Source organism: Squalius cephalus (genome assembly GCF_949319135.1).
Source record: "Squalius cephalus genome assembly, chromosome: 15".
In the NCBI taxonomy this organism is placed as follows: domain Eukaryota; kingdom Metazoa; phylum Chordata; class Actinopteri; order Cypriniformes; family Leuciscidae; genus Squalius; species Squalius cephalus.
Genome location: NC_137136.1, coordinates 20,294,024 through 20,354,971, shown reverse-complemented (window position 1 = coordinate 20,354,971; position 60,948 = coordinate 20,294,024). Strand labels below are relative to the sequence as shown.

The following is a 60,948-nucleotide window of genomic DNA, read 5'->3' as shown; positions in this document are numbered from 1 at the left end:
ATCACCCTTCGTGTAAACATGCATTCACGCCTACGCAGACGGCCATTCATTGCTCTCGCGCTGGTTGTCATGTCCACCTACTCACCCTCGTGCGAATTACAGCTCCAGAGACACTTCGATGTACGACCGTTTCACATTCAGCAACCAGAAATATAACAAAAAACTGTTATTATTGGGGAATATGACTGTAGCGAGAGCAACAAAAGTTCGATTTGTTTGGTGGGTTGCGCAGAGGACTTTTCACACAGGTTATGTTACGTTGACAGAACCACAGCCTGATGGCATTTTTTTCACACAACAATAGCAACTATTAAAGTAGAATGCACAGATGTACTAAACTATAGGAAATTATGACAAATCTGAGATTATTTTATCTTTATGAATTATTTTATATACAACGCCTCCTTGTTTGTTTAGTTTAAAAGAACAGAAAAAAGGGCCAAGGCCCTGCCAAACAGTTTCAGAAGTAATAAGTTCAGTAATGAGGTGAACCTTTGGTAAAGATAATGTGCTAGACCTGCAGATGCCATGTTTATAATTTAAATAGCATTTAAATAGCATAATTTCATCACTGCACTGTAAAAAAGTATATGATACATACGTTACGACAACATATGCTTTTACATTGCTTTAACTGGTCAAAATAATTTAAGCAATTTTCAACTTTATTTATAAGTTAAACCAGATTCAACTCATTTTTGAGTCGGTTTAATGTAATTTAAGTTGGAATGACTTAAACATCCAAGTTGATTGTACTTAAAAATTTAAGGCAGCAACTTTTTTTCAAGGCAGCGAATATTTATTATTATTAGTTTTAGTAATATTATTTTTATATTATAACTGGTTTCTTTATTTCAGCTCATATAAATAAAGCTGGTTTTCTTGTTTGAAAATTGGCGCAAGTGAAATTTGCTGTCCATAAGGCACCATGACAGAAGCCTTAGGCTCTCTTATTCTGTCCTGTGATAATTACTCATCTCATTCCTCTAGATCTACAGAACTAAACATGGTCCATGATGCAAACAAAGGGCCTTTTTTTGTCTCTTTCACTTCTCATTGCATTCATTTGACAGCCCTTTAACCAGATCAAGACCAAGGTAATACATGTTATAAATAATATACATTTTTAATATGAGAGAATGTTATAGATGCATAAAGGCTTTAGGACGTGATGGATTGTCCATGAATAGCCCAGAGTGTCACAGGGGTATGAACGAAAAGGGCAAACCATTTGTCTTTTGAGAGAGAAGAGCGGGTTTAGGGGGGTAAAGGAGGTCTATTCATCCTATCTATCTATCATTCTCTTTCTCCTTCTCTCCTTCTATACAAGTCTGAACTACTGCAGTGCTATTCTGAGAGAGAGTGAGCTGCCTCAACCCACGCACTGAATATCACAGAGAGAGAGAGAGAGAGAGAGGGGGGGAAATGGAGGGAGATAAAGAGAAGTCGAGAGAACATTCAAAACAGACATGTTTTGCAACAGGAACACAATGAAATAGATGGAAAATAGCACGATTTCCTAAAATCAGATGAATCGCCCATGATTCCTGTGTGAACAAGCGTTTCTGACTGTTCTAGAAACTGTTTGTGAATGCGCCACATCTTCAGTGTCACATCTCTTAGAAGTCGCCCACAGTGCCTTGCTGATTGGGTGCCGTGTTCAGGAAAAGCTAATCCAGTTTGTAGAGGCGCATACTGTTTCACATAGACAAGAAGGTGTCGAAATGGCCTACGCTTTATTATAGACATGCAAATGAGAGGTTACTGTTTTTAATGTCATATAGGCTGTTCTTAGGTTTGCTCCTGTGAGGCCCACATGAATCACTCAGCGTCACACCTGTTAAAATCGCCGTTCCGTGTCTAAAAAAATGTCTTCTCTATGAACTGTTGACACTTGTGCACAAAATACGATGGTGAAAAATGGACAAAACATTCTTCCCACGTATAGGTCGCTTGTTGCACTGTATGTGCAAAATTCGTAATTGCACATCTGTCAATGCAAAGTCCTTTCTCCATATTAATTATGCGCAAAATGGGGGCAAAACCACAAGCAGGTTATGTTCTGCTAATTAGAAATATTTTGTTATCAGCAGCAGCCATTAAGAGAATTAGTAAAAGCCTTTTTGCAACATTCATCAAGTTCCCAAGCATTACATAAATAAGAGAATATTCTGACCATATTTTTTTTAATTGATCAAAATGTTGTATCATATTTCAGTCATCACAGTAACTAAACCTGTTTTTACATTAAAACATTTTTCCACATATTTAAATGCAATGAATAATATAATATAATATAATTAATTAACTTTAATCTTAGCAGTTCTTGTACCCAGATTTACGGTCTTAATATTATGTTTGTTACTTTCCAAAATAGCTTATGTTGTTTTATTTAATAACTGAGTTTCTCTTTTTCAAATTTTTCTGGATTTGAGCCGGTGTACCAGTGTGTATTCCTGTGCCTATGTGTTTCGAAATTATTCTTGCATTTAGTTTTTTCAATAGTTTAATAATTTAGCAGAACCAGCTTGATGCCACACTGCCACTGTAGACGTAATGCATAACCACTATTGCTAAGATGAGAGCGCAGCCTGCAGCAGCCAGGCACATGTATAATTTCATGGCTAATGCTGTATTTCTTGCAGATTTTTATGCGGCTTCTATCTGTGCAGTTTTCCTCGGTGATATCTGTGCCTCATTACATCAAAAACGTGTTGTTGGCATTAACTTATTTGATCTGCGACAACAGATTTTGTGCATTCACTCTCTTCAAGGGCTGTACTATATTTATTTTATATACCTGTAAAATGCATGGTTGAGAGCGTGTTAATGTTCCTGTGTGAGCCAGCATACTGTCTATGTAGCACTGTATGTTCTCGGTGTTGTGTATTGTGTGTACTGTGTGCCTATGTGTGTTAGTAAGTGCTGTCACTGAATGCTCTCCATTCTCTTCCACCCACACACTGCCCTCCCACATACACACACACAAACACACAAAAGCACCTCTCCTCTGTCATACCTCTGGCTCTGTGCACTTCTGTTATGCTGTGCTCATATTTAAATCTCTACCCTGCATTTATCTCTCTTTTCTTTCGTACTTTTCCCAACCTTCTTTTATCTGCTCGATGGTTTTCAACGGGCTCCTACAATTGTGAAAAATAAAGCATATAGGTATTGATTACAGAATAACTTTTGCATAACACTGTCTCTTTTACTTCCTCTCAAACAATCTGACACATAGACATACAGTGTCAGTAAAGCATCTCTCTCTCTCTCTCTCTCTCTCTCTCTCTCTCTCTCTCTCTCTCTCTCTCTCTCTCTCTCTCTCTCTCTCTCTCTCTCTCTCTCTCTTCTGTCGCTCTACCCCCTCCCTTGTGTCATGCATCATGCATCATGCTATGCTCTCTGAAAAGGACTGATCACTATTTGTTCCGATTATTGCTACTATTCACTTCTCTCAATGCTTCTGATTCATAGTGACTTGTTGTAACACGTTAGACAAATGGTCATCACACCATCTCTTCTTTTCTTTCTCAGTGTCATGAGCTGAAATCTGCAGCTGTACTGCATTTAGTACAAATGTTAGATTTAAGTTTAAGATTTAAGGGGTGTAAATTAAATGCAATCTATCTTGCTTGAATTTAAATGTAGATATTAAATCTATATCTAAATGTTAAAGTCACTATGAAATCAATATTTACAGTTCTTGGTTTTTTCGAAACGTCTTCTCTGATGACGTGTTTTTCGGCGCGAGGATGGGAAAACCTTTCACAATTCAATGATCCAATCAAATCCCGAAAAATAAACACCTGCCATACATTTTTTCTTGTTCGAGAAGCCGTTTCACTCGGATATACGTCACAATAGGGAAGAAAAGACTATTGCAACTTCTGTTTCATGCTGACTTTAAATGTATCTGTATTCAAAGTATATTACTTTTACTGTAGTGAAGTATGTTTTTTTAAGAACTTTTACTTCTGTGCTTAATATCTTCGATCAGAAAATCATAGCATTCCTCATTATTTTGACGTAAAGAAATCAAGTGCGCTTATAAATGTGGTGATGAGGTTTTTTTTTTTTTATGAGCCATTTTAAAAAATATATTTTTGGACCTTTCAAACTGTTGCTGAATTCATAACTGTATACTAACATAGTACATTTACTATTTCTGCCATAGAAAGATATTGTAAAAAGCTAAGCATAGTATGCAGTTCCGAATTCAGCTTGGTTCACAAATCGCAAGGAACGATTTATTCATGAATCTGGAATGATCCATTTGTCGCAGTTCTCTGCAGAATCTCACTGATTCAGATTTCCGGTGGAAACAACGACGTTTGGCCAAATTTGATTCAAAATGATCAAAGAACCAGAACTAATTTGATGCTCAGAGCGTATGTAGAGATGATTTTACCGATAAGGCTAAAACGCAAGTTAGCTTGCTAGTTAGCCTTTTCTGTTAAAATTGGAAAATGTGGGGTCCCTCAAGGTTCCATTCTGGGACCAGTGCTATTTTCATTGTATATGCTTCCTCTTGGTTCTATTTTTAAGAAATATAGCATTTCGTATAATTTTATGCCGATGACACCCAGATGTATCTGCCCATAAAGTCTGGAGATGATAAATCCATTAATTCACTTTTTGAGTGTCTAAAAGATGTAAAATGCTGGATGAATAATAACTTTCTCCAGTTAAATAAGGAAAAAACAGAAATGATTATATTTGGCCCTAATAGCTGTGCAAATAGCTGAGAACCTAGGTCCTCTGTCATCCAATCTGAATACACATGTTAAGAATCTGGGTTTTATCTTTGACAGAATTAAAGTTTGATAGACAGATCAATTCAGCGGTGAAGAATAGTTTCTTTCAATTGCGAAATATCGCTAAACTTAAATCTATCCTATCTTTCAGTGATCTGAAGAAAGTAATTCATGCTTTTATTTCTTCACGTCTCGATTACTGCAATGTTCTGAATCTGGGTGCAAGTCAGTCTTCTCTGTCACGTCTTCAGAGAGTACAAAATGCGGCAGCAAGATTGCTGACAAACACAAAAAAGAGGGATCATATATACCATATTCTGGCCTCGTTACTCTGGCTACCAGTTCATTTTAGAATAAAGTACAAGGTACTCTGCATGGACTGGCACTAAAATATGTTTCTGAGCTTATACATTTTAGTTGGTCACAGAGAACCAAAATCAGCTGCTCCTTGAAATTCCTCGGTCACGCTTAAACAGTAAAGGAGATCGTGGTTTCTCAGTTGCTGCTCCTAAGTTGTGGAATGGGTTACCAATGTTTATCAGATCCTCTACCTCTGTAAACATATTTAAAGCTTGACTTAAGAGGCCTTTGCTACTTTGTAAGGACCGTTAGGCTTTGATTTGATGTTTATATTAGTATTATTATTATTTTATTTTATTTTTTCATTTTTATATTGTATTTCTTTCCTTGTATTTTACTGTGTTTTATCTAATCCGTTTGAAATTGTACAGCACTTTGGTACACACTGTGTTTTTTAAGGTGCTTTATAAATAAACTTTGATTTGATTTGATTTGATTTGATACTGTTATGATGAGATTTTCTAATGTGTATTGAAAATGCAAATCATATTTAGGCTATAAACAACTCTAAGATGTTTATGTGCTAAAATTATGTAAGTTGTTTAAAAGCTTGTTGTATTTAATGTTCAAGACTCATTTTATCGACATATTTTGAGGTTGTTTTCACGTTTCACAGACTTAGTAACTTCGATTGATATCGAAAGTTCAATATTTTGATTGTGTACAGCAATTTTGTTCATAAAAACAAATATTAGCTTTTTTGCAGATATGCATATTTAACCTCTTAACTGTCAGTGTCCCGCCAGCTTTTTTTATTGCCTTTTTTTCCCCATCACACCGTTTTGAAATCGGACATTGCGTTTCCAAAACAGGAAACGGTACTTTAAAACCTTTTAGGGCTCCTCGTCTCGGTGTCGGTGTCATGTTTATAATCAAAACATTTTCTAATCTTGACAAAACACATATTTGTTCCATATTTGGCGAGTGTTTTGTGATAGAAGTGATATTGTGACAGAATTAATTAATTTGTTACAGGAGAACGCATTTTTTTTTAAAAAGTCAATGGAATGCCGGTGGCACCCGGTGGCTACTTTTGGTATAGCGCCTAAACAAAATCTCATAGGAACTTCAATTTAAAAATAAAACATGGTTAGACATCTGGCTTTGATTTTATAGCAGTTTTAGAGTAACAATTATTTTGTTTAGTACAGTTCATTTGTTTTACAGTAAACCTAACCCAGATAGCATGTAATCATTGAGACAATGTTGAGTCAGTGTTGATGCGTTAACACTAATTACATTGAATTAACCTTACAAAGTGATGTTGTTTTTGCATCACTCTTGCACCCTCAGTTAATGGTGAGATTTCAACCAAAAATCAATGGTAATAGTATTGATTCAACATTACAAAGTGATATTTTATCAACATCACTTTTGCACCGTCAATTAATGTTGAAACTGTTGAACAAAAAAATCAATTGTAATGCTACTGAATCAACATTACACTATGCTTGATTCTACCTCACCGATGCTGTATCAATACTGAATTTAACAAAAATAATCAATGGTAATATTGAATCAACGTTACACTAAGATGTTGAATCTACATCATTGCTGTTGAATCAACTCTGAAATTAACAAAAATAATCAATGGTAATATTGTTGAATCAATGTTACACTATGATGTTGAATCTACATCACTGCTGTTGAATCAACTCTGAAATTAACAAAAATAATCAATGGTAATAATGTTGAATCAACGTTACACTATGATGTTGAACCTACATCACTGCTGTTGAATTAACACTGAAATTAACAGAAATAATCTTTGGTAATATGGTTTTATCAATGTTATAACATGATGTTGATTCTAAATACATTTTGTTGAAACACTGAAAAAACAACTGAAAAGGATGTCAAACATTGTTGCCATCTGATGTACCAAGTTAATGTTGAAACAACATTAATATTTCAACTACACTTCAATGATGCGTCAACAAATTTGGCAAAAACCTTTTAAAATATAAATGACACCTTTCCAGCAGTTGAGTCAATTTATTTTATATAATCAATCAATGACAAAAATATATTAAAAGATGATTCTTTAAAAAAGAAAAGGGGAGAAATAGGACAAAAGCATTTCAACCTTTAAAAATAAAATTGGCTTCAGAAGTCTGATGTCATAACTACATGTGGTCCAACGGTTCAGGTTTTTAAAAATCTGTCTTACATCAGACTATGCCTCTTTTCCTTTGGGTTCTCTGAAATCTGAAAAAGAAAGCATGATGTTACTCAAGAACAAGTCAATTCAGTTGCCACATTCAAGAATGTTAATCTACTAAACAATATGATTCACTTTTTAAAAAAGTTGCTGAACACAAAATATTCTAACTACGATTAAAGTATTGTTAAATTATGTTTATTTAATTTATTTTTCTAAAATCTATTAATGCTTCAATATCAAAAGCACTATGGCAGGGATGTCCGATTTTATTTCCAGCCCTAATTAAACACACCTGAGGTAGCTATTAGGATCAATGAAAACTTCCAGGCAGGTGTTAGAGTTAAACTCTTCATGAAGAGGAACAAACACCCATGAGCTATAGCCATTAATTATATCTCAGTTCATTTTCTGTGAAACTACATAGCATTCGAGTAACAAGTTTATCTTGTATGTAGAATAAAAGAGCTTATGTTTTTTCAATGAAAATTTCTTTAAAGGGACGGTTCAGCCCGAAATGAAAATTCTGTCATCATTTACTCACCCTCAAGTTGTTCCAAACCTGCATGAGTTTCTTTCTTCTGTTAAACACAAAAGATAAGATAAGATAAGATATTTTAAAGAATGTTGGTAACCAGAAAGTTGAGGGTGGCCTTCATGGAAGTCAATGGCTACCATCAACTGTCTGGATGCCAACATTCTTCACTCTATCTTCTTTTGTGTTCAAAGAAAAAAAGAGACCAACCTTAGGTCTGTATTCCATACTCTTAATGTAGATTTAATGTGTATAAACTGTGAAGGATTTTTTTAATTAAAAATAACTAACATTTCTTTTTCTTGCAGGAATAACATTTTCTATGCTTTTGAATACTATGCTTTTAGACAGCTGTATGTATCGCCTCATGACCCTAACAACAAGCTTGAAGTATCCAATTTTTTTTTAACCTAATAACAGAGAATTATACATGTGAGGAACCAATCGTTTTAGAGAAAAATTATGAAATGAATAATGTCACCTTTGCCATGCTCCTATTTTTTTAAATCTCTTGTATTCTTTATGTCCGTGATTAAAGCATATTGAAAGGGATTGTCTGGAGTCTGTCTGGTTACTGCTCCGCAGCAGGTTAGTGGAACACCAGAGACCTTATTCCCAAGTGATCGTGTTCTTAATGGGGCGACACTTTGTCCGACTCAGCAAGACCTCGATTAGGAGCTGCGCTCGAGTATAAATTTGCAAGCGTCGATTAGGAGACACTAAGCTTGGGTGTCGATTAGGAGACGCCCCAGGTTAACTTAAGTCAAGTGCGTAGGGGAATTTCTACCACAAAACATGCAGTCCAACCCCATTAAAATCTCTTTTGTGTTGAATTCTGTGGATTCTATATTGATTGCATTAGTTGCCGCATACCTTTTTTTCACTTGCCATATGTGTCACAATGAAAATAATAGGCTGCCATGCAGATGACAAGCTAACTATGATCTTTCAAAAAATTTCACTGATCTCTCTATGTGTGTGTGTGCATGTAGGATGTAACATCAGTGTGTTGATTTCTTTTCAGAGGCACATCGCTTGATAACTGAACACTTCATAACTGCCAGTGGATTCCAAGATCAACCCTGCAAAAATCGTGAGGAAACAGCCATGTCCACACCATGGGATTTTAAACCATTTCACCAAGAGCAAACGATTCTCAATGAAAACTGGGCTTATCTTAAAGGCATATCTGCTGCGTGAATCTTAAGAAACTGGAAAGAGACTGGAAGGTTTACATAGTCACTCTCCTTGGAAATATTGTAAAGACAATCAGCCCTGAAAACGTTTTACGTCTTTACTGCCATCATCAGTTTTTGTGTGTTTGTCTGTGTCATCGGTTTATTGAACATTCTCACCTAAAATACGTGAAGAAGGGCATACATTTGATGACTCAATTCATATCTGATTTCTTTCAACTATTTTAAATTTGCACACCGGATTATTCATTTGGTCTTTCTTTACATGCTGAATGAGGATATGCACATTCATTTTAGTTCAGTAATGTAGAGGTTTGCAGGCAGAGATGCTGATCAAACTCAAAATGATTCCTCATCACACTGCCCTCAAACCCTCAGAGGAGTTCACCATTCTGAGTAGTCCTGTTAACACGTAAACAAGAACAAGAAGATTAGTTTCTGAGGTTTTTTTTTTTTTTCACCAAGTGTATGGAAATTGTTTATACTAGTTAATAATAGTAAACATTCAGGGAGCATAACAGGTCAGGGAAATCTGCTTAAAGACTAAGTGCCATTGCTGAATGTAAGGAGTGCCCAAATAAAATAAAAAAAAATTTGTGAAGACAAGCAAAACTTTAGTTTACATTTTAAAGATGTTTACAGTTGCCCCTTTCTCTTAAATGAAACTTTCATCCTGATAAGTGCCAAAACAGAGAATTAAACCTAAATACTTTTAATGTACACAGTTATACTATAACTTAAATGCCTTTATGTGTCATGAAAATATTAGATATTGAAGTAATAGGAGGACAGTAACGAGAAGCCATTTTGTTTGTCTGTGGATATGTGAAATGTATACTTTTGAAGAAAGCCACAAAAGGGAATATTTGCCTTGTTAATGCATTCAATACAGACAATTTGTTAAATATTCTTTCATTTCCGGTTTAGACAGAAACTAGCCAATTGTACGTTGCCTGCTCAGAATATTGTCAGCATTTGGATTGTTTTGCATATTGTTCAGGTTTTCCAGCTATATGCTGGATGGAAACTCTGCATGATGAGAGAATATGTGTTGTATAACTCACCTTGAAGCTGAAAGCACATCAAAATAGTTTTTTTTTTCTCTCAGATTGTGACCCTTCACATCGTACACTTTTATCAGACTTTGAGAACAGATTTGTCTTTCAAGACTGTTTTGATATAGACTCAGATTTCGTTCGTCGGAGGGCTGCTACAAGAATATTTTACATACAGCACCAAGCAGGCTGTTATTACAAAATTCGCCATTGTGCGGTGGGTTGAGTCAGCGAGAGAAAATAGCAGCATTAGTCATGTAAAGATGATGCCCACCTTGGAAGCTCGAGTACGTGTCATTATTCTCTTCCTGCTAATCGCTGTCCCACTTAACGTTTCCTCGGCGAGCGTCCCGGGCCCCTCCAGAAACGGAACAAATGGGCCCATCACCATCACCCCGACGCCCAGCCCCAGATCTCAGGGTAGGGGCTTTCTTTACCCCCTTTCTAAAAGCGGTGGGAGTATGCGAGGGAAGTCCATGAATCGTCGGCCAAAGCAGCCAGCTGGGGTGGCAGAAATGCCCCTCCGGCCGCTGCCTCAGACAATGCTGCCAAAGAATGTAACGACTGATGCACTGAAGGCCCCTTTCGGAGCAGCGAAGGTAGCTCCGCCTCCTCGCAAACTGGTGGAAGTGGACGTGTGTCGAGGTTATTATGATGTCATGGGGCAGTATGACCTCACCTTTAACTGCTCCAAGGATGACTTCATCTACTGCTGTGGGACCTGCCATTATCGATTTTGTTGTCCGGACCGCACTCGAAGGCTGGACCAGAACACCTGCCACAACTATCATTCCCCTGTGTGGGCCAATACAGCGCCCCCAGCGACTAGGCCCCCACTGCCTGCTTATCCGGACCTCAGCCGTATCGAACAGAGCAACAACACCGTCTACGTCATCGGTGGAGTCATCTCGTTTACTGTGGCAGTGGCAGTGGCCATTAAAGTGGCGTTCCACAAGGCATCACGGCAGCCTAGGAACCGAGAACTCAACATGCCCAGGTAAGACTTCATGACTAAAAGGATGTCAGATTGACCTTAAATTGTATTCTCTAGATCAGTGTGGATTTCAATCCTGGTCCTGTGGACCCATCGCTCTGCACATTTTGTATGTCTCTCTTATCTGTCACGCTTCAGTTCATGGAGTTCTCACCTAATGAGCTGATGATCTCAATCATCATGTGTGTGTTCAATAAGGGAAGACATACAAAATGTGTAGAGCGGTGGGTCCCCAGGACCAGGATCGAAAACCACTGCTCAACAGACTAATCATTTCTACATCCTTCCCTGTCAGGGCTCTTGTGGAAATGTTGCGTCACCAGTCGAGTCCAGTTCAAGAGGGAGAGAGAAACAACAGCGTAGCCTTGGGAACTGGAGGAGGAGAGGGGACACTAGGACGACCCCCGAAAAATCTATATCCCACACTACAGAGTAAAGATAACAGACGTGAGTGGAAAACTCCTTAATCTCCATATGCTGGGGAAGACGCTCCCTTTAAGAGCAGTGTGCATTTGTGCGTATAATTAACTATGAAGATATGTAATATATAAGTAGCAAAAAACTATTCATTCAGACTGATGAGTTAGCCTAATTACCCTATATATTATGATGAATAATGATGAGGTTTATACATTATTATTAATAATCCAATAAGTCCATCATAGTTAGAATGTTGTTAGGGGGTAACAGTTTAGGACCCAAGGACCAGATGTTTGAAAGTTTGACCCGGAGTCAGAATTATAATAAATTGAAGAAATGTTTTACTAAAAATAGTTTGCAGTTTCATCAGCAGAAGTCAGCTTCAAGAAGACTCACACAGGAGTTCGTAGGCCGCCCAGCTTACAGTTACAAAGATCACAGCAGTTATACCCTACACCAAGGTCTAAGCTACGTCCTTGCTTCGGGTTGCAGTTTCTGATTGGCTGAGAAATAGATAAACATAGTAATTTTCCACACATATAGAGATAGTCTGAAGCATATCTCCATCGATTAGGCAGCTGACACTCGGACCCTGAAGTTAGTCACGTTGTGACCACCTTCCAGGTTGCAGATTTGGGTTGCTGGGCGCTAACATGTCCCGAACAACAACTCAGGCAATCTCCAATAATGCCAGTGGTTCCTTAACCTGTAACCAAGAAGACTAACACACACCGACACACAGATTTTCCAAGGTTGGATTTGGCTAGGCTCTAACTAACTATAAACAGTAGAGTCGTCTCAAAACATCAAGATAATACGTTATTTCTCTCAAGGAGAGCTACACTTTAGTCTAACTGGAAAGTAAGGCTTTAACAAAGAAATTGTCCCTTAAACTATTGGCTTCAATGACCCCTATATGTTTTAACACGTTTAAGACTTTTCTCAAACACAAAACAAGTCCCTATTTCATTTCTGGAAGCCGGGCTAAATAAGCAAGCACTGTTATTGCATTCAGATATCAAATACAGACATTAAAGAATACATGAAAAGAACATTTCAGTAATCACACTGGTAACTTCTATAACAAAGTAAAATCTTCAGAGAAGTCATTTAACTCATTTGATATTTAGAAGGAAAAATATTGATTAATACCTTGATTATAATCACTCATAACATATACATTGAAGCAGCAGTGGATTCCAATCCACTCCCTTCAATGTTAAGACTCGATTGAATGATTGAATTAAATTATAAAACAACAGCAACAACATGCCACTGTGGGAGTTCTGCCCCATATTTCAGGGGGACATTTTACCCCAAAGGGTTCACTTTAACTTTTCATTTGAAAATGAAAGCAAAACAAAAAAAAACAAAAAAATATTTGTTATCGTACACACCATCATGCTGAATTTGTGTATCCACATATCACCCATTAACAAAAAAGCCATAAAAAACTTTAATATGAAAATTAAATTCACAGGTGACCATAATTTAGTGATAAAAAGTAGGCACTCCAATAACTGTTCAAATGTAAGAAAACTCACAAATAGTGATGTTCAGATGAAATATCAGGAATAATAATCTGCTATAGCATCTGCTAAATGTATAAAATTTTCACTGTAAAAAATGATATGATCAATAAGTTATACAAAAACATTTTTACATTGCTTTAACTGATCAAAATAAGTTAATAATTAGCCATTTTCAACTTTTTTATGTAAGTTATAATAGATTCAACTAATTTTTATGTAAGTTTAATGTAATTTAAGTTGAAATAACTTAAACATCCAAGTTGATTGAACTTATCAACCTTTTTTTTCTTTTTTTTTTAGTGTTGTGACATCTGTGGTTTAAAAGAAAATTAAATGTCTAATGTTTTATCCAGGTTTCCTGTGACTTCAAATCAGCAAATTGCAGTCATTTCAACTCGTTTTGTCTAGTTGAATCTTGTATAACTTAAAAATTAAATTGATATTGGTTAGTAGTAGTACAATACTGAATATCTCCATACAATAATGTTGCCATTATTACAGTATTTGACTTTGCATGAAATCATATTTCTACATGGATAAAAAGCCAATTAGTCGCATGTCACCAGCTATAATATGAAATAAAATGTCTTGGTTCAAAAATTCATTAATATTCAATGATTTTATTAAATTTGCACAAATTTTACCCTCATGGACCTTGTTGCAGTTTGCAGGTATTGTTGCATTATATGTCATAGTGTTCCTTTCATGTTTCCATCTCAGCTTGAGTCTTCTGAACGACAAACTGTATAAATTCAGGACAACAAAGGAACAGGGAAAAAGCAAAAGCCAAATGATGAAAGGGCATTTGTTAATTATTTAGCACGAAGCTGTATATGATGGCATTAGAATGAACAGACGGCGAAAAATTTTCAACACATTGTGGAGCTAGAAAGAGCTTAATAGGGCAACATTTATAGTATTAGATGGATAAATGTGTTTTGTAAATTAATCCTAAATGTAAATTAGTCGCAAAGACATGCACATAAAGGCAGAAATCCATAAAACACTATGCCTTTTTTCTTATTCACAGTGGGGAATATACAGCATAACTTCATCCATACCACAGGCTCCAGTCCCAAACATACAGCCACCATCGGTAGGTAAAATCAGCAATTCTACATAGTTGTATATTCTGAACTGCTGAGTTTGAAATAACCTTAAGGTCCATCATTGCATATGTGTCTTTAAAGAGCGTGGATCACGTATGAACAACATGCAGATGGCCACCGGTGGCACATTGAAGCCCAGTAAGCATACTAACGCCATGAAGCCCCAGCCGTCCTTCCATCACTCCCTACATAACCTGGCACAGCTGCCACCCTCGTATGAAGCCGCCATGAAGCCTGAGATCAACAGATACTCATCTCTCAAGCGTCTGGGTGAGTGCTTTATTACCATTGGAGAGGAAGATTCTTATCTTAAGGAAATTATGTTTTGTAAGAATTACATAAAAGGTTGGCATGATTGCTTTCTTATTATAGCCAACATAATTTTAAAGGCATAAAGCCAATTTAGAAGCAATAAGGAGAAAAAGATGGACGAATATCAAAAACAGTGTGACATTTAGTACTGTTGTGTTTTGAAGGAGAAATTACCTGCTCGATGATGAGGACATAGTCTCATGTGGGGCTCAGAATGTTGCGGAAAATTATCCGTACGCTTGGGTTTTTATTTAAAGCAATGTCAGTGTTTCACTGGATAGCTTGGGAGATATAAATGTTTGTGAAGGTCATTTTAATGAGGGCAAACCATAGCAAAGCACCCGCAATCTTGTACAGACGCATAAAGCCTTAAGGCCTCTCTCTCAGCTAGACATCAAACCTCCTGGGAAGTGTGAGTTACAGTTGGATGACAAGAAAGTTCTGCACAGGCGAAGGTTATACAGGCTGATACAATGACTCAGACTTAATCAGCCGAAAGATTAAATGGCTCAAGGTACAGGATAAAATAGGATTGTATTAATATTGTTAAATTAATGATTCACATTAAACACAGTCCTGGGATGGACGTTGAAGAATTTATATTAAGAGTTAAGTAGGTTGTGATGAACCTTTTAATGACATTCTAGCTTGTAGCTCAAATCCTGTAAACATTTTTAGCTGCTTATCCATTTTTATTTGGGATACACAGTATATTGATACCATATTGGTTATTGGCCAATATTAGAGAGTAATTAGTTATCAGTATTGGTAACGTTATTCTTCCATCTAGATTATGCTTGCCGTCATCTAAGTTAATCTTTAAAAACATTGATAATTTACTTAGTGTAGTGTGTTAATAATAAACACTTTAAAATGTATTCTTAAAGGGGTGGTTGATTATGATTTCACTTTTCTAACTTTAGTTAGTATGTAATGTTGCTGTTTGAGCATAAACAACATCTGCAAAGTTACGACGCTTAAAGTTCAAAGCAAAGGGGGATATTTGCTTTAAAAAAAAGAAGCTTTTTAAGGACTACAACAATCGGCTGGTAGGGACTACAAGACATTCCTCCAGGGTTAGTGACATCACCAACCCTAGAATTTACATAAACCCCGCCCCCTGAACACGATTTATAGATTATCAAGACAGAATATGCTAATCAATGACTAGAAGATAACTACACATAAGCTACATAAATTCATCAAATAACCATTCAGAAATGTCCTGTTGCATTCTACATGTCGTCACTTCTTGAGTCTCTCCGTCATTGTCTGAATCCAGTTTGAACATAAAAGGCTAAAAGTTTTTGAAATTTTCAGTGCATGTCTGTGTGAGGTAATCTTAGCTGCTAAGGACACAAGCTGTTGTAGCTCCGCCCCCTGTGCCAGGAGCAGCAGCTCATATGCATTTAAAGGAACAGACACAAAACGGTGCATTTTTGCTCATCCTCAAAAAGTGACAATTTTAACATGCTATATAAAAATATTGGTGGGGTATTTTGAGCTAAAACTTCACATACACACTCTGGGAACATCAAAGACTTATTTTACATCTTGTGAACAGGACATTATACCACACCTTTAAGCAAATCTCAAAATTAATAAATAAATTCACATTAGAATAATTGTTTTTAGTATTTTCTCATTAATTAGAGTCAATGTGAAAACACTAAAAATGAGAAAACAAACAAATAAAGTCTTGATATTGGACAGATTTTTGATTTTGGTCATTTATTGGTCAGTATCAGCTATTTCAATGACTGAAAATGTATTACATTTTTACTAATTATATATTATAGAGATTATATATAATTCTATATATAATTCTATCTTCTCTTTTCTTGTCTAATTTTCGGATCTTTTTAAACATATTTTCCTCTACCTACAGAGAAAGGAGGATTGGAGGAATATTCAGGTTACTGTACCACCAAACGGAAGCCCAACAACGCCCCTCCCTCCTTTCATTCCTCCCAGCATCACCTTCCCTGGGGTGGCGACTACACGCTGGGGGGAAGAGGCACACTTCCCAACCGTGCCACTCGTCCTCGAATACCTCATCCGCAGTCTGCTCCAAGCCACACCCCGAATCCTTACCCTCTGGAACCCCCGGAATCAAAGCAAAATCAGAATTACGATACGCTTTCCAAACCACCACGTCGCGTCAAGTCAACGGACCAGCTCCTTGCCCTTGCTGACGGCAGCACCTTATCAAGGCTCTCGAAGAACCAGCAGCATCAATACTACAAAGCCATGGCCACTGCATCAAAGAACTCCAATAACCAGAACACCCTGAAGAAGTCCAAGGAGAGGCTGCTGATGTCACCAGACCATCTACAGGAGGAGATAGGCGGGGATGAGTATGGCGGAAGCGGGATGGGTCTGGGAATGGGCGACTACACGGGCGGAGGGGGAGGCGGAATGGTGCCCACCCTGCCCCGCGTCAGCCACCAGAAAGCTCAATCGCAGCAGAATGTTTGTGCCACGCCATCACTCGACCGTCACCACATGATCAAGATGAACTCGCACCCGACGTCGGGGCGAGAGCAGGAGCGGAATTCTGCTGCGATGTCAGGTCACCTGGGAGGAGGCGGGGTTGGAGGAGTGGCATGGGGCGACATGCCAGGAACAGGAGTTGTCATGGGAACAGGGACTCTTGGTGGACACAGTGCCAGGAGGCTTGCATTTGCAGCTAAAAGGCAAAATACCATTGAACAACTTCACTTCATCCCCGGTGGAGGGGGAAGTGGAGGAGGAGTGGCATCCAACCAAGGGGTTAGAACAGGAAGCAAGAATGAGGTTACTGTGTGAGCAAGAGGCTGGAGAGGGTAAGGAGGGAATGGAGAAGATGGGTGAGAGATAGACTGTGTGAAGAGTTGGAGGATGGTAAAGGGACTGTGGGAGAGAGAGAGTGGGCGGAAGAGGGAGAGAAATAACGAGAGAAGAGAGAAAAGGAGTAGGAGGATGGTAAAGGAATAAGAGAAACAGATTTTGAAGTAGGGGGCCACGAAGTGGGAGAAACTACGCAGAGAGCGAAGTGGCACCATATTTTTACATATACATATTGTATATAGTGGCAAATTCACAACATAAGATTAGATAACAATAGTTATAAGTCAGGTTTGATAGAGCTTCAAAGTTTTTGTGCTTTTTACGTTCATGAAATTGCCGCTATAATTATGATCAAAGCTGCCATATACAACTATTTATTTGTGTACATTTTGCCTATAAATCTACCGCATAGAATATCAATAGAGTGTAATATAAATTCCACATGATGTGGACATTTTTTTCAAATCTTTATGTCATGTTTTTATCCTCAAATATCTTACATTATTACACATTACAGATATAGCTGCTATGGAGCCATATATTTCAGAGAATGGCTTTTATCTTATAACTATGATGGAACTACTGGGAGACTAATAATTAACATCTGCATAAGAGGAACCAGTTGAACGTGGAGCGCTCATCCCAACTGATGAATTGCAAAGCTACTTACAGTTGGACAAACGTAATGCTGGATCTTATCTCTTTTTAAACCCTAATCCACTTCTTCATAATGAGGAAGTGCGGCAGGGTTTTTACAAGGTATGTCAAAAGGAATTATGAAATTGAACAATTGGAGGAGCATATCCAAAAACTCTGAAGAATTTGATGAACTCATTTGATGAATTAATTTTGAATACCGTAAGATAAACAAAGTAAGCCTTACGTTACACCTGCATCTTATTCAGTGTGAATTTAATATGGATGTACCAAGTGAGTTTCTTTTCAATTTGTTTAGGTGGAATCCTGAAAATAGTACACAAGAAGTTTCCTCAAGTTTGCCCTTCAGTACATCACTGGAGATTGCTTTGAACTATCGATGAAAGCCATTCTGGGACACAATTGGGCAGAAAAGCCCAGATGAAAACCAAGAGAAATGTCTGACAATCATCTTTTTTCTCCATCTTAAAAAGACTCATTAATGATCAATGGCACTTTGTTTGGATTCTGAGCCACCACTTTCTACAATGTCCAAGTGCTGGGATTTGCAAGGGAGATTCATCATAAGGGACGCTGGACTACAAAAGCACAAGAATACATTCGATTTATGTAATGCTGGGTACATACACATTTATGCTCCTCTTAGGTATACTGTGTAGAAAAATGGTTCACCTTAAGCTATTAAATATGGATCTGTAATGAAGACGACGACTCAAAGAGTAAGGGCACTCATCAATGTATTTGTATGTTATGATATTCTGGCATAAAATTAGTGCATAACATGGCGGTACCATTATCTCGCTCAGGTGTTGGTTGGCATTTGCATAAAGACAAACCTCCTGGACTGCTTTTTGAATCTCCATGTTGAAGCCATGTGTATATGCTGTTAAAACTGAGACTCTGCGAACAGTCTGAAGATACGGGCATGCCAAAACAGCTAACCTGTATTTTTCGAATCTGCTGTTACCGAGATATGACCACGACACGTCATACCTAATATCTTCATAACCAATAACGCTTATCAATATTAAGGGCTATACAACACACTTGCGTTAGTGGTACAGCTGTTACCCACAGCTTAATCATTATTCAATGATAATAATCTCATTATTTACCAAAAAAAGATATTAAAATAGTAAGTAAATATTGTGATGAAAAATGTAAAGTGAGATTGTTCGCAGAAGAGCCAGATAAAATTTACTGTATGGTTCTGGCCTCTGAGAAATAGAGCTCATTTTACCAATGAAAACTAATCAATTTACATTGTAAAACCACCAACTGTTTTTTTTTTGTTTTTTTTGTTTTTTTTTGTCATAGACCTCTTGGTTAATTTTCAGTGTAATGAAATTGAACAGTATAAGTTACGGAATATTTGAATATTTATGCCTCCCAGTAAAAGTGTTAAGGAGTAGTTTATATCACATCAGCATCAGGATTGGTGGTAACACATTCATTTAACTTTTCACTGGAAATAGTGTGTATCTTAATGAATTATGAATACAACTTAAAGACAATCTTCCTAACAGCTCTGTAATACATTGGTGTTTGTTATTGTCATTACTATGACAGTTAATATTATGGTTATTGGTGAAATTTCTTCTTGTTGTTATGGTTATCTTATGATTATGATGGTGATTTTTTTCCTCTGTGGTTTTAGTGTTTACTTGTTTTAGATATCTTTCTCATTAAATTCTTTTGAAATTATGAGTAGAAAATAGAAAGCACAAACATCAAAGCCACTCATTGTTTGCCAATTCTTCATGCATTCCTGATGATGAGGAGTGCCTTCGAAAATTTCTCAGTGTGATGTCACATTGTAATTGTTCTAAGCCTGCAAATGTCATTACTTGTTGCAGAGACATCACAAGGGGTTTATAAATGATGTCATAGGATGTATGTTGTATGTGTGTAACCGAATGTCTTTTTGTTAAGTGAAATTTCAACTTTTTAATGTTTCTTTCAGGGACAATTAGAACAGATGAATCAATTTAGTATTTTCTTTGTCATAAAAAGTCTGTAGCAATGTCTGTTTTGTATTCACAAGCCATAATTATGAAAATGTTTATGAAATTTATTCACAAGGCATATTACTGCAGAAAATAACAAACATTGGATGTGCAAATAAAGCCCTGAAGCATTTTAAAAGGATGGTAGCTTACAATGGAATGAGCATTGGTTGCACAAGCAAAGCGGGACAGTGAAGACTGCAACCCTTTGGGAAAACACCACTGAGTTCATGTCTTGAAATGTTTAAGCACAAACATAGAATTAATGTTTGGGTATATCACTTCAAATCAAACATTATAATTATTATTATGTAACTATTATAACAAATGCCCTGAAATAATAACATATAGGCTACACTGCATTCTCAACTTGATTTCCATACAGGTTAAATTTCACCTTTGTAAAATAAAGTCAATGATGAAACTGTTGCCTCGAATGTCTGATGACACAGGTCAAAAGAGAAACAGAACGTTTAAATTATTCCTAATGTAAGCATTTACTATATAATGTTTACAAACTTATTTTCCATGAAGCATCAGACTGGATATAAGCAATTCCAAGGCAGCCATTTTGATAAGGACCAGCCTTTGAATTTGAGCTGCCAGGATGTAATAAAATGGCCACTGTAAGAGCGTTTAAGATACAAACAAGCTGCTAAAGAAATCATAGAATATATGAATAACGAATTTAGAACATTATATCAGGTATATATTCGCCGAGTTGTAATTTGAATTTAACTCATATTTTACGAGCTGGCTAACATGCCAAATTTGACTGCGCAACAACACCGAAAATGCTTACTTGAAAGCTAACCGCAAATATCATACAGCTAAAAGGCAGACAAATGATATCGTTATTAGTAGCTCCTATTATTAAGGACGCTGATATTATGAGTGCGCTAGTTTCAGACACAGTACTGCCTCCACCACAAATACAAAACATAGCGGACTGAAGACGGGGTAGGCGGAAGTGTTCCCAGGTCCGGAAACGACTAATGTTAAAATCACACACGTCACTCGTTCCTCTCTAAAACACCAACATAGACCGTGCAAAATATTTTAGCCGACAAAAAAAAAAAAAGCAAACGCAAAATAAAAAAGTATTCGGTCGTAATACCGTTTGATGCATTTTTCACAGGATATAAGTACGATAAGTGCATCTGTTTTAAATTATAAGGGACACTCGGTCTCATGCTATCGCACCACGGTTGCAGTGGAAACAGAGTCTGCTAACTAGCTGTAGCTAGAAGGCTAACCACTGGAAAACAGCGCAGAGCTGCTGGGGTACATGAACGAGGGGGGCAGGGTGGGAGAGAGTATAGCAGGCCCCGTTCATCTTGACCAGGCTAAAAGATGGATGCGTAGGTAAAATGGCCTATTTTATTGTCTCGACTATTATTTAATTATGCCTAATTTACTTGCACAATAATACAGTTTTTCTCATGCATTATCTGGCTTGCTGTTAGGTCGCGCATATAACGACGGCAAGCTAAGCCGTATCCCTTTGCTAAATGTGTAGTATTAGCCAGCTGTTTTGCATGCTAGTTGTTTCACATAGCCCCAGCGCTAAAAGATTTCGTGTCCATTAATACGCTGAATATATATTTTTTCAAGCACTATTGACTTTTGAAGTGCATTTTCCCCATCGTAGACAATTTTCCATTACTCCCAGGAGTCTGTCGAAATGGACCTTTTCTTTAGTGATACGCGATGCAATCGGAGGATGTAATAATTGCATGAAATTCACCTCTACCCCTGACGATTCACACTGCACTCAGCATCTTTTCCGCACAATGCTAACTGCTCAGAATGTAAGATGAAGTGATAGAAAACACTTGCAACGTTTCAATATAAGAAAACCGTGTAAATATTTGGATATGTGTCTTAACTTACTGTTTTTATTGCGCATATCGTCTGAAAATATTTTACAGTAGCCTACTTTTGTTTAGTATCGTGTTGTGACTGTAAAATGACATTCGTCAAATAATGCATCGATACTAATCAGAGAGTATCATTTGAATTGTTGTTAATATCTGTCATTTAGATGATGCTGATTGATTAGATGAATTAATGTTTTATATCTTGAATACAATGTATTATTACAGAATGACTTATGAATGGTTAGATGTGGTTCACTAGAAATAAATATGGGCTCTGGTTTCATTTTTTTAATTGTTTCTGTTATTATGAGTTCTTTTATTTTGCGATTGAAGAATGCAAATGGACAAAAATGAAAACATGGAAATGTATTTACAATGTTTTAGTAAAGGACCAAAGTTTTTCAATGATTTGCCAATACTTTCATAATTATTCACACACACATAAGCTTTTATGTGTATTAAAAAACAAACAAATATTAAAACGTCTGCTGTAATAAACTGTCTGCCTGTTGTTGTTGTTTTTAATCAAAAACATTTAGCCTATGTGTTTTGAGGTTTGATGGATCATGTTGTTTATTAAAATAATTGTATCAGAGTTTTTATTTAAAATAAGTAATTTAACATGTTGCTCCTTTTTTTCCTCTCACAGTGAGAAGAGGAGTGGCAGAAAGAACATTTTCACAGCCCCCAAGAATGGTAGTGGAGGATTTTGCTTCCAACTATGGAAAAAAAGAGAAAAATATACTAATTTAAACTTGGAAACAGAGATGTAAGCCGCATGTGGATTAAGAATGAATAGATATTCAATGTAATAAAACCTGCCCATGGGATTTGAATGGATCCATCCATGGTCATGAACTGAAAAATGTAACCAAGCAAATGGAACTATTTCAATGAACTCAAACTACATCAAGCACTTTTAGTGCAATTGCCAAAATGTGAAAACATAATTGCATCCTGTGCAATTGTGGCATTTTTCTACCAGTCCATATGTCTTTGCTCTCTTATGGAACATTCAGACTGAAATATTGATTTTGAAGGTGAACTATCCAGAATAACTGTGATTATATGGATTCCAATGTGAAGCCAAAAGGGAGTTGAAGTTATTTCATAAGTGACAAATCCAATGGAAAACAGCTTTTTGCAAAAATAACACATTCATGTTACAATGAATACAAAATTTCCTTCTCAACTACTTGCCCAAAGAGTGAAAAAGTGGGTGCCCGCTTTAAATGAAACAACACCAGTGGCATAAGGAACATGTGAGATAGCACTGTTTTTGAAATTGCTTCTGATTACAACTAGTAGGAAAGCATCAAATACATTTTGTTGCTGCTCACAGAGCAGAAGGTGTTGCAACTGCGCACCCATGTATCAGTAACTGGGAGATGTTCCAGTTTGGAAAATACAATGTGGACATCATAGAGATGCTGAGTGGACACCAGTCCCATCAGTTCAAAGGTCTTGGATTAGAGCGACAACTTCAACACCAACAGCAAGTGCAGCTTCACCAACACCAGTTACAGCACCAGCAACAGCAGCAAGGTGAGACATCTGGGTCAATTTTGTCTGGACTTGGCTTAGGCCCACTACAAGGATCTAGAGGGAGTGCCTTTACAGATTCTGCATCAATTTTTGCAAAAATGAGTGCACCTCCTCCACCTCTACAACAGCAATCCCTAACTTCATCGTCTCAAAGTTTGAGGAAATCCGGCAAAATGTCTGGAAGCAGTAGCAGTGGTGGAAGTCATTTGAGTGGATACCCTCAGTTTTTGCGCTCATTCCACCCAACTGAGGCGACCCTTGCACAAGAGCAGTTACATTCAGGAGTAGGACGATTTGATCATTTTGCCAGCAGTAGTGCAAGTGGAGGACTGGTTTCATCTGTTCCACCACCACCCCCGTTGCATCCTGGCCTGTCAGTACCTCAGGCCTCTCCTGGGCCACCGTCCTCTTCCCCATCTACTTCAAGTTCTGTTTCAACTTCCAATAACCCTCCCAGCAGTAGTGCAGTGACTACCTTGGGTCATCAGTTGGCAGGATCTCAGTCTGACGCCCGAAGCCTACATCAACAGTTTAGCTGCATGTTAGCCGCAAATCAGTATTTTCTTTCTGGAGTACCGGCCAATTCCAGTCTAGAACAATTTTTAGTTCAGCAAGGTAGTCATAACCATCTTGGTCTTGGTCTGGGCCAAGCAGCAGGAGAAACAAGTTCAGCCCTTGCTCCACCCCCCGCTCTTCATTCTTCACACACTCATGGCCATTCAACCTCTCTATCACAGCCTCATCAGCCACCAACACAACAACAGCAACTACCACCTCACACTTTGTCTCACACTCATCCACATCCAAACCATCCACTGCACTCCTCCTCACAGCATTCTTCGCTTGGAGGTTTTGACTTTCAAGGAATCCCAGTACTCTCCTCTAACCAGCTAGCATCTCTGATGCAACAGGAAGCTGGTTTGCCACTTCCTCTTCCGCTACATCTTTCTTTATCAAAAGATGAGGGAAAAGGGGATAGTGGTGTCGGAGGAGGTGGTAGAAGAAAAAAAGCTATGGCTGGCTACCTGCCACAAAGAAAGACTGAAAGCAACAACAACAATGGCAGCAACAGTCACATCTCTACAAACCCTAACAGTGGCACTTCAGGGGGACTGAACCAGGATAGCACACAAGGCTTGGATGGAGGTGGGGGTGTTGGTTTGTCAGGTATTGGTGGAGACCCTTCTTCCCACCTAACCTCTTCATCTTCTACTTCTGTTGTCTCATCATCATCTTCTGCATCCTCTTCTGCAACAGCATCAGTCTTGGTTACAAACGGCTCTAAAACAGCCAGCCATGGTTCCATGCCACCTCAATCTCAGCCTGAACAAGAGCCCCTTTATCATTGTGGCGAGTGTGGCAAAACTTTCACACATCTCTCTAGTCTGCGCAGGCACCTACGTAGTCATGAACTAACCACAGCTGGCACAAGTGGCACGAGAAGTAACATTGTAAACCCAGTTTTGCATCCCTCCGATCCAGGTATTCCCCACTCTACTCAAGACAGCTCAGCCTCATCTTCGTGTGGCAGTCATGACAAGACTTTTCATTGTTCTGAGTGTGGCAAAGGTTTCAAGAAAAAAGGGCACCTCCTTCAACACGGGGTCATCCACTCTGGGTCTCGGCCCTATGCCTGCACTACTTGTAGTCGTGCTTTCAATCGCCGTGAGTCACTCACCCGCCATGAAAAAATCCATGAAGAGAAACCATTCCGCTGTCCAGCTTGTGGTCGCTGTTTTCGGGAAAGTACGTCTCTTTTGAACCATGCAGCCTCTGGCACCTGTGGCAAGTCAGGACGTACAGCGAGATCAAAGCATGAAAGTAATATAGTTGATGGCAAGAGCATTAAAGCTGGGGGCTCCCAAGATGGAATAGCGACTAATGCAGCGGGTGAGTAACGTCTAGAGTAGTGTTTATTTTTAGTAAACCCAGTCAAAGTCAAAAAATTTCAAAGGCACTGTGAAATTTGTGTGCATAGCATTATTACTGTTTAGTCTGTTGTGCAGGTTCTTACCGGAGTGATGATTTCAGTGATGACTACAAGGACCAGCGCTCTCAAGGTAACATGTATTCTGGAACAACCCCATGTGGTGGTGGCAACATGACAGGGCTTGCACTTAGGAAGGCACCATTAGCTCCTACTCTGCATCCACACCCACAAAACCAAAGCCAGCAGCATCATCAACAGCCACATCTCCCACTTTCGTCCCTGTTAGAGGATTCTGAAGATGATGTCACTAGCTCGGTCAATAATGCCATTTCTGCCATCACTGCTGCAGCTGCAAATTGTATGAGCGGGGATCTTGCCCATAGTGGAGGTAGAGGGGATGATCGCAGGGATATCATTGGTGGATTGCTTGGAGGTCTGGGTCTAGGGCCTCTTGCTTCGCCTAGTGGTCCGTTATCAACATCTGGCCTGGAAAAGTCCTTTAGAGGTGATGCTAACCCAAGTGCAGTGGGGCTCAACCAGCAAACAAATCAGCAGACACCTAGTGGAAAGCCCAAGCGTCCTCGTAAGCCCCGCAAGAAAAAGGAACCTGGTGTTGTTGGTGTTGAGCCCCCTAAAAGAAGGCAGTCCTCTCACAGACCAGGAGGGCCTGGTGGGGATATTAGACCATATTTGTGCAGTGTCTGTGGTCGAGGATTTGCAAGAAGAGAGACTTTGCGGAGGCATGACAGAATACACACTGGAGAAAAGCCTCACCATTGTACTGTGTGTGGCAAGTACTTCAGAGAGGCATTTCATCTTAGCAAGCACCACACAGTGCATTCTGGAGAAAAGAACTACAAATGTATTTTGTGTGGAAAGGACTTTGGATATGCTCAGAGCCTTAAAAGACATGGCAAGCTACACCAGAAAGGTGAACTGGAAGAAGTGCCAACAACGCCAGGTGGGGAAAACCTTAACAGCTATCCTCCATCCTCTGGTGGCAGCTTGATTCAAGGGGGCCAAAACAGCTCTTCTTCTTTCTATTCATACTCTCAAGATGTTAAACCACAGACATCAAACACTCAGCCCCCTCCTAGACTGTACACATGTGCTATATGCTGGAAATCATTCCGCCATCACTTTCACTTGACAGCACATCACCAAACAGTTCACGAGGGTGGTGGAGAAAAGCTGTTTTCTTGTGAAGTCTGTGGGAAGGCTTTTGCATACTCTAACAGCCTTACACGGCACAGGCTTTCTCAGCATGGATTAACACGGACTGGCCAGCCAGTTGCTCAAAGAAGCACAGGTGAAGGTAACAGTGTTGGGGGTTCGATATCAGAAAGTGAAGCTGCTACAAATGCTTTGCTTCAGCTTGCGCCACCTAGTGGCACACATGGCGAACAACATGGACTTCTTCATAGCCAGCAGGCTCCTCCCCAAACACAAACTGGCTACTCCTCTCTGTTCTATATACCCGATGCCAATATTACACACCCTGCTTCATCTAATGCCTCATCTTATTCCCATTCTCTGCCATCAACTTCCTCAGGGCCTCTTCTTTGTAATCATCAGCATCAACAACACACTGGGATAAAGGGTGAACCCATTTATCACACTGGTCACAGGCATACTCTTACTCCAAACATACCTGTGCATTCCCTTGCTTTGCCTCCATCAGAGCCACATCAGCAACACCACAATCCCCAGCAGCATTCAGCTGAGATTCAATCTACACAGCACCACACTTTTCAAAGCCAAGAAGAGTTGAGGAGACGAAAAAAAAAAAAAAAAAGACGGCAAGAGAGAGAGGAGATAGGCTACAAATGGACCCCGGCTGCAAAAGTAGAGAGAGAACAGGTGGAAGTTTCCCTTGGGGAAAGGCAAAGAAATCTTCTTAGAAGAAAGATTTTTAAGAGAAAAAGGAGAGCAATTCACAGGACAGAACATAAAATTAAGAAGCGCATGGCTGTGCTCGTAAGAATCAGACGTGGAAGTGGAGGAAGTGCTGTGTATGAACTGGGCCTTCCAGGTGGACTGAGGCTTCACAGGCTTCGTTCTCTCAAAGTTCCTCTGAAACGAAAGTCCTGTCCCCTTTGCCTTGGTGCTACCTTCTCACAACAGGTAGCACTTAAAGTTCATATAGCAGCTAGACATTGTCCCAAAGTGAGAGGCCTTCAACATCGTTTGAAATGTCCAGTTTGCGGAAAACAGTCTCGCAAGTTCCTCTCAGCTCTCATTCACAGAAGCTCCCATTTAACCAACAGAGCATTTTCTTGTAAACATTGTCCCTGTCGTTTCTGGAATGCAATGCTCCTCACACGGCACAAGAAGGTGTGTCGAGGGACGTTGGCTAGGTTTCGACAAGAGAGGTCTCTTTGTGTTAAATTAGTCATGGGAGCAACATACAAGAGGTTTGAGTGCAAAGGAAACTCTTCAACCATGCATATGGAATACAGTCACTGAGTTATGTCATTAAATTAATTTTCATATGCACTTTAAGAAGAGAAGTGTTGGGATTTTCATGACAAAAACTGAGATACCTGACTTTGCTCATGTAGACTTTGACTTGTGTGTCATGAGACCATTTTCTTTTCTCTCTCAATCATTACATTTCTTCTCGTAACTTGGACCCCTAAAAATGCACACCTTCAACAAACTCACAGATGTATCAAAGGCATTTGTATTGAAAAAATGCTTAGGCTCTCCATCTATCCAATTCCACACCGGTCTTCTAAGATGAAAATTCTTGTTCAGATTGAAATGATCCTTGGATGGCAATAGATGAAGATTCAGTGATTTGGCTAATATTGTACTGTGCCCTAACAATAGGCTATTGCTCACTATTCCTCACCAGATGCTCTGTAGAATTATTCTGTCTTTGATATATATTGTGTTGTTGGTGTTCACTTAGAGAAAGTGTGGAGGTGTGATTTTGTTCATGTAAAAGTGCATTCAGTATCCAAAGGAGAAAAGGGGGTCCTGTTAGGAAGTTGAGTGTTTTATTTTAAAGAGTATTTAAATTACTGCATGTTGGACATTGCTGTCCATGTATTGAACGGTCAGCGTGAGTGATGAGACTGTGGGCTTACATGGTTACATGACAAATCCAATTGAAAATGTACCTTAAATCTAAATAGAGGAACCAAAAGAAATTAATGTATAATAATAACAAATGTTGATTAACACTTTGTAATATCAAATGTGAGCCCTGTTTTGATTTATTTACTCTTTTGAAAGAAAACTAGCATTAGGATGGTAACGCCAGCACTTAAACAGGAAGAATATGATTTTCCACATAACCAGTCAAAAGACTAAAAAAAATGTAAGATGTGAATTCACAGATTGTTGCCCTAAAGGCAAAAGCCTTACCAAATTGTGACAATTAATACAACACTTATTATGGGTAGTACAATGTAGCGTTTATGTATAGAGTTTAAGGGAGGAACTGAAAAATATAAGTGTACTGTAATGTAAATTGTGTCAATATTTTATTATGTTTTTTTAAGCAAAGGTCAATTATCTTTGTATCATAGCTACACTTCAGGTAGTTGGAAGAGTGATTGTAAGAGTTATCACTTTAGATCAGGTTTTGATTAAGTGTATTAATGTGTGACATTCTGTCCATTTGCCAACTATAAACGTATCCCATGTACTTTTCTCACCTTTTAGAGATGCCATACTACTTATAGCCTCTCTTTTTTGTTTCTTTAAAAGAAGAAAAGTAATACGTATGTTTCTATCACTTTATTTACACATGATAAGCTGGTTGTTGATGATACCCAAGCATTTAATAAAATTTCAAAATGTTATATCCTCATTAATTCCATCTACACATTTATCATTTTGTTACTTCAATGTTTCAAATGTATTTGCTTGTATTAAAATACACAGACATATTAATTTGACATATTCCTGATGTTGTTATATTTAAAGTTTATTATTTTATTTATTGCTTCTGTTAGTTTTTGTTACAACGCTTAAATATTTATTATATTCTGTTGCTGTAAGGTCATTTTTACCCTGTAGTAGTGTGATTATTACGGAACATTTGTGTCTGAGTATATATCCACACAAATACCCTAAATTTTGGTTAATTTTGATGTAGCACACGACAATGAACAGTGCTGGGTAGTAACTGATTACATGTAATCTGGATTACGTAATCAGATTCCAAAAATTAAGTACTTGTAAATAAATTACATTACTTTTTGAAATAATCGTAATCAGACTACAATTATTTTTATATTGATTACATGTTATGCCCAAAATGGCAGTAAATTAATCATAATTCATTGATTCATTAATTCACATCATTTCGTATTTACATGCAATGCAGGGATTCCCCCTCTTTTTTCTTTTTTTGTCTCTTTGACCTAATATGTTTACTTGAAGTAGCCTACCTCCTGAGATTTTAAGTTAATAAGTTAGGTTAATAATAAAATTAAGTTCATAAAAATAAAATTAAGTGCACAGTTCTCTGATGTCAGTTAATGGTTACATGACATGCAGGTAAAATTAAAAACTTTTTTTTTTTTTTTTTTTTAGTAAATTGTTTACATTTTAATTGTTTTTATTTTAAATTATTATTTTTTTTATTTAAAATCATGATTTAATAAATAGCTTTTCATTAAACTCACGAACCCCAGTCTGGGAAACCCTGGTGTAATTAAACATTTAATTCACTTTATGTTGTTGATTACAAAGAATGGAATATATTTTCAACATTCAAACGAGTTAGATGAAAAGTAACCTAAAACTAGTCAGATTATATTACCGTAAATGTGTAATGGATAACTTTACTACAATTTTTTGTCATGTAATTTGGAATCAGTAAACAACTACAATTTGTATCTCTACCCAGCACTGACAATGAACTACAAAGGATGTGTTAATACCAGACAGAAAATGGCTTTTTTAAATGGCAAATATCATTTAGTAGCCTAATGCTAGAATGCATGTTGCCCATAAAAAAGATTTTATCCACTGAATTGTAACTGTATTGAGTGCCCTTTTTTCATCATTTGATCTGCACTTGGACATGTTAACCCCAGATTGTTTATTGAATTATATAGCCTACTAGTTGTTGGGAATTCATTTATATATTTTGTAGATTTTATCAACTGCACTATACGGCTGAATGATAGCTAGGTGATGATGTTGTGAAATTAACTCAACAAAAATAATTAACCGTTTAGAGTGCTGTATTCATTCTAGCACTTAACGTTGCTCTTTCACATGTTGATCAGTTGGTGGCAGCAAGGATCCCACAACCTACAGCATGAAGCTGGGAGCCCAGCAGAACAACTGTCACATGGAATTAAACGCTGATAGTGGGCGGAACAAGTACTCCGAGTCCTCGAGTGTGTGTGTGTGTGTGTGTGTGTACGAGGGAGGCATTGAATTAAAATGAGTCCAAGAGAGACAGGGATGGTTTATTCGCCTATTGTCTATGGGGAAAACAAATAAAAATGTCCCTGTTAGATGCCTTCTAATCTGTATTTTACATGTTCACATTCTTTGCATTCTACTGTCCTTATTAATTAGTTTGTTGTATCCTTAAAGGCAGACATATAGCCTATAATGTATTGAGTTGTTATCTGCATTGAGTATTATAATACTTTGATACTTTCGTGAGGTTGGGTTCATCAGGTTCGACCCAAACAAATCTATTTCCTTTATTTCTGAATCTGTTGTGTGTGTGTGTGTGTGTGTGTGTGTGCGCGCCACTATTCGCCTGGGTTCATGCGGTTTCTGTATTCTCACGCGGCTGTAGCATGGGTGTGATGAATAGGCGGAGCGCTTTTCTCCACGGCAGCCAATGGTTGGGCGAGCAGGGAGGAGCCTCTCTTCTCTCAGCCAATGGCAGCAAAAAAGCTCAGCCGTGTCTCCGCGTGCGGACACCATGTGCACTGGAGAGCGCGTCTGTGTTTCTGAGACACAACGTGTAGCTGCCATCTCCTCTCGCATGATGTGATCACGTTTCCCCCGGATTACTAGTGAAGTGAAAAAGTGTGCCATTTTCCTGACAGGTTTTTCCCCAAAAGGTTGCTCTCTGATAGGACTGTGTAGAAACTTGACAGGCTGTTAAATAGACAAATCATTCCATATTTTCACTGATAATTCTAATGCTCTTTAAAACGGCCCACTTTCTAACTTAGTTGCTAATTATGTGGCCGAATGTTCATGCTGTTCCTGGGTGCCGAACATAAGCGTCAACGGGACAGCTTGGAGTGAAATTATTGAACAATTTGTTTTTAATCAGTGCTTCCCACCCTGAGGAGCGTGCCTGTCACGAGGGGCGTGCCTTATTAATATTAAACAGTGATGCGCCTCTTCGTGCAGTGTTCGCGCTTCTACTCGGGGAGGTGTGACGTCACGTGAGCGGCCCGTGTTCGTTCCAGCTGAGCGAAAAGATCGGACGGTTCAAGCTCAAAGCGTGCGGCAACTCACATGCAGAGAGAACTGAACAGAAGGGGGTGACCACAGGGAGAAAAAGCGATTGAGCGACTGCATGGAAAAAAACGTCAACATCCCACCAATCGCACTACGCAGCAGAAATTGACTCAGCAACACTTTCTTCGTTTTGTTTTCATTTGTTATTTTGAGACGACGCATTCAGGAGTTCAGCGCGCTCAAGTTATCGTTTGCATTATTGGATTTTTTTTTAATTCTCCCAGATTTTTCCATTCTCCACTGTTCTCTACTGGAACCGTTATATCCGGTCAATTGCTTCTTTTTTTCCCACGTTGGACTTGGACATAACGCTATTCTGGACATTCTATCTATCTATATTTTTTTTAAAGTTCCAACATAAGATAAGCTAATTTTCTGGAAGTACTGGGAATGTGTATTTTTATCCACTCGACCAATCTACAATCAGATGCAAGCAGAATGGCACTCTTTGTTTAAACATCTTATTTTCAAATAAAGGTAATTTAAAGTGTATTTTTCTTTAATGTCAGATGCTCTGGTGCACGTGAGCCGAGCAGGTCTTTCCTCTGTCTCTAAAGTAAACACGGTCTCGTGTTGCATGACTTCACAACTTTATGTGTACTTATATAGTAGCCTACTCTAGTGATACGAACTCAATGCAAATGCATGATATATTATTATATGCTCTGTTTGAGTACGAACTTATGCTAATCCTTTATTTTTGTTTGTTCGTTTCCTCTATGAATTGTCATGTGATTGATTTGACGGCTGCACAATAGTACTGAACCACTCAAGCATCTAGCGGTCAAGGGAGCTCAATCCGGCAGACGTTGGATGATGGCCAGGCCGCTTTCACAGCTCCTTCCCCCGGACCGTCCCTCTGCTGGAGCCAGTCCGCAGTTTGGCAACAGTAGCCAGGCAGGAGGCTCACTTAACGGAGGACACTTAAACTCAACAGCAAATTTGAAGTCGCTCCTGCAGCTTCCCGTGAAGGGCGACCAGCGCGTCAAAGACTGTAGTGAAATGAAGGGTGAGGAAACGCACCTGCTTCCCTGACACTCAGTGTGTATTAGAATATACAGGCTCTCTATCAACCTTTTGTGTGTGCTCCTTTAGACAGTCAAAATAATTTGTTAATAGTCCCCATTCCAGGTTGTTTCCTGATTATTACGATTAGTGTGTTTTTTTTTAATGCTTGGTTTCACATGTCAAATGGCAGAGCCATGTGCAATTGTGCGTATCTCTCAGTGAGCCAGACAGTACATCACATGTGACTTAGTAGAAGAGATAAACAAGGCTAGGCCATTCAGCCACTTAGCTCTCTACCCAGGTACTTTGAGGTCAGCTATTGGCTAAGCCATTTTAGCCATTACAGACCTGCATAACCACACAGACAGAAGTTTTCCATTGCCTGCAAATACAACGTGATTATTGGAAAAGCTTCTTTATTGACTGCTGTCAGTGTTTTGTACTGATTATCTAGTTACCATTAATGCAAACTGACCCTGAATAGTCAAGTAGAAAATCTCTAATCCAGTGTCAATCCATTTTCCATGTGCATGCTTGGGAATCATATGATCTAACATCAAAAGCACTGCCATTACTTTTGAACATGTTTAGCTCTGAAACTGCATTTCAAATGATTCAAGAACAGCTTTTGCTCTTTTTGTGTTTGTTTTTAAGCATTGGTATTTTACGCGACAGTCTGCAGTTTTTTCATAGATAAAAGAACACAAACTTAAACAAAACATTTTTATGGTTTGTTTTTATACAGTATAACTAAACCAGAAATGTCTCATTTCAAACTGCCTTTACTGGTCCTGGTTTCCACACCAATGCACCGTGTAAAATGCCTGATTTAGCCTAACTAGTGCTGTTAAGATTTTAGACCCCACCTAAATAGTTTTAGATGGAAACCTTCAGCCGCCATGTCCGAATTCAAAATGTTTTAGTTTCGCATTGTGCCTGTCCATTAGAATTGTTTTTATACCAACTAAACTTCACCAGTACCACTCTACTCTATATCTCAGCCTATACCACAGCAGAGCAATGTAGTATTGCAATGTTACACTAGCGTAATGTTGTGGTATACAATACGCGTCTGCCTGTTGTGTTACGCCTGTTGCCTTTTGCTATTTGCGTCATGGCTTTGGTTTAGCCATAATACAGTAGTTTTGTAACGTTTAGCCATTGTTCAATGGTATTGTTGCTGTAACACAGAGTTAAGCAGTGTCACTGCGGTGTAACATTGTAATCGCTTTACCATGGTCTTTCAGGAATGTCAAAACACATTAATCTTTAGCAAGTTTAAAGGAAGGTTTTTCAAAGGTTCTTCGTTTTGCATTGATGCACCGAGAGTCAGAGCTATTCACATGTGTTGACATTGCAGAGGTAGTTCTCCCAGAGGGATGTGAAAGTAGCTGGGAAGTGCTATTCTTTCCCTAACTACGTAATCTTAGCGCCATCAGAAATATTGCTCTCTTGAAATCAAGTCAAGTCAATAGATGTGTTCATAAGAATAGTTAGTATGTCTTTTTACATTGCTCGAGATATGACAGTAATATTTTCTGCAGATTAAATTGGATTTCACTTTCCTTATAGGTAAGGACAGGTTGGATATGGATGAGGACTCTCTTGGCCGTTGTCCTATGCGCAACGGCTGCAGCAATGGACTAGCCACTGACAGCAATGGAGCAGGCACTGGCAGCTTCTCAAACAGCAACAACAGTTCCTTCCTGGGCCCGTTGCTATGGGAACGAACATTGCCATGTGATGGCGGGCTGTTCCAGTTGCAGTACATGGATCTCGAGGAGTTTCTGACAGAGAACGGGATGAGCAGCATGCACAGTACCTCCAACTCCACCTCAGCTCAGATACCCTCGCAAAGCTCTCAGTCGGCCATTCCCAACCAGGGCTCCCAGTGCCTGCCCACCTCGCCCCCACACTGCTCCTCTTCGTCCTCACCGACATCCTCCACCTCCTCTTCCTCGCCCTCTCTGCTTGGGCTGGACATGCATACGCCGCAAAGCATGATGGGAACGGCAGACTGCTTGCACGGTGAGTTTTCTTTCGCAACTTGCTGCTGCGGAACATAAGCTAGAGAGGATGTTAAAAACCCACGAGACGAACGGTCTGAGGGCAGGCCGTCGAGATGAAGAAAGGAAATGCCGTGGGCCGAAAATGAGGTCTTACTCGGTTCAAACACTTCCCCAATTCTGCTTACAAGAATTCCCCGGGATTTTTGTCCGTTTGCGAGTCGTAAAAAGCACAAGGCTTGTCCCTTGGGTGTGTGTTACTGTGTAGTTTTAGTATTAATGGTTTGGGTGTGTGTGTTGTTATGAGTGTGGATAGATGCTATTTCACTATTTGGATTGTCAAGAGGTTTGGGCGTTTTTTTGGAGTGAGTGTTAGAGGGTGTGCAGCTGTTGTATTCTATGTGAGTTGTGTTTTATAGGTAGGCTATGTGTTAACATTGGTTCTGTCAAATCGATTAATCGCGATTAATCGCATCTAACATAAACGTTTGTAAATATGTGTGTGTGTATGTTTGTTTGCATGTATGTGTATATATATATATATATATATATATATATATATATATATATATATATATATATATATATATATACACACACACACAAACACAAACACACACACATAGGCTATATTATATTTACAAACTTTTATGTTAGATGCGGTTAATCGCAATTAATCGATTTGACAGCACTTTAATATTGCAATATTTAATCAAAAGTGAAAGGTTTGCGTGCTTGTTTTTGGATGCTACAGTATATGAAAAGAATGGGCTGGTTAGAACTGTATAAAAATACTTGCAGCAATAAAAAAGGGGATATAAAAAGATAAATAGGGATGACAGCACGTGAAAAGAGAGGAAAAGATTGTGATATAGAGCTGAGAACATGATGGCGATTGAAAGGCTGGTAAGTAAACAGTGAGAGACACACAGGTGAGCCAGAAGCAAAGAATGAAAGGAAGAGACGGCGTGTTTGTGATTGTGCTCGCATGTTTTTAAATCTCCTCCTCTTCTCACACGCTTGGTCCATGTGCTCTCGCTCGCTCACGTGCCGAGGCAGGCAGAGCGAGGACATGGGAGGGGCAGAGGAGAGGAGGTATGTGTGTGTGACTAACAGACAGGGAGAAACTGAAAGATTGAGATGGAATGACTCAGGGCGAGTTGATGCTGTACTTCCGATTAGATGTTTGTTTACGTTTCTGTAGTGGCTGAGAAGAGATAGAGAGAGATTAAAAGTGCTGCTGGTAAATATTTAGAATGTTCAGGGCGATTAAATAGCACATGCAGAAGCCATCACATCACATATTTCCACAGATTTGATCAAGCTCTCTCAAAAAAAAAGAGGTCCTGTGTCAGTGCATGTGCCGCAGTGGACAGTAAAAAGAGGATCATTGCCAAATGGGGTTAAAGTTACACTTAAGGGTACTTTACAGATTTTAGATTAGGTTTATGGCTCAAACAGATTTTCAAAACATAGCAACAGTAGTTTTGTTGTGCTGTCGTGACAGGGTTCACTTTAACCATGTATGTATATATATATATAATATTATTTTAATGCAGGTGTGTATGGGGTTGTAACTTAGTTAAGTTTTTTTTATTAGGAAAAAAATATGTGTGTGTTTAGATTTGTTTTCTTTTTTTAATCAGTTTAATATAAATGTATATATTTTGTTTATCGGGGTATGGTTATGAGTATGTGTGTGTGCGTGTTTTATCTCTAGCTCATATTATTTCCTTGCAAATGTGTATGTTGTTCTAAGTTTAGTCTATATTACATATATTTGTGGAAAAACAATAATATATGTATGTATATGTATATGTATATGTGTGCGTGTGATTCACTATCAGTTCACTATCAATTTATTTGTGGAATGAAAGTAAGCATTTATAAAATGAAACCACCATTTCAATGTTCTGAAATCCAGAGATCAGGGTAGAAATATTGGAAAATGGAAAAACAAGAGACGGATTGGTGGATTGAGTTGTTGTTTGCTGCCTGTTACTGCCCCCTTGTGGCTCCTCTGGGTACAGTTTTGAGAGACCCATTATTCTGAATGCATACATTTAGCAACGTGACTTAATCAAGGGATCTACTTTGTGTCTACCTTCAGGCACTCCACCAGGCAGCTTGGAGCCAACACCCTCACCATCTTCCACTACATGTCCACCACTCCCTACTCCACCCAATACTAACTGCAATGAGGTGGTGCCGTCCTTTGACCCTGATCCCGCAGACGTCGCACTGTCGAGTGTGCCTGGACAGGAGGCGTTTGACCCACGCAGGCATCGTTTCAGTGATGAAGAGCTCAAACCTCAGCCCATGATTAAAAAGGCTCGCAAGATGCTTGTCCCTGATGACCTGAAGGTGAGAAGAATCTCAGCACAGCATCATTTTATAGACATAATTCATATCATTTATCAGATATACAGAGATCCTAAGAGATTTATGTTCATAATCTTGCCAGCTGTGATGGTACATGTTTTCCTTATCTCTTGGTCATATGAACATGTGGATTTTGTGAAACATGTACTTTTTGTTATAACAGCTTACAGTCAATATTATTGTGTAGCTGTCTATCTAAGCTCCACTAGTCATCTATCACAGTGTAGTTTTTTGCGAACGGATTATTTGGCAGAAATGTAGAAATAGTTTCTGCCCCACTTATTGGATGAAAAATTCCACTCTCATTTTGTCCAACAGGCCTGGCGTTCTTCATGCCTCTATACAAATGCAGTAATGCAGATGTCAGGCATGTTTGCATCAGTACAGATGGTGACACTGTGACATTGTCACTCACTGATAACAACTAGATTTCAAAATTAAAATAAGACATATTCAAAATCATCATTAGTTCCCCAAACCCATTACTAGAATAGTTTTAGTGTTATGAAGTATAGTGTTATTTATAAAGTATGTCATTGACTTCATTAGGGAATGGGTGGTACCATTATGCGATCATGTCTCAATTCTGAGGCAGATGTCTTGGAAACCGAGGTTCTCAAATATGTCAGATATGTCAGCTTTTTTGTTATAAAGGGCACAGCAGTCAAAAGCGGAAATTCCTTTGTAATCACTGTGACCTCTCCTCTGGGAACAAATAGATGTTTTGAATACTTGGAAAGGAAGCAACATTCTTTAATGAGTTTATATATATATATATATATATATATATATATATATATATACAAAATAAGTTTTTATTTATTTATCTTGCATTAGCACAGATTCACTATCAAATTATTCACATTTATAAAAGGAAACCAGGAGTTTTAGTGTTCTGAAATACAGAGCTTATGGTAGAAACATTTTATGTGCTTAAAAAGAAAGAAAGAAATTATTTAGCTTTTATTTTTGCTTAAAAGTTTTTTAAGTTTAAGTTTTTTATCTTATATTTATTTTTTATTTAATGTCAGCTTTACTTTTATCATTAACACAAATTTTAGCTTTAGCTTTAGCTTTGGTTTTTGACACTGCTTCAAAACAACACTGGACCCCATTGACTTTTAATTGTATGAACAAAAAGATTTAGACATTAAAAAACAAACAAAAAAAACGCAACTTTTTTTCGTGAGGGAACTGCAGGAATTCACAAGTTGATGAAAAGCTGATAATTAATAAAATCATAAAAATGCAAAATTGAAATAAAATGCATGCTAAAAAATATATTTTGTTTACCTGCATGTCATATGACGGCTAACCGACAGCTTTAAATGAATAAATCCGTAAAATAATTATTATTTTGAAAAACTGAAAAAGTAAATGGCATAATGGGAATTGACACTTTTATGAGAATGTATTTAGTGTTTTTAAAACAAGATTTGTTACCGTTTTTTTCATGACATCAAATTTACTGTTCCTCACCACTACTGACTGAGTGGTGTGAACCACAAGCCTGCGTCTGGCACTTTGAGAACAGTCACAGAACCTCAGTCAAACCTCAGACAGTTTGCTGGTTCAAAGCCATTTCTAGCTGGAATGTCACTCAGAGTTGCTATGGAAAACCTCGAACACTTACATACGAACACACACAAATCCCAGTCGCACATCTGGCAAAGCTCCACACCTGCAGTTGTAGACATGTTCTAATGTATACTTTTCTTTTTTTTTTTTGAAGGATGAGAAGTATTGGAGTCGGCGTTGTAAGAACAACGAGGCCGCAAAACGTTCTCGCGATGCTCGTCGACTCAAGGAGAACCAGATCTCTGTGCGCGCCGCCTTCCTCGAGCGTGAGAACGCTTCACTCAGACAGGAAGTAGCCGACATGCGCAAAGAGCTCGGCCGGTGTCGTAACATCCTGAACAAATACGAGAGCCATCACTTGGATCAATAAGAAGGAGAGGAGGAAAACGCAAAACGAGATGATGGATGGAGAACGCAATGAATGTTCCTATGATAGTCACGCTAAAAGACAGATGGAAAGTGCATCAAATATATGGAAGGATGTCTAAAGACGGCACAAAAGCTCAAGTTTCAAACTGGAGTGAGAGAGCATGTCACCTCTCTTAACTTTTTTTTTTTCCCTAGTAAGGTACAATGGCAAGATTTTAATTATGGAGAGAAATGTATATTTTTATAAGGTAGAACAATGCTTAATGGTGAAAGGAAAATTTTGAAATTAATTTTTGTATATTTTCTATAGCTATTTTTGGGAGGGCTGTAAAGTATAGATGGAGGGAACTGGTTGAGGTATCACTGTAATTTAAAATCAATTCATGAGGTATTTTTGAAGCGATCAACTCTTGTGAAGGAGAAAAATTGAAGCCTAGACTTTCACAGAACTTTAAAGATTTAGAAAATAACTTTCTAGAGAAATTAAACTGTAAAATACGGAGAAAAAAATATACATTTAAATTTGTATAAAAATGTTAATATAGATTTATTCAAGCACTTAAGTTGTGATAAACCTGTGTGTAATATTTTGGCAACGGTGACCGAGGACAACCAAGGATGAGGGGAAACGACAGGTGCATCTCAACTCTTTGGGGAAAAACATTGTTTATCAGTTTACTGCTGATATTTGTTTGTCATTCTCAAAGGACAACTAAACATGTAATGATGATAAGGAGATGGTTCAGAAAGACATGCATTAATTGTCACATATTTTATTGGCATTTTTGTGTTTATTTCCTTGGTGAACTCCGTAGGATTCTTCTCCTGTCTACAATGTACTCATCTTTTTATAGGAATCTGACTCACAGTTGCAAACAAAAAACAGCTTTTTAGCAACAGCACACATCCACAACGTGCAGATCGTAAGTGAACTTGCAGAGGCTGTTCTTGCTGTGCAAAAACACAATTTGGACCTCTATGGATTGAATATATATATATATATATATATATATATATATATATATATATGGGACATGACTTTCATCTGATTGTACAGAATGATTTCTTACATTGGAAGCACGGGAAATTGCATTTCAAAACAGGTTGACATGTAGACATTTGGCTATGTCTGCGCTTTTGCTGGTTTTGCACCTGTATATGCAAACACATTGAAGCCAATGAGCGCTCTTACTTTTTTTGAAACGATATTGAATTTTTACAACCTGTTTACTGGTGTCAGTACAAATGTTTCAAAATCTATTAGTTTTGTGGTTCCTCGCTGGTTCTCCAGTCATGTCTGTTTCTTTCCTTAACGACCATTAAAGTAACTTCACTTATTATGAATTATTATTGATCTGATCATTATTATTACTATTGTTGTTGATACTACGAATGAATTATTATTTTTGTTGTTTTATTTCCTTGATATTGTCTATTTTATGTTCCTTTAAAGAACCCCCAACCCACACACACACACAAGTCTCCTCTCAGCTGTGGAGATTTTGTCAGTTCCTCTTTGTTACAGCATTCATCGTCAACACCAGTTATAGAAGAAGTGTTGCCCTGACAGCCAGGTCAATTTGTGTATCAAAGGAACACTGGGAGAAAAAAAACTGGTGCCCTTGGTGATCACAAACTGCTTCCCCGAAATAAATGGATTTTTTTCTCTTTATTTCTGTGCACTAGCATTATAAAGACCCATCATACCATTTTCTCTGTCTTTCTCTTTTTTGTGCATGTAGGTGTTTTAGCAAACCGCCTTTTTTACCCAGTAATTTGCTGCCTGTTTCTCATCAGTGACAATATACTTTTTGCAGATGGATTTTGGGGTAATGTAGTCCTTACTTTTCTGCACTTCCACATGTGGATGACTATGAACATTTTGTGTTGTGACTCTTGTTTTCTTGATGTACAAATGCCCTAATGCATCAGTGTTACCCACACTGCACCTAGCCAAAGTAATGCAGGGGAATGTAGTCTTTTTCTCCAAGACCACAAATAAACTCTTGTTCTTACTCACTAAACACTAAGGTTGATCATTTTGTATGTCGTTTGTGCCTATTCTGTGCTACCAAGTGTAGTATCTTCCACTTCCTTACTAAAAAAATTGTTCATTAATAAAGCGCAGATCCGGATGATGTGTGTTCTTGAATTTTAATCGGCATGAAGGAAGCACCGCAAACAGCAGTCTGTCAAACAGATGTAGCTTGTAGAAAACCTTTCTACCATCAAGCTAATACACAATGCTGTCATGAACTGCAGTTCATTTAGAATCATTTCTGAACATTGATTCTCAGTCTTTATTCACCTTTTTCCCATGGTTTCTCAATAGAATTCATATAGAATAGCATAGCTCTATACTCTAACATGCCCTACCTGCGTAACTGGGGTTAAACCTTGCTAGTGTCTTCTGCTGGTTAGATCAGCATTAAAGAATTATCTCAACTATTAAATAACAGATTGGAGATTAAAATAGTAGCATATTTGTCTAATTTTAAACAAACACAAAAAACAGAGATGAAAAATTAACATAAGAAATTTACTTTGGCTATGGTCAAATAAATGGTCAGTGATATCTTCCAAAGATTTCTGAATTTTGGCATAATTTTTTCTCTATATAGTGTTGATATGGCAACTAGTAAATGCACTAAGTTTCGTCATGCTATCATGTGTGGAAGTATTTAAAGCAAGTGTGTTACAACTAGCCCTGCGTTAGGTTGTGCCCCGCTCACCACTACAGTAAATGAAGAGGTACTCAAATATAGAAAATCATACAAAATAGGGTTGAAAAATATTTGTGAAGAAAATAAATGGAAAAAAGAAACTGTAATCACAAATGATTATTGGTAATAAAAAATCATAAATAGTTATGGAATTTAATTATTTGTATTATTTATCATTATTTTGTTTACTTATTTCAATTAATATATAACATTAAACATTTATTATTATAAGTATAATGGATAATATTTCTATAAATATTAATCTATAAATCTTGAGTAATGATGAATTGCTTTGACTTGTGAAAGTGAAAACTGATAAACTTATGTTAATGTAAAAATATTTTGCCATGAGTTATTGATCACATTTTTTCCGAGTGTAGTTCATTGTAATGACATTGTGTTTTCCTCTTTTGTGCACTTTTACATAATACACCAACACTTGTATCTGTTCCCAAGAAAGTGGTGGCTGAAATATGTGCAGTAAGTGGACATTTTCTAACTTTCCAAAGGAAAGAAAGGATAAGACTTTGTAATGTCCATTTGTTTCCATTGCACTGGACAGTGAATAAACCCTCTCAGATAACTGTCATATGGAGGAACTAGCCTACCTGCAAGTGCATAAATAACTTACCTTAATTTATACTTGTATGCTTTATGGCTGCAATATAAGTTGCAGGATTCCACATCTACAGAAAGGCCTACAGAAGAGTCTGCACAGATAGAGAAGACATAGGCCTAGGTGGGCAGTGTATAGACAACTTTTCCTTTTTATTTGTTGCATGAGGCATGTGTCTAATATCTCTTGTTGCAGGCACTTGACCACTGGCTTTTCTTTACAAAGAACAATTGAAATAAAACTCAAGGAACTAAGCATATTTGTCTTTTATTAAACATTTAATGAAAAGTGTTTTTTTATTTTTTTTTGGCAATGTTGTGTAATATGGCACATGCAACAATGTCACAGGCCCTGTCAGGTGTGCAACCCTCAGACTTTTCAGACACTGAAATCTTCCCTTTAGTTAGCCAAAGTTCATTTCATTGTGTGCCCTTGTCCTGGCAAGAGCTGCATTGTAACTGGTTTGGGTCAGGGAATGGGGTCATAAAACACCTGTCTGCAGGCAGGAACATGTCATAATCACCTATGAAAAAATGCAGTTCTGTTAGGATCAGCATCAGGATATGTAATACAGTGAGCTTGATATTTAATTGTGGAACTTTCCTTACCACTTTCAAATAATGTGCATAAAAGTGAATCTCTGAAAATTCTTAAGTCATGCACAGATCCTGGCCATTTTGCTTTCACATTTGTGATATGGAAGATTTTAGTCAACTGCCTTATTTTATTTGATATAATATTACTAATCTGGAATATTAAGAATCACAATAGTAACTGGGCTGCACATTTACATTGTAAACCCCCTTTCTGTTCACATAATCCCCTTCATTGAGGCCTTGATGACAGTCTATAGCCTAGTCTATGGTACCAATCATGTTAGTGAAGCCTGAGTGACATATATTGTAATTGGCATGGTCATGATTGCATGATCTTCATAAAAAATTATGATAGCCTAAAAAAAACTGCTTTAAAAAAACTGCTTTACAACATTGGGTCTTAAGTGGCTTGGAAATGCCACAAAAAAAACTAAAACTGTTTTTTAAACCTAAAAGCGCCAGGTAAACTCCGAATGACACGACAGACAGCACTTTCCATCAAGTTCTCCGCATCTCCAATAGTGTAGGAAGAAAGAATAATCTTAGGGCAATGCAAACAGTTTGTGCTGTAGTTAAAGCCCGACTCCGACAAGTCGAAAATAAATGTGCGTTTCCAACAAATTAATAATGTAAACGACAATCTCATGAGTCACGAGAAAAAAAAAAAAATCTCAGAAAGTGCACTATCGCGCTGCGCTGGACTTCCCGTATCACCTCCGCTTATAAAGCCGGGATCTAATCCTGTTAACATGAAATAAGCCTGCTCCCGAGCAGGTTTAAGCTTGCGCACCTGTTGCTATGACAGCAAGTCCAGGATGAGCGTCGAAGAACCAAACAATCCAAGATCATGCCAAATCGCCAACAATCAAATCCAGCTAACTGAGTTAGCGACGTACGAAGAACGGGCCCCTGGATTTCTCTGTTTGCCTGTGCTTTCTACCCTGTTGCTTGTTTTGGACTGGTTTCCTTGTGGTTTTGCCCGTAGCCTGTTAGTCATATGGATTACGATTTTGGATTACCCCTAATCAGAGCTGTGTTTGGATCCTCAACCTTTGTGTCTCGGGTTTGTGACATTAACATTTAATATATGTTTTCGTCAGGTTAGATATTAATCACTCAGACCTCTTTATCTAAACCTCTAACCGTTGGACTTCCAAACCCACCATTGTTTGTAGTTTTTAACACTCTTTATCTGTGTTTGTGCTTCTGACTGAATCCTTGTCCAACCCACAATGGGTTGTGGGCAATATTAGCCGTTAGAGTGTGGACAGATCTGCACTTTGGATTTTAACTGGTAAAAGTAGACCATCCGGGTATCTTTGGAATACTAATTTCAACACACTACGATTTGGGACACACTGGCTGCATCTGAATTTGCATAGAATTTGCATACTCCCTTGAGTAGGGACTTATTTTGAATAATTAATTACTTCACGGCCGCTAAAAAAATATGTTCTAATGTGAATGTGCAATGTTGTCATTATCATGTGACCTACCAGCGCCAGTTATGTCGCTTCACTGCCATTCATAAATCCTCTCCCATGGCCTCATGGGATAGTAAAGTGTCCATCATATGCACACTTCAGAATCTTGCTGGAAGAAGTAGGTCATCCGGGTACTTTTTGCCTACTTTTTTAAGAATATTGTGAATTCGGACATACTTCTTTTGTCACACTGTTTTTCGCCTACTATATAGGCTACAGTAGTCAACATTTGAAGTGGATCATCAAAGTTGTCCTAAGACAAGAATGGGTATTGTTCAAAATTCATGTATAACTTTGATGAAAGATATCCGCTTGACTACTGTAGTAGGAAGTATGAGATATCGGATGCAGCCTAATTCTAAATTTGAATACTATTTAGGACGGATAGTCTGTTTCGATGGATGTTGATTTAATTACTCACGTGTCTCTACTTTTGTTAATTATCTAGTCCTGTGTATTTAAGCCCTTTTAGTTTCCTCAGTGTTCGGTCATGTCTTTAGTTTACGTAGTTGTGTGATCTATTTGTATAGTTAATAAAGTCTGTTCTTGCTTTGTTCTCCATCGTTCGTGTAATTCATTGCAACCCCACTTGCCACTCCTAGTTTCTTGGGGGTGTCTTCAAATATTGTCTTCGACAATTGCAGGCCTTGGAGTCAGAAAGGTTTAGATCCGATGCTCTAAGAACCTTTTTCAGTGTATTTGAAAAATCTTATTGTGCTCTCAAGGTCAACTAATATTTCAAGTGCATCAAAACCATTTTCCTGTGATGAGGAAGTCTTTAGACAAAGAGCTTGATAGCTCTTGCATGGATTTATGGGTCCAAATTAGCATGTTCTACAAAGAACTCTTGTCTTTTTTTAAAAGGTGCCAATAGGTTTACCAAAGGATTCTGCTGGTGTGGCAAACCCAGGAACCCCAAAGTGTAGTTTACTGTCCAGACATAACCTATGTAGACCTGTATCACCTCAGTGTCCTCACAGAAAGGAAAGAGGAACAGACAGGGAAATCAACATTCAGTACACATGAAGGCCTTAGTGAGTTGCCTCCAATCTTCCAAATCCAATATGCTCTTCTTCAGAGTACTCTTAGTAGTCTTTTCTTTATTCTTTAAGATATTTATTATGGAAGAGTTCACCCTTTCTGACCAGTAAACAACAGCTTAAAGACAATATTGTGGATGTATGTTCATCCTTGAGAGATAAAGATGTTTGTTTCATTCACTGAGTGTGACATTCATCAAAAGGGTGAGATAAATCAGTGGACGTAGCCTGAATGTGATTGTTTGTTGGTTTAGCTGGTCGTGTGGGAGCGTGTCACGTTTATCTGTCAAAGTGTGTATTTACTCTTGCTAAAGGAAGTTCCTTTCTGTCTTAGGATGCTGAGTTTAATTGTGGTGTGTTGAGATGTGTCGGCTCACTCTTGCCATATAACAGACACTTTGTTACAGTATTCGACTTGGCACTGTACGTCTGTATGTGGAGAAGAGTGTATCCACGAGGCCTGTCACTTGATGTGGGGGTAAGTGTGCGAGCTCTTTTGGCATCAATGAAATTGGGTGAAAGGTCATTTTTTCTGCGGAATTCTACCCAGTATTCAAGACACTCAATACGATCCAGATGTGTGTGTGCATGTACGGCAGCTCCACTCCTCCCTCGCCATCACACCATCACAAAACCCCCTCCTCCAGACTTTCCCCCATCTTTATATTCCCCCTTCTATCTCACTACCTCTTTCATAACCTCTACAGTAAGTGTCAGGGAAAGATGGAGCGATCTCTGCTTGTGTCTCTTCTGTGTGTGTGGGCCCTCAGCAGCCTGGCTGCAGCATCAGGTGAGCGTGTTAGTGTGCGTGGGTGGCTGAGAGAAAATGAAAGGATTATGGATGGCTTTCCATGTAAAACAGTTTTTTTTCAATGATTTGTTAATGAATATTGAATGAATGACAGCTCATTTGATAGATTTTTGCCTTAGATACTCTACTTTTAAACTGGAGGTTCAGTATTTATTATTAATATTTTGTATTTAAAGAAAGTGTGATCTTTTTTCATTTATTTGAAAATACATTTTGAGTCTCCATCACATTGTTTATGAAATTTCGATTCAGCCAAAAATGAATATTCAGTCATTATTTACTTAACTGTATGTTACTCCCAACTTGCATGGTTAATTTATTATGTGAAACACATAATATATTTTGAAGAATGATTCAACTGTTTTTGCCAATACAATGAAAGTCAATGGAGTCCAAACCAACTTTTATTGTAGGATAAAAAAAATAGACATTTAAAAATATATATATATTTTGTGTTATACATACATGTACAACTGTCTCTTTAAAATATGTCCGGTTTTTAATTTGATAATTTTCTACTATAATCCCCTCCCTTTCACATATTGCCTTGAGAATCTGTTTCTTAGAACTAGTTTTCCATGAAATACGTAACACACAAACAGCCTGCTATTTTATGGCATGGATTAAATAGTTAGACAGACAAATGTACACTGTATTTAAAATGTGTTGATGGCATGTACGCTATGTATGCACTCTCTTATGCTTACCAAGGTTGCATTAATTTGATCAAAATACAGTAAAAACTGTAAAATTGTGAAGTATTACATTACACTGAAGACTGGAGTAATGATACTGAAAATTCAGCTATGCCATCACAGGAAAAAATTACACCTTAAAATATATTAAAATAGGAAACCATTATTCTAAATTGTAAAAAATATGTCACAATATTACTGGTTTTATTGTATTTTTGATAAAAAATAATGCGACCTTAAGCATAAGAGACTTCTTTCAAAAACATATTTTTTTACCTATTCTGATCCTTTGACCGGTAGTGTCAGCTCAACTGCCTGTGAAACAAATTATGATCTGCATATTGTCTTTATTTCTGTACAGTGGATGTAACAGAACAGTGCCCAGAGAGAATACTGGGTAATGAGAGAAGACAAACATGCCCAAAAAAGTGTCAGCAAGATAAAGACTGTGTCAACAAACGTCAGTGTCTCTGCGACGGGCAGTGTGGACTCAGCTGTGTGGCCCCAGGTCAGAGCTAGAAACCCCATAATGCATTTATTATGAACCTTAAGAGCAAATAAACCTAAAAAATGTACTAAATCTATAATATATTATAAGGCAGTGTCCACAGTTTTCATGTGAGTATTCTTTGTGAAACAGGTCGTATGTGTCCGTGGCCTCTCCCACCTGCAAAAAATTTGGATGTAGTTCTCCTTTCCCCTTTGCCCTCTTTCTCTGCGCTGCTAGAGGTTCGTTGTAAGCCTGGGTACACCATGCATAACGGGCTGGACGCTACAATACGCCGCTGCCAGGGTGACCGACAGTGGAGTGGAGATGAGCCTGTTTGTACAGGTAGAAAGGAGTAAACATATTTTAACTGTTATGTATTGTTTTTTTTAACTGTTTTTACAAAACATATTGTTTCAAAGCAGCTTTACAGAAAATTACATCAGTCCTGTTGGGTCAGGTTGACCTCATCTTGTTTGCAAACCATCAAGTTACTGTCAGTATTGCAATTTAGGATTACTTCATAGCATCAATATTATGGTGGTGATATTTCGCGCAGACAACCATGAATGCAAGAAAAAAAGAGAAGTATGTGTTCGTGTCTGCATAATAATGCATTTTTGGATGCATGACTATTATGGAACAAAAGCTTGGAGCTTGTGGACCTGGGTCAATGCTTATTTCTGGATGGTGGGGTTTTAGTCTAAAGACTCCAGCTCTGTGGAGAGGAGGCGTAAATCGGCAGAGCTCCAGGCTGCAGCATTCCCAGTATCACCCCCTCTGCAACACATGCACACATTCAAACACTCATTTCCTGGAGTAACATGAGAGGTATTTCTAGGAATGAGCTGTCAAAAGAGCCGAGGTGTGGGCGTTTGGGGTCTGTGAGATATGTCCTGCAATACTCTATTATCTGCAGATCAGTGAATATTTAACAAGCAGAGACAGGCATGTAGATATGCCGGATTCACACACAAAGTTCAAGCGCATTCAAAGCTGAATTGATGTACAATGGAAGTTTGGTGTGTGTGCATGTTGACTGTATGATTTCCTCCCCCTTCATTAATCAGTCATCCTCACCAAAGAGGGAGAGATTCGATACATACTGTAACTGCATGAGTCAACTGCACAAGAGGGAATGTGAGAACAGCTTGTTCCAGATGGATTTTTCTGATAAAACTTTCTGTTTTATCATTCACATTCTGTCCATCCATCATCTGGGTACCTGCTCAGCCATGCAGTGACCTGTGAATCCATTTGTTAACCCTTTTTACCTATCTGTTCATTCACCTAGTCATGTATTTTATGTTACCACATCTAGTGCAGTGGATAAAAGCTCCATGCCATTATCCACAGGGTCATCCATTCGGATTCCTTTACCGACTATGTATCAAAAATCAGGGAAGCTGAATAACGAAGGGCTTTTGACCGTAAATTCTCTTCCCTTACACCGCCTAAGCTCTTGTTTTGAACTTATACGGTGAAAAAAGGCACTTACCACCCTTAAACCATGCATGAGAACATTTAAATTATGTAAAACTTATTTTTGTCTGTTTGTTAAGAAATACATAAAAATGCAATGTAATATTTACAATGACCTGCTTGAATAAACATTTTGTATGTTTTTAAAATCTACATTAATACTTTTGCGTTGCCCCAAGATTTGCATTCTCTTGCAAAGCTTTTGCGTTCCGCCAAGAAACTTGTTTGCTTGCAAAAATTTTGTATTCTTTCGCTAAATTTTTGCGAAAAACGTTTATGGTTACTCATGTAACCCTGATTCCCTGAGATAATGGGAACGAGCATTGAGTCAGTTTTAGCTGAAGCTTATGGGGAAAACAAAAAAAACGAATGGTGTTTCAGCCCACCAAAAAGGGCGGGGTTGACTGCCTATATAAGTCACGCAGAAACGTCGTCAGTCAGAATCTTTCGACTGAGGAGCAGCTAGCATGACTCGCCGGGCAGCAAAGGTAGCACGGCAAGCTACCCAATGCTCGTTCCTGTTATCTCAGGGAACCACTGTTACGTGAGTAACCATAAACGTTGTCTTTCGATACAGTTCACTCGCATTGTGCTCAATTGAGGGCCCCTAGACCAACTGCATAGGGAGAGGCTCCCTAGACCTGCTACACAGTCCATAAGTGTCTGAGACTGACATCACCCATGCTTGAAGAGCAGGGATGTCCAGGATGTAAAATCTGACAAAGGTGGACGGTGAGGACCAGCCGGCCGCCGCACAGATGCGAGAGAGACTCCCCTGGACCACGCCCAAGGGACCAGGTCTCTGACGCAGCCGTGGGTCACCTTGAGAACGTGTCGGCCTATGCGCCACGCATGGGGTGAGATGAGACCTTTTAACCAGAGCTGGAGTGGTCGCATGTGGAGCAGGCCCAGCGGAAAGATAGAGGAAGCTGCCGCCATGAGGCCCAGCAGCTTTTGAAACCTCTTGAGGGGTGAAAGGACCCCACTTTGGACGAGGTGGCCATGCTCCTGATTTTCAGGGCTCGTTCTTGTGAGAGCCAAGCCTTCATTTGGGTGAGTCGAAGACTGCTCCCAGGAATGAAATTTGTTGGCTGGGGAGCAGCAAGCTCAAAGTTGACCCTGAAGCCCAAGTCCTCCAGATGGCTGAGGAGCTGGGATCTGTGGGTGCATAGCTCCTGTGTCGATTGGGCTATAAGTAGCCAATCATCGAGATAGTTGAGTATGTTGATTCCCTTCTGTCTCAGAGGGGAGAGAGCCGCTTCTACACACTTCGTAAAAGAATGTGGAGCTAGAGAAAATCAGAATGGAAGGACTGTATATTGGTATGCCACCCCCTCTAAATGAAATCTCAAGAACAGCCTGTAATGGGGGGCTATCTGTATATCTAATAAGCATTTAGATATTGAATTTGCGCAAGGATTTGTTTGATAGTTAACATTCTGAAGGGCCATCTCATGCTGGATCTGTCCCCGTTGTTTTAAAAAGTAATCACGGATAGCAAAATAAGGCATTAGCATGACCACATCCTGCTAGCCAGGCCTTTCTAGTGTACCAGCTACGGGAGAAGCCTCGCACGGACTGCTTCTCTTTATCGTTAGCCTGCTGTTTGATAGAGATGGGCACTAAAAGGCACTTACCACCCCTAAACCATGCATGAGAACCATTTAAATGATGTAAAACTTATTTTTGTCTGTTTGTTAAGAAATACATAAAAATGCTATGTAATATATAGAATGACCTGCTTGAATAAACATTTTGTATGTTTTTAAAATCTATATTAATACTTTTGCGTTACCCCAAGATTTGCATTCTCTTGCAAAGCTTTTGCGTTGCGATGCATTGCTTTGGTCTGGCTCATGGGGGCCCTAGCGCCCTATATTGGCCAGCCGCCCCTGGCAAAGACTGAACTTCAGCTCTGAGGACATGCGAACTGAGATTGTCTGAGACCGATGTTTGAATCATGCCCCTGATGCGGGGCGGTCTACGAGCGAATTGGAGCAACCTCGTTCTATTATCCCCCAAATCCAGCTCAACACTCCGGGGATGGCCCGTCATGCCTGGAGTGGAGTGGCAAATGGTTGAAGTACTACAGGCTGTGTCCCGTACTAGGGAGGGAGAACAGTACCTGTTACAGCATTGAGAGGAGGAAAAATGTTCTTTTTGTGAAAATGGTTTGGTTGGGTGCAAAAATGGTTTGGGTGCGCAAACTGGTGGGACGGGCCCAGAACCGGCAACAATTACATCGATTCTAGCGCCCTGAACTGAAGAGGGGACTGGAAGACGAGCACGATTTGAGGGTGGTGCAGCCTCAGTGGGACGGTGGGACCTTTTTCTCCATCCTGAGGCATCAGGACTGCTCGGCTGCACGGTGTCCAGATCTAGCTTGAGACGAGGCCCTTGACGCTTCAGATATGGGTAGCATTTGGCTGGGCGAGGCATTTCTTGACTTCCAGCTGGGGCTGAACGGGTGCTGAGACTGGCCTGGGTCGCTGCTGGGTTGGCGGGCCGTCTTGGAGCGACTGGAGGCAGTGGTGGAGCTGGTTCTTTTAGGCAAGAAGTGACGCATAGCCTGCAATGACTTCTGGGCCTTGATGTAGCATTCTGCGAAGCCGTCCACCACAGAGGCGAACAAGCCCGATGGGGAGACAGGGGATCAATAAGAGTCCTGTCGGCGTCCTTAATCTCAGTGAGATTGACCCACAAGTGGCGCTTCAGCACCACTAGACTGGCCATAGCGAAGAGGAACAGTGGACGCGTGCCACATCTTAGTGAGTTCCTGGTGGACCTCCGGAAAGAATGGGGCTGGCGAGGGTTTTTCTGGCACCGCCCTGGCTGCAGGAACCATTCGTTGAGTCGGCTGCGGGCGGGCTCTTCTGGGGCCGACCAGTCCAAGCTGAGCTCTTCGACAGCTTTAGTGAGGACTCACAAAAGCTCTGAGTCCATGCAAGAGCGTGCTTTATCACTGTTTATGCAGCAGGGGAGTGGAGTCATCACCGATGTTTGTTCACTCTTCGCAGTCAGAGACGACCAGAGACATAGAGTCTAGTTCTTCCTCAGACCCGCCAAATAAGACCATGCCACTCGCACCAGATGAGGGGCGTTGATCCTCGCGGGTGAAGAACACAGGGGACTCGTGACGGTGAGGGGAGAGCGAGGCACACAGGCGCTGGGCTGATGTTAACTCGCTTCTGCCTTGCTGCTCAGCCTGGTGGCTCCGTTTCTTCTTTCACTTCGGCTCGAGAGGGCAAGGAGATGTGGAAGCGGCAGGATTGCTGAAGAGCGCTATCCAGGCGCTCAGCGTCACAAGGTTCAGCTTCTTGCAGTGCGGGCAGCTTGAGTCTAGAAGCCCCGCCTTGGCGTGGGCCCAGGCAAGAGGTGCACTCAGAGTGCTCATTTAGAGCAGGCAGGTGAGCCCTGTACAAGCTACATTCACGGCACGACAGACATTTGAAACCGTCGCTGAAATTTTCTCTTAAAAGTTGCTCTTTTATTTAACCTCCGGATGGCTGCAGGGGAGACACTCAATCAGCTTGCTTGCAGAGCACCGTTCAGTCAGCGTGCCAGCAGAGTGTCTTGTTTCGCTGTGAGGCCCATTCGATAGCAAGAAGCGAATAGAGGCTTCAGTCTTCTTCAGAACAGCGAGATGGTCTTCGTGCTGAAGGAGAAAGATTCTGATTGATGGCATTTCTGCATGACTTATATAGACAGTCAACCCTGCCCTTTTGGCGGGCTGAAATGCCACGCACAGACGTGAACCAATCAGGCTTCAGGATTCTGAGAAAACAGGAGTTTTCCCCATAGGTGTCAGCTTATGCACCAAAGTAATTTTTTATCTTCTCCTTCAGTATTTGGATTTACGGATTTTTGGCTGTTTTTGATAAGCCTATTATTTCTTAGGAAACAAAAAACTGCTTTAAATAAGTCTCTTGTAATATCAGATAATTTGACCATTTTATGACAAACAAGGTTAGTTCAGATTTGTAAAATGTCAATGGACACCCCAAAAACGGAATATGTATGAATTAATAATTCACGATATTTTAATTAAAAATGGAAAATATGTTACTACTATTTACTTGTTTTCATTTTCCAGAAAATGACACGTTTTTCAAATCAATAAGAAACACGAATACAAAGTGTACATTTCAAAGGACTTGACCAAATCAATTTAGCATTTAAATGCATTCTCAAGTCAAGAGATAAATAAGCCATTTTGATTTAGGTGGAGGTCTTGTAGCAGAGCCGGTTCTGGTGCCTGAGGTTTCCTGTTCTTTGCCTGATGATGATGATCTGCTCTCTGTGCAGGGCAGTGCTACTGTGGGATCCACCATCCAGTATCAATGTGCATCTGGGTGAGATTGAAGAGAAAAATAAACTGGAAAGAGAAATCTGTGACTGATTTATACTATACAACAGAATGTCTCTTTTTATTATAATTATGCAATCTACACACCTTGTCCTTTTCCCCATACAGATCTGTGCTGATTGGAAATAGTGAGAATATCTGTCATGAGAACCAGACATGGCAAAACCCTCACCCCATCTGTCGCCGTAAGTGTGTGTGTACGTGTGTGTGTGTGTGTGTGTGTGTGTGTGTGTGTCTGTCTACACATCCTCCTCCGCATGGAATGACTGAGACAGAGATCTTGCTAAAAGGAAATAGCAGGTGTATTAGAATGTATGCTTGAGTGGAAGATGTTGATTCAAACTGCTAAAGAGATATTGTGTAGATACAATTGCACAAAATGGTACAAAGTAATGAAAGAGAGATGAGAGGGACAGCGGGAGAGAGAAGAGCAATAAAGACTGTGTGGGTTTGAGAGTAGGCGGATAGGGCACTATGTGTAAATGATTTTTTGAGTGTGTAGAGCTAGTGGAGCTTCACTAAAATGCCGGTTTCACTAAATTATTCTGGTGCAATGATGCCCCCTGTTGGATCAACATCATTTTTGCAGCCATGCTTGTTTTAAAGGCTTATTCCATTACGAAGTTATGCTCAATCGATTCGATAGCACCGTAATTTTGACTGGCCCTTTCTTTTCTTTTAAAAAATGCAAAGAATGTGCGTTAGGCTACTGTGAGGCGCTTTAAGTAATGCCGCGTTCCAGGCAAACTGTAACCCGTGTTTTTCCAACTCGTAACTGGGAGTATATCGATCTAGTACGAGTTCACGGGTGGGAAGTTACGGGTTTTACTGCCGTTCCAGTGCACTTTCACGGGTATAAGGTTGGAAAAACACGGGTTACAGGTTGCCTGGAACGCGGCATAGGCCTAAGACCGATCTGTAGAATGTAGAAAGCACCTCACCCTGGTTCTAAGCCTAAACTTGACATGAACTGTAAACTTCAGTACATAAACTGTAAACCCTCAAATCTGATTGGTTGATTGGAAAGTTGCTCCAGGATCAACAAAGATGTTTATCCAGGAACATGTGATAGGCTAGGCTACTTGGTGAAATCACGTTTGAGGGTTTACAGTTTATGTCAAAGGCCATATATTTAGGGATAAGTTATGGGTAGGGTTAGGTTTAACAAATTGTTCCAGGATCAACAAAATATATTGAGGAATACTTGGCAAAATCATAATGACCATAAAAACTTTACAGCTCAAATAATACACACATTATATTTTTTACAGTCTATGATTATAACACAAAAAGTTATGATACATGATGTCGATTGAGCACAGGATTATTCCTTTAAGAGTTTTCACATTAGACTTAATAAGGTTTTTAAACTGTAATTCTGCAAGCACATTTATGTATCTAAGTGTGTGCATATGTTTGTTATCAGGTGTGGTTTGTCCTCCTCCTAAAGAGGTTGATCGTGGACACCTGGTGGCTGTCCAGAGAAATGAATATGAAGTTGGTGACACAATTTATTACCTTTGCAAAAAAACCTTCTTGTTGGATGGACCAAATCAAGTGACTTGTCTACCTAATGGGACATGGAGTGCAGAGCCTGCTTGCCGGGGTAAGAAAAGCTGGTAACAACACAATACATTCAGTCATTATGGCTGTGTTGAACTTTTGCATTGAGCATTTTTATTTTCTTCAATGTAAGGTTTGGAGTGTTTTGGTTTCCAGCCGTGAATAATAAATCTCCTTTCCTTTTTGTGATGACAAAAATCTCCCATCATTCTCTTCACCATTTCTTCCCTTGCCCTTCCGATCAGCCCGTTGTCCAGTCCCAGCTCAACGCAGCAGGGTGATTGTGGGAGCACTAAAGCGCTGGCCATATGATCTGACGGATGGTGTGGTTGCCCATGGAGAGAATGTGACGTTTTTCTGTAAACATCCAGAAAAACATTGCAGCTTCACTGCCACGGAGGTCTGCGTAGATGGACAGCTCAAGGCACCTAGTTGCTACCTTGGTACACAATTTCCACCACATTTATACACATAATACTTTACACTTAAAAATAACCCTGCATCACCTTCATCTACCTCTTTTCTCTTTAGACCCTACCTGGCTGCAGTTCAAGCTCTTCCCTCATCGACTGGTTTCTGAGATTGATACATGTGATCCTGCTGACCTTGAGTAAACTCATCTAATTATGACAACACATTTTATATGTTCGCACACACAGCTCTCTCCTCACTTTGGAGGTGAGAAACAATTGTTTTAATAACGTGCCACTACATTTTTATTTTGGACTGGATCTCAGGATCTCACAGTTATGCCTCATTTAACTCTTCTCTCTTCTATTTTGTATGTTGCATTGACAAAGTTACTTTAAACAGAGTTTGTATCATATCTGATGTATGCAGACACCCTCATACTTGCTTGAGGTCGCGATTGTCATAAGCTGCTATCTTTTGTTGTGTTTTGTGGCCATACTAAGTGTAAAAGTGCTTTTTTAGTTACAGCATTTATGTTTATCTTGTTAGAATATTTTATTTCTTTGTTAAAGGGATTGTTCACCCAAAAATGAAAATTCTGTCATCGTTTACTCACCCAAGTTGTTCCAAACCTGTATGAGTTTCTTTCTTCTGTTGATGGTATAGCCATTGACTTTCATAGTAGGAAAAAAAATATTTATGGATGTCAGTGGGGCCCATCAACTGTCTGGTTACTGACATTCTTCAAAATATCTTATTTTGTGTTCAGCAGAAGAAAGAAACTCATACAGGTTTGGAACAACATGAGGGTGAGTAAACGATGACAGAATTTTCATTTTTGGGTGAACTATCCCTTAAAAAAATTATTTGTCAATACCACAATCAAGAAAGCACAGGCCAAAGGTGATCTCTGAAGTCATGCCATGTACAGATGCTCTCTAATTTTACTGTATTCCAAAAGCAGTTTTATAGAGTTAACTGATTTTTGACTGGACTGCTGATTTTAAGAAAAGAGTAAACTTGGGAATATTATTGCATAAAAGCTTTGCTGATATACAGCCATGCTGAATTGTGCTTTCATAAGGATTCAGTTTTGCATTGTGCGAACTTCATAATAAATAATCTTTGAATGTAGTTTTTTTTTTTTTTTTCATCTCTCTTGGTATGATTCTACAATAAAGAAATTGGAAACCATTTGTTGTCATTTAAAGTACTGATTTTATTTTACTTGGTAAGTCTGCATAAATGATTTAGATTGAACAAAGAAATGTTTGAGTCATATATCTCAAAACTTAAACGAAAGTTAGAAAACTTAAATAAGTAAAACTTAAATGCATACAAATAAATGTTTAAGCCCTAGACCTCAAAACTTATAAAATACAGAAAATACACAAATATTTTTTTTTAATTAAGCTCTATTTTTTTTTTTTTTTTTTTTTTTTTTGCATTGTGACATTATTTTATGGATCCCCTTGCATTTGCGTAACTGAAATGTATAAATATTGACTTAATACATTAATGAAAATGGGTTAACAATTAGATTATACAATTAATAATGGTATCGTTGTGACATTATAATTTTTTTTGGTATTATTTCAAACCAGCATATATTCAATTCAGCACAAAAATGTAAAAAAAAAAACAAACAAAACAAACCCAACTTTTAATGTGCTCAATATAAATGTGCTTAATTGCCATGAAAATAATGTTTTTAAAAAAAACAAAGAATTCCTTTTATTTATACAATTTATTTCCTTTTAATTTTGGGGTGAAATTTGACCTGTAGACAGTTAAAGTGAGATTCACCCTTAGGTTTATGTTTTTTTTAATTCATCTCATAAACATAGTGACAAATACACAACTAAAGTTATGGTCAAAATTTTCAGTCCTAAACGAGTCCAGGTCGGACGTAGAAAACTGCAACACCACGACATCCCCCCCCTCCCCGCTCTCTCGCGCTCAACCTCTCCGCCCAGTCATTCATTCATATTTGGTCTTCCGGAAGTATCTCAGGGTCGGGCCAGTCAGTGCCTGCGCGAGCTGACTCGTGGGGTGAGAACAGTTTCATATTCAATATTTCAGTTATAAAGAAGCAATGTGTGCGAATGGCTGTAAGCTTTTGGGAAGAAATGTATGTTCTTGTGAGTAGCAGATAAAGAGCGTGTGTTGTCTTGGAAAGTTTGAAATAGGGTTTCCAAAGCAGCAGTGTGTGAGCGCTGTCACTGGCTCGAACCCTCGGTACACATAAAATGGCTGGTCGCAGGTTCGAGCGCAGTCAGTGTTTTGACCAAAATATGGGAATAATTCAAGTGTATACATGCCCACGTTATGGAAGGATATGTCCCTCAGACAGATAGCCTACTTTTGATCATATAATGGCACGGGTTCGACTCACTGTCTGGACCCCGCAGACATCAAACGCGGTGTTTGGTTTTATATATTTTTTCTTTAAACGAACCTCCGACGCTTAATGGCGTCGAATGTCCCCGTGTTGATCTCTAACTCTCCCACAGTGCTGCATGGCTGACTGTACGGACAAAGGCGTTGGTGTCAAACCCTGAGCCATGCGCGCTGACAGATGAACGTACTTAATTTGTGATGAAAACCACGGGGAGGAGGAGTGAACCTGCTACCATGACAGCGCGACGTTCAAGCTCATTGCGTTGCGTTGCGTTCTTAAAAACGGCATGGCATGTGAGCACTTTTTCCAAATATTACACAGATATTGAATGTTGTAACTATTATAGGTCAGAACTGTTCCTTAGCTTGGCTAACTAGTATTGGCGTTCTGTCAAGATTTTCATTTCCAAAGAATTTGTCTGCTTTTAGTGTTTGTAATATTGTTAAATGTGAGAACTTCTAAAACCTTTAATAACAAATTGCAATCATATTGTGTCATTCATATTAAAAATAAAGTACTGGTGGATTTCTCGGTTTAGGCTAATTATAGGCTATTGTGTAGCCTATAGTATGCCATAATAACATGTAATAATGCTGTTTCTAAAAATAAAGTAGTTTATTGTTTTAATTTACTGTCAGAAGTGTTATAATAAATGCTGTTAGTTTTGTATTGTTGACATATTAGAGGTTGATACAAATGAAAACAACTGCTAAAATATGATCCACCAACCGTGTCCTGAAATGTGATTTAAGCTTTCGAAATATATTAGCCTAAAACTAGATTTGTTGACCTATTGGACCATAACAACACAACTAGAGTAAGTTGATAATAACAGTATCCTGTAGTTTAGGAGGGTTCAGGATATAATGTACTGAATTAGTAAGTGATTGTTAAATTCCGATATAAAATATTTTTAAGCTTTTATAATAACCTGTCAAGAAGTTTGTGTTCTTGTTGTTTTTTCATTGTGAGTTGCTCAGGGATGTCTTCATTGTCAACATCTGATCTTACTGTTGAATGTATGTTTTAGTAGGCATCAGTATTGAATGAAAATAACTTGAAATTTAATCATGTTGTTGTTAACAATGATGAAAATTTGTTTATTATTTTTATATTACCATTACATTATTAGCACTAATCCCTAGATGAAATATAATTACAGATTCTTATCAAGGCGCCCTATATCGCCTCCTCTGTTTTCTCTGTTTAACTGCATCTGCAGCTGTCTGTTGTTTTTAATTCAATGTTATGATTCTGTTATGCTTTTGAAGTATAAGTGCTTCATAAATGCTTGTAAACCAACCTCTTATAGATCAGAAAATGAACAAATGATTATAAAAAAAAATCTTAGCCACATCAAAACTTAGTATCCATTTTTATGCACTGTATGATGCTGTCTTTTTATATTTAATTTTAAATACACAATATTAAACATTTATTAAATATATTATTAAATAATGTTTTTAAAAAATGTATTATATATGAATATATAAAGTGGCTATAACTTTAAAAAGGGGATTATTAGTAAAAGATGCAGTTAATTTGTACATTTCGACAGCGCTAATGTTTTCTGAAGAATTGTTACCTTAACATTTGAGATCTGTCTTTGTATTTTAAGTTTTGCTATTTCTATTTTAGAATTCAGAATCATATTTGTCTTTTTTTTTTTTTTCAGATTGATGCCTTAGATGAGTAGAAGGTCCTGACTGAGGGCAGTGCCAGAGACATGGGTGAAAATCAGCAGTTACGTCAGATGGACAATGAAATGGATATGGTGCCATTACTTGGATTATGCAAGATTCTGTGGCCCTGCCAGGCAATATTTCAATGTTCTCTCAGGTTATAATGAACTGACTTACTCCACAAGTATTGAATAATATGATTTCTTCTCTACTGGTGAATGCGCAGAGGTTGCTATGCGCAAACAACACGCATTGGACGGGATAGGTGAGACCATTCCACATATTAAGTGGACTGACCTTTCTGCAACCAAAGATTGCCAAATGTCTGTGGGTCAAGAGGGTGAATTATCAGACGAGAGGCTCTCATTGAGGACAGAATCTAAGAACAAAGATGTGTTTCTTGTTCCAGCACAAGAGCAGACAGAAGTTGTAAAGGATTACAGCAAGCAGAACTCTGTGAGCAGTGAGCAGAACTCACCAAAATATGAATCAGATTCAAACCAGACGATTCCTCTTGAAAACCAGACTGTTAAAAATAAATTTCTTACTTTTGATGAGAATACAAGGAGTCTACCAACAAACATGCAGCTGATACCCAAGATGGAGTGTGTTAACGCTAGGACCGAAGTTTGTGAAGTCACAACCAAAGCTACAAACATTGCGAAGATCTCAACCAATGATTTACTAGAGATTAAAGTTCAACAACAATCTATTTTAAATAAAAGTTTTCATAATGATAAACTACCATCACCTGCTGGAGGCAACCACACAAGCAAGGAGTTGTGCACTAATAATAAGACACATGTTGTTGATGTGGCACATGCTAGAGAAAGTAAACTTGGGATGGACATAAATCCAAACAAAAGATTAGAATATAGTAAAGACTGCACTGAAAATGATAAAACACAAATTCTATGTAATGTAAGAGAGGAGAGACTTGATTTTGGAAGGAATACTGCAATGACAAGTGCAGGAGATTCTTTGGGACGAAATGAAGGGGATGAGGTATTAGATTTAAGCCTCCCAAAAAAGAAAGACAGAAATAATGAGAGGCAGAGCGAATGGGTTGTAGACCCTGAATATGAAGGTTCACTTCATATGGAAGTTGATGAAATTGAGGATGAGCCTCAACATATAGAAGTGGAGCAGGAGGATGATAATGAAATGTGCTGGATTCCATTAGTAAGTGAAGCTCATACATATCTCCCACAGTATTGGGATGGACATTTGTCCTCCCCAGCACTTGAACCCATGCCAAATCCATCGTACCCCACTGTCATAACCCCAGATCCGATGGATACACTACTTATAGATGACCAGGGGATTCCTTACACACTCACCCCAGATGGACATAAAGTCCCACAAATTGATAATATACAACATGCTGTGGGGCTTTCTGAACAAACAGTTCTAAGCCCAAGGCAAGCTGAAGATAAGCCCTCTTCCTTTGCTGATGTTGAGGATATTGCAGACTCAAAACTGCAGACACAACCCAATTCACTGTGTCCAAATAT

The 60,948-nt window shown here is 38.7% G+C and overlaps 5 protein-coding genes across 10 annotated transcripts in view; all 5 read left to right on the top strand.

The window, feature by feature from the left end:
• Positions 1–9,480: 9,480 nt before the first annotated feature.
• On the top strand, positions 9,481–20,053 carry shisa7a (shisa family member 7a). The gene is made up of 5 exons (XM_079894092.1): positions 9,481–11,061; positions 11,354–11,505; positions 14,041–14,106; positions 14,201–14,389; positions 16,320–20,053. The coding sequence occupies exons 1-5, from the start codon at positions 10,328–10,330 to the stop codon at positions 17,237–17,239; spliced, it is 2,061 nt and encodes a 686-aa protein (XP_079750218.1). The 5' UTR covers positions 9,481–10,327; the 3' UTR covers positions 17,240–20,053.
• Positions 20,054–20,907: 854 nt separating this feature from the next.
• LOC307172059 (uncharacterized protein) lies at positions 20,908–29,486 on the top strand. 4 transcript variants are annotated; one of them, XM_079894089.1, is made up of 3 exons: positions 20,908–21,734; positions 22,453–25,238; positions 25,343–29,486. In XM_079894089.1, the coding sequence occupies exons 2-3, from the start codon at positions 23,192–23,194 to the stop codon at positions 27,742–27,744; spliced, it is 4,449 nt and encodes a 1,482-aa protein (XP_079750215.1). In that variant the 5' UTR covers positions 20,908–21,734; positions 22,453–23,191; the 3' UTR covers positions 27,745–29,486. The 4 variants fall into 4 exon arrangements, with proteins under 4 accessions (XP_079750215.1, XP_079750217.1, XP_079750214.1 ...); XM_079894091.1 differs by having other exon boundaries at positions 20,930–21,288; positions 25,355–29,486; XM_079894088.1 differs by having other exon boundaries at positions 21,154–21,288.
• Positions 29,487–31,675: 2,189 nt separating this feature from the next.
• Positions 31,676–39,950, top strand: dbpb (D site albumin promoter binding protein b). The gene is made up of 5 exons (XM_079894800.1): positions 31,676–32,211; positions 32,493–32,743; positions 34,315–34,770; positions 36,859–37,112; positions 38,863–39,950. Exons 2-5 carry the CDS (start codon positions 32,548–32,550, stop codon positions 39,076–39,078), a joined length of 1,122 nt encoding a protein of 373 aa, XP_079750926.1. The 5' UTR covers positions 31,676–32,211; positions 32,493–32,547; the 3' UTR covers positions 39,079–39,950.
• Positions 39,951–46,109: 6,159 nt separating this feature from the next.
• ntd5 (ntl-dependent gene 5) lies at positions 46,110–56,547 on the top strand. Of its 2 annotated transcripts, XM_079895288.1 has the most exons (9): positions 46,225–46,326; positions 47,404–47,550; positions 47,683–47,874; positions 53,234–53,363; positions 53,486–53,562; positions 54,804–54,983; positions 55,186–55,383; positions 55,472–55,971; positions 56,143–56,544. In XM_079895288.1, exons 1-8 carry the CDS (start codon positions 46,260–46,262, stop codon positions 55,552–55,554), a joined length of 1,074 nt encoding a protein of 357 aa, XP_079751414.1. In that variant the 5' UTR covers positions 46,225–46,259; the 3' UTR covers positions 55,555–55,971; positions 56,143–56,544. The 2 variants fall into 2 exon arrangements, with proteins under 2 accessions (XP_079751413.1, XP_079751414.1); XM_079895287.1 differs by having other exon boundaries at positions 46,110–46,326; positions 55,472–56,547.
• Positions 56,548–57,334: 787 nt separating this feature from the next.
• The window catches only part of LOC307172901 (uncharacterized protein), a 7,323-nt gene continuing 3,709 nt past the window's right edge, over positions 57,335–60,948 (top strand). Inside the window, exons 1-3 of one of the 2 annotated variants that reach the window (XM_079895646.1) lie at positions 57,335–57,403; positions 57,865–58,045; positions 59,428–60,948. The exon at positions 59,428–60,948 is cut by the window's right edge and continues 3,709 nt beyond it. In XM_079895646.1, coding sequence (XP_079751772.1) covers positions 59,669–60,948 — 1,280 coding nt within the window. In that variant the 5' untranslated portion in view covers positions 57,335–57,403; positions 57,865–58,045; positions 59,428–59,668. The remainder of the gene's footprint in view (positions 57,404–57,864; positions 58,046–59,427) is intronic. The other variant, XM_079895647.1, reaches the window with a different exon arrangement.

What these genes read in the sequence shown, in the direction of transcription:
- dbpb (XM_079894800.1), top strand. Translation starts at nt 32,548, where the DNA reads ATGATGGCCAGGCCGCTTTCACAGCTCCTTCCCCCGGACCGTCCCTCT. An exon ending in AACGGCAGACTGCTTGCACG is followed by an intron (nt 34,771 to 36,858) that starts GTGAGTTTTCTT and finishes GTCTACCTTCAG; the next exon opens with GCACTCCACCAGGCAGCTTG. An exon ending in TTGTCCCTGATGACCTGAAG is followed by an intron (nt 37,113 to 38,862) that starts GTGAGAAGAATC and finishes TTTTTTTTGAAG; the next exon opens with GATGAGAAGTATTGGAGTCG.
- ntd5 (XM_079895287.1), top strand. Translation starts at nt 46,113, where the DNA reads ATGTGTGTGTGCATGTACGGCAGCTCCACTCCTCCCTCGCCATCACAC. An exon ending in ACTCAGCTGTGTGGCCCCAG is followed by an intron (nt 47,551 to 47,682) that starts GTCAGAGCTAGA and finishes TTTGTGAAACAG; the next exon opens with GTCGTATGTGTCCGTGGCCT. An exon ending in TGCAGAGCCTGCTTGCCGGG is followed by an intron (nt 54,984 to 55,185) that starts GTAAGAAAAGCT and finishes CCTTCCGATCAG; the next exon opens with CCCGTTGTCCAGTCCCAGCT.
- shisa7a (XM_079894092.1), top strand. Translation starts at nt 10,328, where the DNA reads ATGATGCCCACCTTGGAAGCTCGAGTACGTGTCATTATTCTCTTCCTG. An exon ending in CGAGAACTCAACATGCCCAG is followed by an intron (nt 11,062 to 11,353) that starts GTAAGACTTCAT and finishes CTTCCCTGTCAG; the next exon opens with GGCTCTTGTGGAAATGTTGC. An exon ending in CTCATCTCTCAAGCGTCTGG is followed by an intron (nt 14,390 to 16,319) that starts GTGAGTGCTTTA and finishes CTCTACCTACAG; the next exon opens with AGAAAGGAGGATTGGAGGAA.
- LOC307172059 (XM_079894089.1), top strand. Translation starts at nt 23,192, where the DNA reads ATGTTCCAGTTTGGAAAATACAATGTGGACATCATAGAGATGCTGAGT. An exon ending in AATAGCGACTAATGCAGCGG is followed by an intron (nt 25,239 to 25,342) that starts GTGAGTAACGTC and finishes ATTACTGTTTAG; the next exon opens with TCTGTTGTGCAGGTTCTTAC.